Source organism: Microcebus murinus, chromosome 5 (assembly GCF_040939455.1).
Source record: "Microcebus murinus isolate Inina chromosome 5, M.murinus_Inina_mat1.0, whole genome shotgun sequence".
In the NCBI taxonomy this organism is placed as follows: domain Eukaryota; kingdom Metazoa; phylum Chordata; class Mammalia; order Primates; family Cheirogaleidae; genus Microcebus; species Microcebus murinus.
In genome coordinates this window covers 21,840,055-21,912,143 of record NC_134108.1, presented here as the reverse complement: position 1 = coordinate 21,912,143, position 72,089 = coordinate 21,840,055, and the positions used below count along the sequence as shown (strand labels likewise).

General features: G+C 35.1%; 1 protein-coding gene across 1 annotated transcript; it reads left to right on the top strand.

Moving 5' to 3' along the window:
- The first annotated feature begins 13,389 nt into the window (after positions 1–13,389).
- VTA1 (vesicle trafficking 1) lies at positions 13,390–65,926 on the top strand. The gene is made up of 8 exons (XM_012743284.2): positions 13,390–13,554; positions 31,106–31,200; positions 33,756–33,883; positions 34,549–34,624; positions 49,214–49,322; positions 50,693–50,869; positions 59,088–59,168; positions 64,644–65,926. The coding sequence occupies exons 1-8, from the start codon at positions 13,443–13,445 to the stop codon at positions 64,787–64,789; spliced, it is 924 nt and encodes a 307-aa protein (XP_012598738.1). The 5' UTR covers positions 13,390–13,442; the 3' UTR covers positions 64,790–65,926.
- Positions 65,927–72,089: the final 6,163 nt, after the last annotated feature.

Below are 72,089 nucleotides of genomic sequence, written 5' to 3'. Positions count from 1 at the left end.
GATATTTTTGAGTAGGTAATATGACAATAAGAAGAAGATAACTGAGAAACAATATTAAAACTAGACCTGAAGTATGCTAGTGTAGAAATAGTAAAAATGGAGAAAATGGGTAATCTATCCCTAGAAATGCGTTTATTATTCTTTCTTCCTGTGAACATTAGTTCTCAGTTCTTAGATCTAATATTTACCCATGTGATCATTAAATTTAAACACTAAAATCTTTTGAAATTTGACATAGATATAGGTAATGGCTGTGCAAAATTATCTAACAACCTTAAATTGTGATTTTAATAGTGTTAAATCAGAGAAAGAACTTTGATACTCATTGATCTCTTCACCTTCTTAGTCTCACAAAAAGATACAGCTACCCAAACACATACACCCACACCTACACGAAAATACTTCTCCAGCCTATAGTTATTATAGAAAGCCATTTATAGAATATTTGACTCTAAGAAGGTATGTAGACTTATTAAAATCTTATCTGGACACAAAGGCCTTTCAGAAATTCTATTTTCAAAGTCTTTTAGGAAAGATTCGAGAATAAATTACTAGAACTCTACATCCACTAAATAACAGTCTTAAAATCCAACAAGATGTTTTGATGCTTTTGAGATCTGACATGTTATGAATCAAGGGTAGCTCCCTATTTCATATCTGTGATACCATTCAATTCCAAATTGTTCTAGCAACTTCAGGGAGTTCATTCCAGCAGAGTTTTGCTTTTTGTCAATATCTCTTTGTATCAATTGACAATTGATAAGCAATTTTTTAGCCAGGAATTATCTAGATATACTCTTTTTCCTGTTCATGTTTCCATTAATAATTCAGTTTTACATGTTTTTTCAACAGATCTATTGCCATACAACGTCTTTCAGCTCATTATTACTGTAAATTTTGTCCACCATCAGACAAATAAGCAATAATTATCATTGTCATTAACATAATTGCTTTTAATGAATTCTTAACTTCTATTAATACTAACATCATTATGATTAATATCATTAGAAAACTATCACCTCACTGAAAATAAGTTAATAAATCCTATATTCATTTTATAGATAAAAACTATTATTAGAAACTTGTGGCCCATAAAATCATGTCTTAATTATTTGTATTATGATCCCAATAACATAAATACTGGGACTGTCTTCCATGCAATTGTGTGTACAATAACGCTTGCAATTATAAGATCACCAAAGGTTACCAACACATTTACAGAACCTTTCACCACACCTTGAAAAGTATATACCCCTAACATAAAGCTGGGGAAAAAATCCATGCTTCTGGACGGTTTTAATGTGTGTGATGGTTTTAATGGTTTTAGTTCATATGACTCATAAAATCCAAATAATTATAATCAGTAACATATTAATATAATCATCTCACATATGGTTTCATATTTTACTAGCTCCAGTACATCTGCATCCCAAGATCTGTATTAACACTTTAAATATAAATGAGTACATCACAGTACTTCCTAAGTAGGAATTCACAGAAAAATGGACATTAAATTTTCCTTATAAAAGGGAGCAAAGGTGCTTTACAAATTGGTGTTCACAACAGGAAAAGACATTAATCAGCTTTCAAAAGCTAAATTTGTCTCCAGCTCATTATTATGCAAAGCAGTGAATTTTCCTTGGTAACATGTCACAAAGGGAATAAGGAACGGAAATTCTAATGATAGCCCTGCAATTTAGCATGAGGTTTTAATTAATTAATCTGGAGTTTATGCACATAAGACTGATTATATGCACTAAAGTTCAATTCTACAAGCATTTCATAAATTAAAGGAATACTATGTGTGTCAATAATATAAAATATGATCCAGTATGTACTGAAATTAAGCAGTTAGGATATACTTCTTTGCTAAATGTAAAGCAATCATTAATTTTCTCCACACTAAAGCATGCAACAAAAGCATTTACAATTTTTCATTGTGTCCAACATTGAAAAACAACAAATTGATGACTTATAAAACTTACATTGATAAAATTTGTCATGAAGTCAGAAATAAGTACTGACAAGGATTAGTATTAACCATGGGCTTTCTGAGTTTGACTCTGTTGAGAATAATTTCACAAAAACCATTGACTATTATATGTGTATGGCCCTACAGATATTTGGTTTACAGAAAAAAAAAAAAAAAAAACAAGAAAACCAGGTATGCACAAATTTAAAAATTAGTATTTTTCAGAAAGATGAGTATAATTTTCCTACTAATAAATCTAAAGGGTCTGGTTCTAGTGCCATACATTCATTAACTCCTTTGGTAATTGAAATGATTTGCAATAGCATGAAAACCTGAGTATGTTGAATGGTATATACCAACACTTCAGTTCTCACACACCTATATTTGTAGTCATCACTAAGTCATTCGTTAAGAATATTAATCATGTACACATAGCCGATCTTAATGCCTAAGTTCTTCATTTGCTAATGGTAATTTTTTATTACTTCAGATAAGAGCCCCCAAAGTCAGGTTTAGATGGTATAGATTATCTCATAATGGAAGAAACTGTTAATTGAAAAATTACTCATATACTCCTTCAGGTTTAGCTAGGAATCACTTACTGGAGAATGTCCATGTTCAAATATCTTTTGGAATATATGGACTATTCAAAGGGTACAGGAGGTACAGATGCTTTGGGGAAGTTGATGTGAATCTGAAAGACCGGAAATTTCTATGTTCTGGTACACATGCAGGACAAACATTCCCGCTGCCTAGAGCTATAATTTTTTGAATTTCAGAAAGGATTGTGCTAGTTGGTCTAACTATTGCCTCCCTTTCTACACTTTCTCCATATCCTTTCTTCCTCTTTAAGCTCTTGCTTAGCAGGCATGAATTGTATTAAGGAACACATGTATTATAAAAATTTTTTTGTTTAAAAATATAAAACATTTCTAGACTCAATAAGGTGATAGAAGATTGTGTCTAAGAAACACGGGGAAGTGAGAACATAGAAATCACACTAGCAGTTGAACAACTCTTGATCTAAGTACTTCTAATTTGCCTATGCCAAGTCTCAGGGTGAGCCAGAGCAGAGGATTGTCTGCATTCAGAATACAACATCCTCTCATTTGCAATGCCTTGCATTTGTGGTCCCCAAGTGTCCTAGATTGGGGTCCACAAGAACAGATTCAGAGATGACAAGATGAGTGCAGAAGGTTTATGGAAGAATACTCTCAGGAGTTGCCACCATAAGGAAATGAGGAAGGCAGGACTGAGCAGAGGAAGAAACACCTGTACTGTGGTTGCAACTGAAGTCTTGGTCAATCCCAAGGGGTGCCCGGGATCAGTGATGGCTCGTGCGTGTGGTTCTGATGTGAGTAGGTCTTTCAGCTCTGCATCAGCCAATATTGGCCACATGTCACCCTCCAGGAAGGGACATGAGCTGGGTGAGACATTCCCTGCAGCGGAAGGCTATGCTCAGTGAAGGATGTAGTTGTGCAGTCTTAGCAGCTAGTATTACCAGCAGCAGAGAGATGGTACGTTGCGAAGGCCATAGCATTCACCATACCAAGAAGGGAGGTATAACTGGGTGAGGCTGCCCCCATCTAAATAGGACCACCTTATTAAGCTTGGCTTGTTGCATCACATCTATTCATGGCTGTCATTGGCTGGTACCCTAAGAGCTGGTCTAGCCAATTATGGCCAAGCAAATTGGTTTGTTTTTACCCAAAACATACAGCACAAAGGATTGCCAAGGACTCTTGGTATATCAGGCACTTAAAGGTTTACAGAGTCATCTTCAGCATAACAAATGACCAACTTCTCAATAACAATTATAGGAACATCAATAATATAATATTTTATGTTAATTCGATATTTACAGTACAGGTACTATGCTAAATACTTTACACAAATGTTTCATTTAAACCTGATAGCAACCCTATGAGGCAAGAATTATTATTTTTCTGTTATAATGGGAAATTGACACTCATAAGAAACCAAAAGATGTATTGAATATCACTCAACCAATAAATGTATAACTTGAAATGAAGGGGCATAATCTTTCATTTTAAGAGCTTTACTAAACAACCTGCACAGATTGGTTTATTACTGACTGTCTACTACTTGACACTTCCATGGAATTCTATTGACATCTTAATTTTAAGTATAAAGTTATAACTACTATATTGCAAAATTGACATTATATTTATTCAGAAGTCACATATCCAATGATCTTAACTCTTCAGAACATTAGTGAGAATCACAAAACCAATATAAAAGACTTTTGTGTTCTGGTAGAAATGGAGTGATGGGGATTGGATGTTCTATTCTTCTTTAAACAACTAGAGAACTGGACCAAAAAAACTATAACCATCAATATAAAAGATGAGGCAGCCATTGAGAAACAAGCAGCACAGAACTGTAATCACTGAGAAAAGGGAAACAAACCCAGTGAGCCCTGATTGCATCAGTGTACTCCAGAGGCACTTTTCAGACCACCTTTCAGGAAGATGAAACCGTAACAGAGCCCAGTAGTCTCACTAAACTAAGGAACCAGAGATCAGTGCCAGAGGAAGTAAAGCTGGCCGGAATTTTTCTGAAAAGAGTATAATACTGTAGAGGTGGGAGCTAAGCAGAGAGAACTCCACAGATCTGCAGTGGGGTTTACTTGAGGCTTTGACTGAGTATTGATCTGCTCGTGCATGAGAAGAAACTACCCAAGGCCAGAGAAAGAGCCACCTATAAAGATTTGATATACAAACAGGGCTGAAAGTAATTTGTGTCTCCATAGCAGAGTGGAAAAGACCTTTTAATGCCAGGTGTATCTTATAGAATACTCAGAAATATATTACTTTGGTTGTGAGCCTCCCCTACACTACAAGCTAACCTAAACCTACCTTACAAATGCTTAAATCAAGCCTCAAACGCATTCAACTGATTTCTGTAACCTAATTACATGCCAGAAGAAATTCTAACACTATGTAAAGGAAGACAATAAAATCCATCAACCAACAAAATACAATTTACAATGTTAGACATCCAGCCAAAATTGATCAGGAACATTCATACTCATTTTATTGTGCTTGTCTTTATCATGCTTTGTAGTTATTGGACTTCTTTACAAATTGAGGGTTTGTGGCAACCCTGCATCCAGCAAGTCTATTGGCACCAGTTTTCCAACATCATGTGCTCACTTCATGTCTCTGTGTTCCATTGGTAATTCTCACAACATTTTAAATGTTGTCATGATTATTGTATGTTATGGTGATCTATGATCAGTGATCTTTGATGTTACTATTGTTACTGTTTGGGGGCCCTTTGAATGGTGCTGATATAAGATGGCAAATTTAATTGATAAATGGTGCATGTGTTCTGAATGCTCCACCAACTGGTCATTCTTCCCTCTCTCTCCTTCTCCTCAGGCCTCCCTATTCCCTGAGACACAATGATAGTGAAATTAGACCAATTAGTAACTCTATAATGGCCTCTAGTGCTCAAGTGAAAGTGAGAGTCACATACCTCTCACTTCAAGTAAAAAGCTAGAAATTATTAAGCTTAGAGAGGAAGGTATGTCAAAAGCTGAGATAAGCCAAAAACTAAACCTCTTGTGCCAAACAGCTAGCTAAATTGTGAATACAAAGGAAATCTTCTTGAAGGAAATTAGAATTGCTACGCCAGTGAACAAACAAACAATAAGAAAGTAAAACAGCCTTATTGCTGATATGGAGAAAGTTTTAGTGATCTAAATAGAAGATCAAACCATCACAACATAAAGCCAAAAAAGCCAAAGCCTAATCCAGAAAAAGTCCCTAACTCTCATCAACTCTATGAAGTCTGAGAAAGGTGAGGAAGCTGCAGAAGGAAAGTTGGAAACTAGCAGAGATTGGTTCATGAGGTTTAAGGGAAAAAGCCATCTCATAACATGGAAGTGCAAAGTGAAGCAGCAAGCGCTGATGGAGAAGCTGCAGCAAGTCTTCCAGAAGATGTAAGTAAAATAATTTATGAAGGTGACTACACTAAAGAATAGATTTTCAAAGTAGATGAAACAGCCTTAAACTGGATTGGGAGAAGATGCTCTCAAGGACTTTCATAGCTAGAGAGGAGAAATGAATGCCTGACTTCAAAGCCTCAAAGGACAGGCTGACTCTCTTATAGAGGCTAAGGCAACTGGTAACTTTAAGTTGAAGCTAATCCTCATTTTTCATTCTGAAAATTCTAGAGCCTGAAAGAATGATGCTAAGTGGATGACAGCATATCTATTTCTAGCATGGTTTACCGAGTATTTTAAGCCCACTGTTGAGACTTGTTGCTCATAAATAAAAGAGATTCTCATCAAAATATTACCTCTCATTGACAATGCACCTGGTCACCCAAGAGCTCTGATGGATATGTACAAGGAAAAGGAAATTAATGTTGTCTGCACGCCTGCTAGCATAACATCCATTCTGCAGCCCATGGATCAAGAAGTAATTATGACTTTCAAGTCTTATTATACATTTTGTAAGGCTATATCTGCCATAGATAGTGATTCTTCTGATGAATCTGGGCAAAGTAACTTAAAAATTTCTGAAAAGATACACCATTCTAGATGCTATTAATAGCATTCACAATTCATGGGAGGAGGTCAAAATATCAACATTAACAGCAGTCTGAAAAAATTGATTCCCACTCTCATGGATAACTTTGAAGTGTTTGAGACATCAATGGAGGCAGTAACTACAGATGTGGAAACAGCAGAGAACTTGAATTAGAAGTGAAGCCTGATTATGTGATTGAATTGCTGCAACCTCAAGATAAAACTTGAATGCAAGAGTTGCTTCTTATGGATGAGCAAAAAAAAAAAAAAGTGGTTTCTTGATATGGAATCTACTTTTTTTTTTTTTTTATTTATTTCACCAAATTCTCTTTGAGAATTTTACCCAAAGGAATCTACTTCTGGTGAAGATGCTATGTACAGTTTTGTTTTGCTTGTTGCTGTTGTTGTTGTTGAGGCAGAGTGTCACTCAGTGTCCCTGGATAGAGCGCAGTGATTGCAGTCACCACAACCTCCAGGTCCTGGGCTGCAAGCGATCCTTCTACCCCAGCCTCCCAGCTGGAACTACTTTTTTGTGTGTGTTTTGTGTGTGTGTGTGTGTGTGTGTGTGTGTGTGTGTGTTTTGTTTGTTTGTTTGTTTTTGTTTCTAGAGATGGAGTCTCACTGTGCTCAGGCTAGTATCAAACCCCTGAGCTACAACTATCCTCCCGCCTTGGCCTCCCAGAAAGCTGCATACACCATTGAAATGACAACAAAGGAAATAGAATACTACATAAATTTAGTGGATGACACAGTGGCAGGGTTTGAGAGGATTGACTTCAATTTTCAAAGATGTTCTACTGTGAGTAAAATGCTATCAAGCTGCATCATATGCTACAGAGAGATCTTTTGCAAAAGGAAGAGTCAATCGATGTGGAAAACTTCATTTTTGTCTTATTTTAAAAAATTGCTACAGCCACCCCAACCTTCAGCACCTCCATCTCTGATCAGTCAGCAGCCATCAACATTTATGCAAGACCCTCTACCAGCAAAAAGATTACAACTTGCTGAAAGCTCAGCTGATTGTTAGTATTTTTTAGCAATAAAACTCTTCAACTCTGACCTTGTAACAAAAAGCAACCATAGACAATATATAAATGAATGGAAATGTCTGTGCTGTGATAAAATCTTATTTCACAAAAGAGATGGATGACCCATGAGCCATAGTTCACTGACACCCTCTCTAGGGATAAAATACGACATCAGGAAAAAGGAAAAAAAAAAGCCCTGCACAGGATTATCTTCAGATGAGCTCCCATAGAAGACAAGATCTGTGAAATTTACATAGCAACTACTCACAATGAAATACAATGAGAAATAGATTAAAAAAGAGGAACAGAGAGGGGAGCAGTTAGTTACCTTTGAAACCATATCAAGCAGTCCAACATATATGTGACTGGAATACCACGAGAGGGGACAGAAAAAATATTTGAAGAAATCTTCATTTGAAGAAATCTTCATTTGAAGAAATTATTGTTTTTTCCAAAATTTGTTTCGAACATACCCACACATCTAGACAGCTCTAGAAATTCCAAGCAGGTGAGGAAACTGAGGCTTAGAGTTGGTAGGTACTTTTTCCAAAGCTTCTTCATTACAAGCTATGATTCGAATCCATGTTTGCTGATTCAAGAACCACAGTTTTTACCTATTTGTTATACACTTTCTCCCAAGCTTGATAAAATGAGTCTAGACTACTCATGTGCTCTCTCATTTAATCACAACATTCCTATTAGGTAAGAATAATTTTGCCCATTTTACAAATGGAAAAACTGAAAAAGAGCAGAGTAAACATAGTGTACTTAAATCATTGCCAGTAAAAGTAGAAAAATACACATAAACTCAAGTCTTCTGGATTTACAGGCAGTGGTCTCCTATGGAGCTTGGATGCATGGATGGAATATCAAAAAACATAGTCATATGTGTTATGCAACTAGAAATCATGGACGTTAAGAATATTTTAAATATGAATTCATCGAAAAAGAAGGAAAATAAGTCCTTTAATTTAACCATTAGGTCAAGCAATTGCTGGCACCATCAAAATTACTGACAATAAATCTCAGAGCTAGTATCATAACTCAAAGCGTGGTTATAAGACTTGAAATCATAAAACTATAGAATTGTGAAATTACTTACAGATCACAGAATCCAATCCCTTGTTTTTGGAGAAATGGAAACATGTCCTAAAAGGTTAAATATTTGCCCAAAATAACATCATTGGTTATTGACCCTTTCTACTAAGCCATCCCCCATTCCATTCCAGAAAACATAAATTATTCATGCAGAAAGACAAACCCAGTTTTGGCAGGTCAGAGATTTCAGTGATATGTGAATTGGTTAAGGGCTGTGATTTATGAATATAGGCAGCTATCCAGATTGCCTTATCTCGGCTGTCCTGCTGTGAAACATGCTATTCTGAGTACCTAAATTGACCTCTATTCCACCCCATTCGACAGTCATTGGTTATCTCATGAGGAGGACGATAAATTACTCTGACACAATGCAAAATATTGAGAATCAAAGAATATTAGAGAGGAAACTTATATAGAAATAATTTCCTCTTGTTTGCTAGATATAAAATAAGCCATGATAGTTTGTGACCTACTCCGAAGGATTAAATATAAATCGTGCCTTATTCTAACCAAATTCTCAGCAGCATAAGTCTCAACCATACACATATATGTGTGTGTACATACATACACAAGGACACATGCTCTTATGTAAGTTCCATGAAGGCAGGGGCTACATTGTTCTCACATATTCCCAACACCTTGTACAGCAGCCTGTACTGTAGGTGTTCAATATTGACTGAATGCATGAAAAAAATGGACGAATAAGCACAAACACATAGAAAAGCATAGCTCTAAAACAATGAGTATAACTTGCTTTTTATTTTCAGATTTATGGAGGCATAGTTGACAATCACTGTATGTAATTAAGGTATACAACTTGGTGTTTTGACATTGATATATATATTGTGAAATAATCACCACAATGAAGCTGTGGTGATCTAATACCACATTACCTCCCATATTTACCATATCCATCACTTCCCATAATTACCTCTGTGTGCATGTGTGTGTATCTCACAATTTCTTCATACATTCATCCATGGATGGACATCATTTTGGTTGTTTTTGTATCTTGGCTATTATTGACTAATGCTGCAGTGAACATGGGGATGCAGATAGCTCTATGAAATAATGATTTTTCTCTCTTTGGGTACAGATCCAGAAATGGGATTTCTGAATTATCCATACAGTTATATTTTTAATTTTTTGTGAAATCTCTGTACTGTGTTTCATAATGGCTGTACTAATTTATATCCCCACCAGTAGCGTACAGGGTTCCCTTTCTCCATATTCTTCCCAACACTCAGTTTTTCCTTTTTCTGGTAAGCCATTCTAACAGGTGTGAGTTGAAATCTCATTATGGTTTTGATTTGATTTCTCGATAATTAGTGATGTTGAGCACATTTTCATGTATTTTTGGCCATTTGTCTGTCTTCTTTTGACATATGTCTATTTAGGTCCTTTGCTCATTTTTTAATCAGGTTATAACAATTATTATTATTTTTGCTATTGAGTTGTATGAGTTCTTTATATATTTTGGATATTAACCCATTATCAGATACAGAGTTTGATAATATCTTTTCCCACTCTGTAGGTGGTTTTTTCACTCTGTTGATGGTTTCCTTGACTGTGCAGAAACTTTTTAGTTTGATGCAATTTCACTTACTGTTTTTGCTTTTGTTGCCTGGCTTTTAGTGTCTTATCCAAAAATTCATGCTCAAACCAATGTCTAGAATCTTTTTCCTTGTGTTCCTTCTGGTAGTTTTCTTATAGTAGTTTTATGTAATTTCAGGTTTTACATTTAAGTGTTTCATTCATTTTGAGTTAATTTTTGCATATGATGTAAGATAATGCCCCAACTTCATTCTTCTGTGGAGATATCCAGTTTTCACAGCACCATTCATTGAAGAGATTATCATTTCCCTATTGTGTTCTTTTGACATTCTGGTTGAAGATCAATTGACCATAGATTTGTGGATTTATTTGGGGGATCTCTATTCTGTTCCATTAGTTTAAATGTTTGGTTTTATGCCAATGTCATACTCTTTTGAGTACTGTAGCTTTGTAATACATTTTGAAATCAGGAAGCATGATGCCTCGAACTTTTTGTGCTCAAGATTGCTTTGGATATTTGGGGTCTTTTGTAGTTTCATATGAATTGTAGGATTGTTTTTCTACTTCTGTACAAAATACCACTGGGATTTTGATAGATATTGAATTGAATCTGTAGATCATTTTAGGTAGTGTGGACATTTTAACAACATTAATTATACCAATGCAGGAACGTGGGTATTTTTCTATTTATCTATTTCTTCTTTAATTTCCTGCATCAAGTTTTATGATTTTCATTGTATAAATTTTTCACATTTTTGTTCAGTTTATTCTGAGGTAGTTTATTCTTTTTTTTTTTTTTTTTTTTTTTTTTTTTTTTTTTTTTTTTTTGAGACAGAGTCTCGCTTTGTTGCCCAGGCTAGAGTGAGTGCCGTGGCGTCAGCCTAGCTCACAGCAACCTCAAACTCCTGGGCTCCAGTGATCCTTCTGCCTCAGCCTCCCGAGTAGCTGGGACTACAGGCATGCGCCACCATGCCCGGCTAATTTTTTTATATATATATCAGTTGGCCAATTAATTTCTTTCTATTTATAGTAGAGACGGGGTCTCGCTCTTGCTCAGGCTGGTTTTGAACTCCTGACCTTGAGCAATCCGCCCGCCTCGGCCTCCCAAGAGCTAGGATTACAGGCATGAGCCACAGCGCCCGGCCTATTCTTTTTATCATTATTGTAAATGGGATTGTTTTATTAATTCCCTTTGCGGATGGTTTGTTGTTTGTATATAGAAATGCCACTACTTTTTATATGTTTTGTGTCCTACAACTATACTGAATTTGTTAGTTCTAACAGTTTTTTCATTGAGTCTTTAGTGTTTCCTACTTATATAGTCATGTTATCTGTAAAGAGAGATAATTTTATTTTTTCCTTTCTGATTTGGATGATCACTTTTTTTCATTTGTTCTTTCTTCCCTTCCTTCTCCTTCTCCTCCTCCTCCTTTCTTCCTTCTTTTGTCCAATTGCTCTGAGTAGAACTTCCAGAGGTGGCAAAAGTGGCTATACTTACTTTGTACTGGATGTTAGAGGAAAAACTTAGTTTTTCTCCATTGATTATGATGTTGTGGGCCTTTATTGTATTGAGGCAAGTTTCTTCTATACCTAATTTGTTGCAAATTTTTGTCATTCATGGATGTTGAATTTTGTCAAATGCTTTTTGTGCATCTATTGAGGTGACTGTGTGATTTTTATCTTTCATTCTGCTAATGTGGTATATTACATCAACTGATTTTCATATATTAAACAATCTTTGCATTCAAGGGATAAATCCCACCGGTATATGATCCTTTTGATGTGCTGTTGAGTTTGGTTTGACAACATTAAAATAGAATGAAATGTTTATTCAAGAATCACTGTCATAGAACCTAGTATTATATTTTATAGTAGACATAAATTTCACACACATCGAGGTAAGTTTAAATAACAGAAATTTATATTTGAAATTGCAGTACTCAATAAGATGAAACTAAATAAAAACAATTGATAAAAAACTGTGGCATAGGCCGGGCGCGGTGGCTCACGCCTGTAATCCTAGCTCTTGGGAGGCCGAGGCGGGCGGATTGCTCAAGGTCAGGAGTTCAAAACCAGCCTGAGCAAGAGCGAGACCCCGTCTCTACTATAAATAGAAAGAAATTAATTGGCCAACTGATATATATATAAAAAATTAGCCAGGCATGGTGGCACATGCCTGTAGTCCCAGCTACGTGGGAGGCTGAGGCAGGAGGATTGCTTGAGCCCAGGAGTTTGAGGTTGCTGTGAGCTAGGCTGACACCACGGCACTCACTCTAGCCTGGATAACAAAGCGAGACTCTGTCTCAAAAAAAAAAAAAAAAAAAAAAAAACTGTGGCATAACAGCAGTTAATCAATCCTTTGGTCATTGCCTAAATGGAAAGCATAATCTTCTAAATATGATCTCAAAAACTCATCAACATATAATTATAGCAAATGTATGCATTGCAATGAGAAAAATGGTCTTTTCAAAGTGTTCTGGAACCATGCATTTTATAATAATCAAGAGATCCAGCATCACACAGGAAAAGAGGTTTTACTTGGAAACCAAAGAGATGAATCTTAAGACAAAATCCTATCAGCTCTAGACTAATGCTTAATAAAACAGAGAGGTTATAGATGACAGTGTAGATGGGATTTTGAAAAATACATTTTTTTAATTTTTAATTAATTTATTTATTACTATTATTTTAAAACACATTTTCTCCATTGCTAAGATCTTTATTTTATTTTTTTTTATTTCAGCATATTACGGAATACAAATGTTTAGGTTACATATATTGCCTTTGCCCCAACCGAGTCAGAGCTTCAAGCATGTCCATCCCCCAGACGGTGTGCACCGCACCCATTAGGTGTGAATATACCCATCCCCTCCTCCCGCCCACACCTGCCCGACACCCGAGGAATGTTACTAATATAACATAAGTGCACGCAAGTATTGATCCTCCCTTTGCCACAAACCAACCAAACAAAAACTCTTCTTCCTCCCGCCAGCAGAGAGCACTGGTGCCATATGCAGCATAACAGCCAAGCTGCTCAGCCTTCCCTAGGCTCTAACTGCTACGAGGAAGCACATGGAAATTGTCCCTATCGGACATCCGTAGTTGACTTGCCGTCGCCGAGCAACGAAGGAGTGGATGGGATTCGCCCTAAGCGCTCGTGCGCGCGACCGTCCAGACGGAAGCGGAAGTGCCAGTAGCGCGCAAGCAGGAAGTGGTGTTTCCTGGAGTAGAGATGGCCGCGCTTGCTCCGCTGCCCCCGCTCCCCCCCCAGTTTAAGAGTATACAGCATCATCTGAGGACGGCTCAGGAGCATGACAAGCGGGACCCTGTGGTGGCTTATTACTGTGAGTCTTTCCGAGTCGCCGCGCTCCTCCTTTCCCAGTTACACTCTGGGGCCCAAGCACTGCTCCTCGGTTCTTGGGGCATGCCCCGCCCCACAGGCTTTAGACCTGAGCCTTGACCTCTGGCCTGCCCTGGGAACTCCCTGGGTCCCCGCCCTCCTGTGGGAGCCTGAGCTGCTCGCTAGCCCAGAAAGGCAAAAATCCCCAAGCACCATGGTGTCCACCACTTTTCTCGTCTTGCACTTAAATGCTCCAGAATTGATTCCATGGGCCCGTGAACTCTGGAACTCATTTCCCCGACGTTTTCTTTCTGTTTGTACACTCGAGTCTTCTGTCTCCACTAGGAATCCTGAAAATAACCTAGATAGTGGAGTAATTGAGTTGGGTTTGAAACGAAAATGAGTGCCCCGAAGATAGTAGTAATGTGGATAAAAGGAAGATAGGCTAGTTGAAAACATAAGAAGTGAAGGTTAATCATGACAGCATGCAAGCTGATTCAGAAACTTATAAATGGTTAAATGGAGAGTATCTGCTGCTAAACAAGCGGTTGAATTTGATCATTCTCTTTCTGCATCAGCATTGCTCTATCCAACCGTTGAGAATTTTTAATCTTTACTTTTTTGAATAATACTTGATTGAGTGGTTAAGACCTCTAATAGCAGTATTCCCACTTTGGTTGTGATACATGTAATTTACAGTTGATGAGAAACAAAGGTTATTTGTTCAAGCCTTTCTACTTACAATAAATAAAGGTTATAATTCCAGTAATTTAATTTTAAACTTTATTTTGTATACTATACTGCAAATAAAACAAGTGACTGAATAATTGTAAACCATCTGAGAAGGATTTTCAGAGTTGCACAGCTCAGTAAATTGTGTCCTCTGTTGTGGACATTCTAAGGTTGACTATAATCTGGTCCACTGTCATCCTGCCATACTCCAAAAATACCCCATTTCTCAAATATGCAAGGCCATTTCAAACCTCCATGTTCTTCACTCTGTTGGGATAGCCACTCTTTGTTGTTGTTTTTTTGTTTGTTTGTTTCTGTTCTGTGGGTTTTTTTGCGCACTTGGCAAGCTCCTCATGATTCAAGATTTAACTCAAATGTCACCTCTTCTGTAGGCAATAAATGAATTATTCTCTGTGCTTGACCTCATTTTGTTTAAATCTTACTGCATTATTTCCATTATACTTGTTCTTCAGGTTCCTCAAGCAGGGTCCATTAATCATTCATTCATTGTGTGTGTGATGAGCTTTGACCTTGTACTGGGCATTACTAGGCACTGTGGCTACAGTTCCTGCATTCATGGAACTTACATACAATGGGATGGGGACATTAAACAATAAAATAAGTCTGTTATACTGAATTTTATAAGGTTATAAAGAAAAATAGGGCAAGGAAAAGGAATAAGGGTGTACCAGGAGTAGTGATGGCAGAGAGTGCAGAGGGGATTTCTGTTTCAAAGTGGTTAGGGAACACTTCACTGAGTTGACATTTGAGCAAAGAAAGGAGTGAAAGGCAGGCCTTATATCATCTGGGAAAGAGGATTCTCCACAAAGGGACTACAAAGTGTAAAAGTCCTGAGGCAGAGGCTTGCCAGGAGGAGCAGGGTGGCCATTATGACTGAAATGGGCAGAGCAGAGAGAAAGTGATGTGATAAGGACAAAGAGGTAATGTGGTCACAGTGAAATAAGAACCTTTTTCCTGCCTAAAAATGAATCCCTGTTTGTGGCCTGTGTATTATGTATCTTGGTGACAGCCCAAGGACCCTTTATTTCCTGTGTCCTTTATCGTCTCCCTCTTGCTGTTTCTTTCGAAATGTAATCCATTTTACTTTATTTAAAAAAAAAAAGAAAGAAAGAAGCTCTCACCGTGACATCCCCCTAAAGTTGCAGTCCTGTCTTCCCAACTGATAGATAAACTTGAAATAGTGGTCTGTAGTTGGCTTTACATCCTTATCTTGTAGAGAGCCTTTTTAGCCCATTCCATTCTGGTTTTCGTGCCCACTGTATCACTGAGTCTGCTCTCAGCATTGTTAGGAAGAAATATTTTTATCAATAAATTAAGGTGTCACTTAACTTTTTTGTTATGAAACATGCATACAAAACATATATAATGTGCAATAGAGTTTAAGGAGTAATAAAATGAGTACTAATATACCCACCACATTTGATGTTATTAGACGTTTTAATTTTTGCCAATCTAGTGAGTGTGAAATGGTGTCACATTGGAACAAAATTTGCAATTCTCTAAGTCTTAATAAGGTTGAACATCTTTTCATATGTTAATTTACCATTTGTGATCGCCTTTTGAAATGCTTATTTTATTGCTTTTGCCCATTTTTCTGCTGCCTTGTTTGTCTTGTCTTAATAATGTGGATACTAATCCTTTGTTATATGTGTTACAAATGTCTTCTCCCAGTTCACAGTTTGATTTTTCACTCTATTTATGAAGTCCTTTGATAGTCAAAGTTTGTGATTTTAATATATAGCCAACTTATGGATCTCTTTATTTTATGATTTACAGTCTAATTTTCTAGTCCTTGATTTCTTTCTGTGTACCTGTTTAGGACTTTGGCTTCTGAATCTTTACATGGTTATCTTTCATCAATTTTAGAAAATACTATTAACTGTTCAAATATTCCTTCTCCTTTATTATCTCTGTTCTCCCCTGAAATTTTGATTAGACATGTATTGTACTTCTCTACCTTAACTTCCTTGTCTCTTAATTCTTTCATATTTTTTTATCTCTTTGTCTCTCTGTGCTCCATTCTTTGTAATTTCCTGAGGCTTGTCTTCATCTCCATATATCTTACTGTTTAACCCATTTATTGAGTTTCTATTTTAATTTCTTATTTCTGAATGCCCTCTTTTTTGTTTTCAAATCAGCATACCTATTTCTGATAGTGTCTTTTACTGATAATATATTTTAAACACTCTTATGTCTTTAAAGACTTTATATCTATTTAAATTTGCTATCTGATAATTCCTATAGCGTCTATATTTATGGGTCTGATTCTGTTGTTCAACAGAACACTGCACCTGTTACTTCTTTCCTTGTAGATGTGCATTAGGCATATTAAACCAATGCCCTTCAAACTGGAGGGTACAAATAATTCTAAAGGAGCCAATTTTCCAATTCTTAATTTTCATGTTTTACTTCCTAAAATTGATCTTTGTGACAAAGTTCCTGTGGTAAGGGTAGCAAAGTAATGTAGTATGCTGCTAATTTTTTCTCACATCCTGTTTACTATTGCTCTTCCTCTACTTTAATGAAGAAAGGCATACTCTCACATATCTTGAGTATTTTTATGGTGTATTTCTTTGAAGGAAAAGATGAAAAGTCTTCCTAGGTGTCCAGAAGAAAGAGAATTTAAATTACTGTTGTTACTGAAGCCTCCATATTTAAGGGATTAGGTATAGCTTTCTATCTTTCCATATCTTATATGGAAGAAAATCCACCAGAGCAAAGGATAAGCCTTAATTTGAAAATGCTAGTCATGAAAGTTTCCGAAAGAGGATTCTAATTTGGGCAAAAAGGGTGGAATTTGTATAAGGGGGATGCAGGAAGTCACCTAGAGTTTGTCTCTTCAAGAGCAGTTGGCCAAGAATGGATCTCAGAAGAGGGAAGAATTGTTCTAGGGTATTAGCAGCCATTGTTTGATCATTTTGGATTTTATCAAGGAAGTGAGGAGTAGCAATTTGAAGCCAAGGTCATGTGCAAGAGGGTGTGGGGAGGATTAGCTAGACATGGAAGGGCCACAATGGAAAATACTCTTTCAGGATCTCTATATCTGTTAAGTGTAATGTCTCATGATAAAACCTGTCTTGTGTTACAGTGTTCTGAATTCCCAAAATGATAAAAATTTTCATTACATAACTGTACCTCTTCATTCTCTGTTCATTGTTAAAGAATATCATTCCTGGCGTAAATACAAAAGAGAAATTAAGAAACTATAGGTGGCAGTCCCTTATTCCATCCAAACAAGGAGTTCCTGTAAAGCTCTGCAACTTATTGCTGTTTTAGAATTACAATTCAGAAGTGAGATGGGGATATGGGTGACTTTCCCATTGGAAAATTAAGTAATATTTTTCTGGAAAAGTCAATCTCATTTGGCTGATAGGTTTGGAGTTAACAACTGCCTTTGCCATTTATCCAGTATGGTAGACATTCTCCATAAACTAAATCAGCTAAAATCCTCAGCTTTATGGTTGTTTGTTTTTTTTCAGAAGCACATTTAAAATGGGTGATAAGATAAAATTATTTTTCAGGTTTCCCTTCTGTGTCCTACCATAAATAAGAAGGGTCTGATTGGAAGAAAATGTTGAATCTTTATAATATCCTTTTTGTGTACATCATAAGGATTGAGAAAATGAAAAATTATAATGATAGAGTAACAAATCCCTTCCTAATTTTTAAACAATTTTGCAGCAATCCTAATTGAACAGACAAGAAGTTATTCAGACAAGAAATCATTAAAAATATTATTTGATGATAGGTGTATATATGGTTTTTAGCCTATAACCAAGAAGGAATTTAAGGGATTCAGTAATTTTGCTGTGACAAAACTTCTGTTGTCATTTGTTTCTTTATGTGAATGAAGTTTTTCCCATGTTAAATTCATAAAAATGAAAGTAGGGTTAGAACTCTGATACTCTGGCTCATTATGACAACAAATCATATTCAGACATTTAATTTAACTCATAAGATCCATTACTTTTTATATATAACAGTTATTGAAATATGGAATATTTTGTTTTGATCAATTATGCATTACAATAATTGCATAGACTCAATTCTAGAAGAAAAATCTAACCACCTTCACAGGAAATTTTGTAAAAGTTTAAATTTCAATTTTTATATACTTTTTGTTGCAGAGAAATAATATGATAGAATAATCAAGTAAGGACTTTTGAGCACGCAAATACATTCCTTTATAATAAAATTCTGTAGGCAAAGTAAATGGAAATATGCGTTACCAGAGAAAAGAACAATGTCAAATTTCTGACTCTTAACAAAGAGCTTTTTGTATTTAAAATAGATTGTGGTAGATATCAAGTTGCTATAATATTTAAATTTAAAAGATTGATATAATTTGTAGTGTCAATATTTGATGTACTATGGAAATCATGTTTTTTACACTCATTTAAACTTCTGGTGAAAAGGTATACATGTCAATTTAAACATGTATTAAGAGATACATTGCTATAATCTTGGAACAAATAAGGATTTAATGAATTCCTACAATAAAGAAGAATTTTTTATGAGAAAAAATTTCAAGATTATTTTACTAAACTACTTCTAGATTCATAAAAGCTCCATATTCTTTTGTACTTCAGGAACTTTATATGTGCTGCCTCTGCTTGGAATCCCATTGCAGTCCTCTTAATTTGACTAATTTACTCTTACTGATTCTGTACAAATTTAACTTCTTACAGGTTGCTTTTCATGATCTCTCTAAGATGATCCAGAAATTATTCCTTTGAGCTCCTCATCGGATCACATTGTGTTGTAAAGATATGTTTACCTTTCAGTCTTCTTGATTCTTCTAGAGACAGAGAATGGTATCTTGTCTTCTTTCACCTGGCACATAAATGGGATTTATAAATTCTTGATGAATGTCTTCTCTCTAAATAGTATTAATATTAGAATGTAAACTCTGAAAGCAAGAATATGTCTTCTGTTGATGATATTCATCGAATCTCTAACTCCTAATACAGTACCTAAGACATGGGTTGAATCAATGAACTATACAGTAGTTTATATAGCTTTTTAAGATGCTATTACTAATCAGGAAGAAAATGTAATGGAAAGAATCCTAATACTATATTTTATCACTTACTACCTTACTATGTTTATGTTTTAGATTAAGCCATAGGTCATATTATCACGATACACACATTGTGTCTTCTCCTTTCTAGTACTTAAGATTTCCAAAAATGATTTCTTTCTGGCCTTAATGGGAATTCTTTAAAAATTTTGTCATTTTTCAAAATTACCTTAATATTCCTATATTCTAAATAGGAATTGGTCTTTTAGGTCAGGAATGAATGTTAAAATAATATATATCAAATTATTAATACTTTTTTGGCTATCTGTGGCAGTGCTAACAGGCTTTTTGTTTACTTTGAACTTTTTAATGTAATAAGTAGTAGAAGAAGAGTAAATTTTCTCATCTTTGAAACAGCTCTTCATTTCTGAAAAGAATTCCATTAGTTGGTTTTTTTTAAGTAAACTTTTTTTTTTTGAGATAATTCCATATCCATATATAGTTGTAAGAAATAATACAGAAAGATCCTGTGTTCCCTTTACCCAGTGTCACCTAATGGTAATATAGTCCAAAACTGTGATACAGTATCACAATCAGAATATTTTTTTTCTTTCTCTTTTCTTTTTTTTTTTATTTCAACATATTATGGGGGTACAGGTAAGGTTTCAATAAATGCCCATTGCCCCCCTCCCCCCACAAGTCTGAGTCTCCATCATGACCATCCCCCAATGGTGCACATCTCACTCATTATATATGTATGCCCCCCACCCCCCTCCCACTTGCCTAATACCCTATTACTGTAGTACCTATGTGACCACTTAGGTGCTGTTTTCAGTTAATACCAATTTGCTGGTGAGTATATGTGGTGCTTGTTTTTCCATTCTTGGGAAACTTCACTTAATAATATGGGTTCCAGCTCTAACCAGGAAAATATAAGATGTGCTATATCACCATTGTTTCTTAGAGCTGAATAGTACTCCATGGTATACATATACCACATTTTATTAATCCATTCTTGGCTTGATGGGCACTTGGGCTGTTTCCACAGCCTTGCAATTATGAATTGTGCTGCCATAAACATTCGAGTGCAGGTGTCTTTTTTGTAGAGTGTCATTGGATCTTTTGGGTAGATGCCCAGCAATGGGATTGCTGGATCAAATGGTAGATTCACTTGTATCGCTTTAAGGTATCTTCATATTGCTTTCCACAGAGGTTGAACTAGTTTGCAGTCCCACCAGCAGTGTAGGAGTGTTCCTCTCTCTCCGTATCCACGCCAGCATTTGTTATTTGGAGACTTTTTGATAAAGGCGATTCTCACTGGAGTTAAGTGATACCTCATTGTAGTTTTGATTTGCATTTCCCTGATGATTAGAGATGATGAGCATTTTTTCATATGTTTATGGGCCATTCTTCTGTCTTCTTTAGAAAAGTTTCTGTTCAAGTCCTTTGCCCACTTTTTAATAGGGTTATTTGATTGTTTCTTCCTGATTTCGTGAGTTCTAAGTATATTCTAGTTATCAGTCCCTTGTCGGATGCATAGGATGAAAAAATTTTCTCCCATTCTGTAGGTTGTCTGTTTACTTTCATGACTATTTCTTTGGCTGTGCATAGCTTTGTAGTTTGATCATGTCCCATTTATTTATTTTTGTTGCTGCTGTGATTGCCTTTGGGGACTTCTTCATAAACTCTTTGCCTAGGCCGATGTCTAGGACATTGTTTCCAACTTTTTCCTCTAGAATTCTAATAGTTTCATACCTTAGGTTTAAGTCTGTTATCCAGCGTGAGTTGATTTTTGTGAGAGGTGAATGGTGTGGGTCCTGTTTTAGCCTTCTACAGGTGGCTATCCGGTTTTCCCAGCACCATTATTGAAAAGGGATTCTTTTCCCCAGCGTATGTTTTTGTCTGCTTTGTCAAAGATTAGATGGCTATATGAGGATGGTTTTATATCAGGATTTTCACATCTGTTCCACTGGTCAGTATTCCTATTTTTGTGCCAATACCATAGTGATTTAATTACTACAGCTTTGTAGTATAGTTTGATATCTGGCATATTAATGCCTCCCATTTTGTTTTTGTTGCCTAGAATTGCTTTTGATATTCGAGGTCTTCTTTGGTTCCATACGAAGCGTAAAATTATTTTTTCTGTGAAGAATGCTGATGGGATTTAATAGGTATTGCATTGAATCTGTAGATCAGTTTGGGTAGTATAGAAATTTAGAAATTTTGATGATGTTGAGTCTGCTGATCCACGAGCATGGTATGGATTTCCATCTGTTTACATCCTCTGCTATTTCCTTCCTCAGTGTTTCCTAGTTCTCCCTGTAGAGGTCTTTTACCTCGTTGGTTAAGTATATTCCTAGGTACTTTAATTTCTTTGTTGCTATTGTGAAGGGAATTGAGTCTTTGATTTGGTTCTCAATTTGATTGTTGTTGGCGTATATGAATGCCTCTGACAATCAGAATATTGACATTGATACAATCCACCAGTCTTATTCAGAGGTTCCCAATTTGACATCCATTTGTGTTTGTGTGTATATATATTTAGTTTTAAACACTTTTGTCAAGTATAGGTTCCTGTACCATCATCATAGTCAAGATAGAGGACAGTTCATAAGGATCTGTCATGTTGCCCTTTTATAATCACACCTACCTGCCCCCTACCACCTCACCCTCATCTCCTGGCAGCCACTAATCTGTTGTCCATTTGTAAAATTTTATCATTTAAAAAATGTTATATAATGAAATCGTACATTATAAAAGTTCCTAGGATTGGCTTTTTTCCCCTTAGTGTAATTTGCTGGAGAGTCATCCAAGTGTGTTTCTTTTGCTCAGTATTATTCCATGGTGTATATTTACTACAGTTTAGCCATTGAAGGACATTTGGATTGTTTCCAATTTATAATAATTACAAATAAAGCTGATATGTTCATATACAGTTTTTGTGTGAACCTAACTTTTCATTTCTCTGGGATAAATGCCCAAAAGTGCAGTTGCCGCATCATACGGTAATTACATGTTTAGCTTTGTAAGAAAGAAACTGACAACTGTTTCCCAGAGTAACTATACTACACATTTTACACCCCCATTGGCGACATATGAATGATGAGTGACCCATTTCTCTGCATTCATGCCAGTATTTTTTGTGTCTCTATTTTTTATTTTAGTCATCTTTAATAGGTGCAGTGACATCTCATTATGGTTTTAGTTTTTTATTTCCCTGATGGCTAATAAAATTGAACATCTTTTTGTGTGCTTTTTTACCATATGCATATCATCTTCAGTGAAATGTCTGTTCATGTTTTTGCCCATTATTTTTATCATTGAGTTTTGAGACTTCTCAATATATTTAAGGTACTAGTCTTTTGTCAGATACGTGTTTTGCAAATAATTTCTCCCAGTCTGTATCTTGTCTTCTGGTCTTTATAACGGTATATTTTGATGTTGCCCAGCTTATCAGTTTTTCTTTGCTTATATCATGCTTTTGGTGTCAAGTCTATATAATTGTGCATTTTTCTTAATGTCCTAGTCTGTTCTGTTTGCTTTCTTGTTTCCCCTGCCACAAAAATGTTGCTGAGATTAGTTCAGCCTTTTCTTTTAAGGTGTTATCATTTTGAGATTTTTGGTAATAGTGTTATGCGGGTTTCCTAAATATTGTTGAGAAAATTGCTTCTTTTTTCTCAAATGTAAGTTAAGTTAAAGGCAGCAGATTTATTTCTCTCTTTAGGTTAAAAAAAGTAATTGATAAAGCAGAACTTTGTGCTTTGTGGAAGTTCTTTGATATATTTCTCTATTTTTTCCATTTAAAAAAGTCTACTTGAGCCAATGTTGATATATTAAGGTTTTCTAGAATATCTTTCATTTCCAATATATTTTCAAACTTATTAGCTAGAAATTAAAAACTTATCCTTTCCTTTATTTCCTCATATCTCATGCTCAGCCAGTCATCACAGTTTCATACCCTTACCTTATACCTAAGCTATTGTCATATAGCTTCCCAGCTTTTGCTTCTAACATGTAATCTCTCTTGCCACTAGAAAGATCTGTTTCAAATGCTTAGTAAAAAAAAAAAAGAAAAACAGAGTAATGATGAAGTAGACTGTGAATATTTAGAAATTCTATATGACATGAACAGTACAAATTAATTTAGTACATTACATTAGGAAAAAATATTTCCAATAGATAAGACACAAGGGACCAATATCCCTGAAATGTAAATATAAACACTCATACAAATTCTTTTTAAAAAGGTAAGATCCCCATAGATAAACAAAGAATATGAACATATAACTACTTAAGGAGGGAATGCTAATTATTAACATTCAGCTTCATTAGTAATAAATGTAAATTAAAATGGCATACCAATTTTTGACTGTACAATTATGACTCAGTGCAAATGAGTACATGGTAAAATTTTTGCTGACATGTCTGTGTGAATTGGTACAAAGTTGTGGAAAGCATTTTGGCAAAATGTAAAATTTCTGTAATTGAGTAATTTCAGTTTTGGACACCTTGTGTTTGGGAAGTAATCACACAAATAGTAAGAACTTTACGGAGAATTTCCTGAATGATTGTTTAGACATTTGAGATAAACTGAAAATGAACTAAATATATATCATTGTGGAAATGGTTAAGTAAATTAGGTTATATCCACTGGATGGAAAGTAATGTAATTGTTTTAAAATTACAAAGCATCTTTTATAACATGAGGAAAAGTTATATGAAAGTGCAGGATACAAAATCAAACAACCCCCTCAATAAATGGGAAAGGACATGAACAGAAACTTTCCAAAAGAAGACAGAATAATGGCCAGCAGACATATAAAAAAATATTCAATATCACTAATGATTAGGGAAATGCAAATCAAAACCACCATGAGATATCTCCTAACTCCAGTGAGAATGGCCTTTATCAAAAAGTCCCGAAACAACAAATGCTGGCAAGGATGTGGAGAGACAGGAACACTCTTACACTGCTGGTGGGGCTACAAATTAGTACAACCTCTGTGGAAAATAATTTGGAGATAGTCCAGAGAGCTAAAAATAAAAATACCATTTGATCCAGCATTAGCACTACTAGGCATCTACCCAAAGGAACAAAAGACATTCTGTAATAAAGACATCTGCACTCGAATGTTTACAGCAGCACAATTCACTATTGCGAGGTTGTGGAAACAACCCAAGTGCCCTTCAATCCATAAGTGGATTAATAAAATATGGTATATGTATACCATGGAGTACTACTCAATTACAAAAAACAGTGGTGATCTAGCACTTCTTACATTATCCTGGATAGAGCTTGAGCCCATCCTCTGAAGTGAGGTATCACAAGAATAGAAGAATAAATACCATATATACTCACCATCAAATTGGCACTAACTGATCAACACTAAGGTGCTCACATGGTAGTAATATTCATTGAGTGTTGGGGGCATGAGAGTGGGTAAACTCACAACTAATGGATTCGATGAGCGTTATAGGGAGGAAGGTCATGCCTCTAATCCTCGCTTGAGTAAGGCAAAGTCATAACATGTAACCAAAATGTTTGTACCCCCATAATATCCTGAAATAAAAAGAAAAAAATTATATACACACAGATACATATTTATGTCTGAAAAAATGTGTGTCTTCAGTGGCCCCTCATATTTTGAATCTGAATCATCTTTTGTACTTATAATCAAACTGAATTTCATTCTGTTCCTGGAACATTTCATACTTTCCTCTACAAGCCTTCTAAACATTCTGTTCTCTCGGCCTGACACCTCTTTCCCACCACACCCACTCCATTTTTATCTTTAAGGTACTAGCTTTACTAGCCATTTTTTATGAGAGGTCTTCTCTTAAACCCCCTAGTTTTTAGGTACTTTTTCTCTTTTCTTCTGTGCCATATATTGGCTTTACCTTAATTGCTATTTCATTTGGCTGTCTTTCTCTTCCGGACCTTGAACTTAGGAAGGCTTTGCTCAGTGCTGGGTGTTCTTTATTCATTTACTGTGCCTGGTAGTGCTAGGCCAATAGAGAGATTTACATAATAAAGAGTAGGTACTCAAAACATATTTGCTAACTTGACATAAATTTTAAGGTAGTTATGTTCCCCATAGGGAATTATGGCCATATAGTTGTCACCTAATAAAGAAGCCAAACAACTAACATTCATGTAGCCCTTGGCATTTGTGACAATGCTTTCCTTCAGGATAGGATATCTGATTTGATCCTCACAGTTATTGGTCCTTCTGTTACTTAGTGATAAAACCAGGACCTGCATGACAGATGTTAGATGAGAAATGGTTGAATGAAAAATTGTGGTAGTAGCTAGTAATTAGTGAACCAGTTATTGAGTGAGCAGCAGAGTTAATGAAGGGAAAGGGACTAGTTAAATTGGTGACAAATGAAAGGGGGCAAAAGCCAATGAAAGAATCTGAGAGATTCCTAAATGGAGAGTGGAAATGAGGGACAGGCTTTCTGTTGAGCTCTGTATGTCTCTTTTTTTCTTTAATGAAGCTAGAAAATATTTGAGTCCCTACTAAAAGTAGGCACTATCTGATAAATATTTTGATTTTGCCAGGTTTGGTGATGTAGCTAAAGCTAAATCCAGAAAGATCTTTCCTTCCTTAAGTTTGCTGTAAGTAACTAAATGGATAAATTTCAAGTGTTTTTTAGTTTTTTTTTTAAGTTTCCTCTAGGGGGTGACATTGTAATATTAATAGACTTTCAATGAAAGTGTATAAATGTTCTTGAGAATCCTCATTTGTTTATATGGTCATAGGCAAATTAAATACAGTACAGTTCAGGAAGTTGTAAATACATATGGTTATTTCAGTTCTGAGATGTTATAGAACATACAAGAAAATTTTAATTTAGTTTAAATAAAAGCTAAATATTAATAATATTGGATTTCTTTGTTGACAGATGGTAAGTCACATGAATATTGGCATTAATAACCAGTTGCCTATTATTATTTTGTTTTTGTTAATCACACAGAAATGGGATTTTAAAAGTCAGTCAGACAAGCTTGACAAAGTTGAAAAAGAGAAGCAGTTCTTCTCTTTTGCTGGTTTCTGAATATGATAAATTGCTATCCACAGCTCTGTTGTCTAAATACTTATTTTTTAATTATAAGATGACTCAAGATACTTTACTATAGCAATGACAGGTAAATAATAAAAACATACATAAGGTTGGACCACTGATTTATCCAGTAGCATTCCATTCGTCTTGTTTATTTAGGTGAACATATAGGCACACATGCATTTTACTTTGTAAAAGTAGTCATTTTAATAGTTACTCTTCTTTTATGAGTAAATTGTTTCATTTTGCAGATCTTAAAGAGAAGTAGAAGGGACAGGGTCTGTGGAGTCAAATAACACATTCTTAACTTTAATTTCTTTCTTTGGCACCTTTGCATGTTTAAGCATCTTGGATAAGGTTTATTTTTTATGACAATTATGTTTAATTGTTAAAAGAGAAAGCTTACATACTCTTGAGCAGCACAGGATTGCATGTATGTTTCAGTAACTAATGCTTGATAAGTTTTTGCTTTCGGTCAAATTCAACATTGGGCTGTGTTGTCATTTTTATGTTTTTTATTTTTCTGTGACTTTTCATGTTTTTGTTTTTAGGTTTTTGTATGTTTTTTTTTAAACCACAACTCCATATTGTTTCTCTTTAGAAACACTATTGACATCTTAGAGGAGCAGTTCTTTGTTGTCTGGACTGTCCAGTGCATTTCAGATTATCATTGTTCTAGATGGTAACAGTCCCCTCAAACATTGCATTAACAAATACAAAATACAAAGTAATAGCAAGATCCATGCCCTATATGTACTATTTTTTTCCTATACATATATACATACCTAGAAAGTATAATTTCTAAATTGGGCACAGTAAGAGATTAACAGTACAAATAATAAAACAGAAAAAGTATAACAAATACTGTTGTAAAAGTTATGCACTTACCATTTTTAAGGTTGTTTTGTGGTCCGAGATGGCTACTAGAGCTTCAGTTATGCAGTATTTTTATTCTAGATAGCAGAGAGAAGAAAAGGGAGATCAGTAAGCTCTTTCCCCTGTTGTCATTCCTCTTTTTAAGGAGACTTTTCATAAGTCTCTCCCAACAGTTTCTAGTTACATGATATTAGTCTTAGCTGCGTGACCATATTTTGCTTGAAAAACACTGTACTGAAGCGTACTGTTTTGGCTAGGTACCCCTTGATAATATATAGGGGCTTCCCAACCCTAAGGAGGAATGTGAGAGAATTTGTTTTAAAAAATCACTATTCGAGAGGACTGCAAATATAATGGTTTCTTCAAGTGACATCAGGTTTTAGTTAAGACAAAGAAGAAGGAATCTGAGAAGATGTAGGGGAGAATGTTGATACTAAAACAGTAGTTCCAGGGGATTTTGATATAAGGCATAGGACTGAGGGGAAGAGGTATGAGCTAGGGTGGGGCAAAAATAATAGTTTATAGTTGAAAGGAGTGGAGATACAGTAGAGCAGCCATTCTGGACCTTTTGATCACCTATCTATATGAGCTAAAAAAGACATTGAACACAAATCTTAAGTATTATGTAAATTATTTATGAATTATATTTACATATCAATATACTAGTACTATATTATAAGAGATATATAAAATTAGAAATTTCTAAAGAATGATATAAAAACATAAATAGAATCTAATATTTTCTTTCCATACTCACACCAAATGTTTTCTGATCCCTGCGATCATCTGGGTCTCAAAAGCCTCAGCTTCTATCTCAGGATGTTGGCTCTCTCAGGGATAATGTGAACACCTGGCATGGAATTGATCCCTCCTCGAAGCCTTCCTCTTAAAAATAAGAGCAAGGACACTTAACATTCTTCAGGAAATTTTGGCAATATGGTAAGACATAAAATTAAATTTGTAGGAAGAAAAATATCATCATGTAGGTAGATAGCATTTGAGCTGAGATCTCAACAAAGTCAAATAGCCAGGAAATATAGAAAGCAAAAATATATTAAAGAAGGAACCACAAATTATTAAAGAGAAGAAGGATTATTTTTTAAATGATTTTGAAGCAGGTGCCTCTATCGTAGGGGGGAAATGTACATTAGATTATAGGGTTAAGTTTGAAAAAATAAAATGTAGGAAAAACTAGAAAAATTATATAACTGAATATCAAGGCCAAGTTTCTAGAGATAAAAGATCTTTCCAAGCTTAGAATTGGTGTGGGAAGAGTCACAAATGGTGGTTTTGAGTACAGAAACGTGTTAAGCCTCATATATTTTAAAACAATATTCAAAAAATTAAAAGATTGGGCATAAAATTTGCAGCCAATGTATTTATGATCTAAAGAGCTCAAGTGATGCATTTAAAAAAAAGAAAGAAATGCAGCAAAAACCTTGGAAGAAAAGACAACTCAACAAAAAGTAAGTGGTTGGGGAATTAGTCAGTTTTAGGAAACAAAAAACCTAAGACAGGCACAGAACTTGGATAACTCAAAAGAAATATGAGTGGTTTGAAAAGGGGAGGGTATTCAACCCTGTCTTAAGGAGTTGGGGGCTGATTAAAACCTAATGTAGTTGGCCAGGCTTGGTGGGTCACACCTTAATCCCAGCACTTTGGGAAGCTGGAGGATTGCTTGAGGCCAAGAGTTTGAGACCAGCCTAGACAACATAGTGAGATCCTGTCTCTACAAAAAAAATTTAAAAATTAGCTGGGCATAGTAATACACACCTTTAGTCCTAGCAACTTAGGAGACTGAGGCTTAGAATTGCTTGAGCCCAACAACAACAAAAAAACCTAATATAGTCAAAGAGGTAAAGGAACAGGACAACTTGTTAATGAAATATGGCTGGTTAAAAGAAAGAGTGAAAAATAGAAAAATTTGGTTACACAATTAAATGAAATAAGGTACTTTTTTTGCTTTTCAAATTAGTATGTTTGTGTATCAAGGTGATCTTCAGTGCTAGCTGGTATGCAGTGATAGTGCCATGCTTCTAACTGTATTAAACTCCATTTTTCCCCCTCCGTAACACCTAGATGGATCAAATCCTTAAATTTGATATATAGAAATAAATACATTAATAAATTAAACTTCAAACTCTGTAACATGAGATAGCTCTAAGCATTAAAAATTAGTTCCTTCAGATAAAGCCATTAAAATTAAAAACATACACAGATACAATAAATACGTAACTATCATGTATATATTAATACATTTGTAAAGAGGATTTTGTCAGGTAAACAATTGAATTGGAAATTCTGAAAATAACTAATTGTTACCAAGCCCTGTTATAGAGTTCTTGTAAATAAAACAGGCATAGACCAACAGACTAACAAGCAGGGTAGGCATTATTCAGATTGGACCCTATTATCCCAAGGAAAGTTAACATATGATAATGAATGATAAAAGTGACATTTAAATCACTGGGACAGAATGAGCTGTTCTTTCATTCATGTATGTATCTATTCAGAAAATGTTTATTGAGGGCCAAGCACTATCCTAGATGCCAAGGATACATCAAGCAAACCTAAATAGACTAAAATCCCTATCATCATGGAGTTTGAATTCTAGTTGGGATAGACATAGAGGATAAACAAATAGAAGATCGGTTATGGGCTGAAGAGAAAAGTAAAGCAGGGAGGAGGAATGGTGTTCACAAGATTCCATTTGAGGTGGAAGTTATGTCCCTGCTTCATATTGTATAAAGAATTTCTGCAAGTCAATCAGTAAAAAGCAAACCTATTTGGCAGACTTTTTTCTTTTGTTTTTATAACTACTCCTAATTCCTAAAGAATGGAAAACTATCCAGTAAATATATAATACTTGTTTAGTAGTTAGGAAAAGGCAAAACCAAACAGTGACATATTACTTTCAGTCCTCAGATTGACAGAAATTGAAGTTTCATAATACCAATTTTTTGTGAGTTTAGGGAAATTGGTGCTTACATGTGTTGCTACAGATAAATGGTGGTTAATTTAAAGGTAGCTCTCAAAATGAAAATGATACACATACTAAGACCCAGAAATTCCACCTCTTAGTATCTACCCCACAGAACTCTTTGATTATACACAAGGAGATATGGTAGAGCAACATTATTTATAATGAAAATTTGAGAGCTACCCAAAATGTGTCTTAATTAGAATGATGTATGCATCCAGTGGAACACTTAGTGCTAACACACATCTCTAGGACATGTTGTTGAATGTAAGAGTTAGATTATAGACATTATATGTACGTATCAATGGTAATAGCAATTACCACAAAAACTATCCACAGCTCTTATCTCTGGGAAAGCTATTAAGATTTTGCTGTTAGTCAAAGAGTTCTTTATCTTTAACCTTATTTCAGTTGTTTTTATTAATTTTTTAAAGAAAAGATAATTTAAGAGAGAGTATACATAAAATGACTATCATTCCATTTATAAACATTAGTTCAGTTTTAATTTCCCACTATCTCAGCTCATTTTGTATATTTTACCAGTATCACTTGTCTGCCATTTGGCAATTGCTCTTGTGTGTATGGTGGTTTTTCTGTGTGCCCTGACTTAGCAGTCAGGTCCCTTTTTTAAAAACATAATGCCAAATGGGAAGGAGCCCGACTTGTTATCATCATGGATCTCTTACATTCTTTGGGTATTTTTATGTTCTTTATAAATAAAATCCATAGTAAATCAAGTTTTATTTCCAAATTTACTTAAATTTTAAGTTACTTATTAGGCAAAACATATTTTAAACATTCAGTCATAGCAAAGGATGTTTAAAATTGAAATTGTTCAAATCATCTCATTTTTCTTTGTAGGTCGTTTATATGCTATGCAGACTGGAATGAAGATTGACAGTAAAACTCCTGAATGTCGTAAATTTTTATCAAAGCTAATGGATCAGTTAGAAGCTGTAAGTTAAACACTGAAAGTTTATTTTCTGATTATGTTTAAAATACCATTTTATTCATTTGTGTGTGTGTGTGTGTGTGTGTGTGTGTGTGTGTGTGTGTTGTCATTTTAGTTCTTTTGCTGGGCAACAATCAGTAATGCCATTATACTTGGGAAAAAACTAGACACTTTTTTTTTATTTACTCCATACTGCCTGAGGAGTTGTTAAGTATAAATTAAAATAGGTTCAAATATCTTTGCATATACTATTATATCTTGTTCCACATTATTATAGATGGCTTTTGAGTCATCCTTTCATAAGTGACTTTTTCTAACCTTCCCCCATGCAGTCACATAGGTGATTGATGTGGAAATTCTTAAATGCCTCTTATAATAATGAAGTGGACTGTTTATTTAGTGAAAGGAACAGTGGAGGAAATGCTACCAATTGTTTATCTTCTCTCTTCCCTTTCTGGGTCCCAGGGCAAGATATTCTTATGGTACAGGCATCCTTCCCTCCTAGCAGGAATGTGGTAGATAATGAGTCAGCCTCTTAAACCTGATGTAACTTCACAGGTCACTGTGGAGATGCCTATTAAGGGAAAATTGAATGGGTTGGATTGGGTGTCAGTGCATAAAGGAGACAGTGTTGGCCGTGGTAGTTGCACTTAGTAAATAGGGCTCTGCTCTGTGACACCTGTGCCCAACCGGTGCTGGTTTCTCTTTTAACAAAGTCAGGATCTACTCATTAATTCTTCCAAGGCTGTTATCTTAATAGCTATGGCTTACTGTTTATTTGCTTAGTTATGTGACTTGCTCAGGAGAATTAGAAACCTATTTATTGGAGCAATTGCATTATTTAACTTAGAGAAACAAAATTGAGACATGCTAAAAACCAAAATCAAAACATTTATACCAGTCAGCCCAGAGCTTTTTATTGCTTTCATTTACTGTTAGTAAGTTATAATTCAGATCAAGACCTACCCCAAGACAGATATTCCCTGCCTAGTTGTTTTAAGCAGCCATGGGCAGTAGTGTTCTCTCTCACTTGTGTGGCTCACTAGCATACTGACCCAGAGCCCTTGTCATCTGCTACTATTGACCACCAAAGGTGGGCCTGGTGGCACAACTGAGGGAATTCAGTTGTCACTGGAACATATCAGGCCTTCCACTTCTAATGCTGCTTCTATGGATGCAAGATAAATTGGAGTACTGTCTTTTGGAGGGATGGAGTTGGGGCAGGAGGGAAGATGTTTCTCATATATGGCAATATATTTGTAAAATTCCACTTCTGTCAGACATTTTATAGACAATATGTCTCTTTATTAATTTCATAGTACAGTAGTAATAGTTAAGATACTAGCTCATGAATAAGATGAAATTCAAATAGTTTCTTATAATAAAGTATAAAGCCATATTTATAAAGGGATTAATCAGGAGTTCAGAATTAAATAACAGATAAGTTTAATCCATGGTGACAGCACATCTGTCTGTGCTATAATGTTTGTATCACAGTTTTAAAACTTCAAGTATATTTTATTTTTGCTTCAGGTATGTTTTGTTGTAGATAAGATGAAGTGGCCTATTCCCACTAAAATTTTTCTAGAATTTAATCTGCCTTTACAAATCATTTTGCAGTTTAGATACAGTAAACTGGCATTATATGTGGGGCTTTTTTTTCTTTTGTTTATGTCCAGGATAAGCATACCCAAAATTTCCTTAAATTCCAGCATTAAAGCTCTTCTGCACCTTAAATTATTCTGTTGTTATAATGAAGCATTTACTTTACTGGTTTTATGAAAAATCTTGAGGTTTTCATTTAATTTTTTACTTTATACCATCTTTGAAAAATAGCAATTTTTAAACAATAGTATGCTTGGCTCTGATATTCTAGAAATAGTCATTTTATTCCAATATGACAGTTTAAGTAAAAACAAGGAACTTTTTTGTTTTTAAATACTTTAAAGTATTGTATGTGTAAGAAAGGACATACAAAATGAAAATCTACACTGTAAGATTGGAGGTATATATTTGTCTAAATTTTAAAAGCTCCCATAATTCAATTCTGAGTTTGTTTTAGGATTAGAATCTTTTTTATGCAACGTGCTCTTAGAGATACTATTTTGGGACATAATTAACCTTCTCATCTTATTTTTTTTTTATATTTGATAGAAGAAATTGAAATGGGAATAAATTAAAATTTTAAGTTATCTATGCTTAGGAAAGAATTTTCTAATTTTATTTTTAGGATAACTGTTAATGCATTGGATAATACAGCATTATTTTGAAATATTTGTCTGATGCTTCATTCACCTGGGTATACTATCTTTTTATTTATTCTTGTTTATTTTGATCATTAGAGCTAAATTATACTTTTAGATTATCATAAGTGTTTCTTTAAAGTTTTGTAACCATTGGATTGTGTTTTAAATACATTGCAACTTTCTTTTTTGCAAGATTTCATTGATACATCTTTTATTGAAATGAAAGATAATTTACTTAAAATGATTATTAGCATTATTTGTGTTTAAGCAGACACTTTTAAGAGTCCAAAATCATGATCTGATTTTATTTTAGCTCAAGAAACAGTTGGGTGATAATGAAGCCATTACTCAAGAAATAGTTGGTTGTGCCCATTTGGAGAATTATGCTCTGAAAATGTTTTTGTATGCAGACAATGAAGATCGTGCTGGGCGATTTCACAAGTATGTAAAGAAAGAAGAAAATAAAAATTATTTTATGAGTTTGGTTACTGTATAACCAGAATTATTATAGTATTCTATAGAGTACTTTCTGATTAATGATTTAGATTTTTTCTTTTAATTATAGAGCCTCAGAATGATTTTGGATTACAAATGCAGGACTTTCTTTTTAGGGAAAATGGCTGAAAGAAGAAGTATCCAGGGCAGATTTATTTTCTTAGTAAATATTCCCTTATTAGCCATTCTTTTAACATTTAGTAAAAATCTAAGGGTTGATTTTAGCCATAATCACAACCTGGCCCAAAGGTGTTGATTTTAAAAGTACCCACCCAACCAATTGAAATGATTTGTCATAATATTTAAATGCAAAGAAATACATTAAGGTTTGATATGGATTCAAATAATACTATAATTACATTTTCTAAAATCAAAAGCATACAATAAAATCTTGCTGTAGCATGTTTACTTGTAATGCAAATCTTGTTACTTTCTCCCAATAACAGAGTGGAAAAAGGTTTTCACTGTGTTCTTGAAATCTGATTTTATTTAAAATACTGATTTCAGAGTGCTTTTATAAACATCGGAATTTTTTTTCTTACAGCTACACAACTAATATTACATTTCAATGTTTTTCATTTAAACTAGACCAGCTCTCTTTTCTCTTACAGAAACATGATCAAGTCCTTCTATACTGCAAGTCTTTTAATAGATGTCATAACAGTATTTGGAGAACTCACTGATGAAGTAAGTGTACATTCTTTATTGTCTTACTTCCTGAAGATCAGTAAGGTTGCTATTGATCAGTATTGTTATCGCATTGTTTATTTAGAGTAGAATGTCCATCAGACTTGCCATCAAATTGGTACTGACTGATTAAAACTATGGTGCTCAAATGGTGGTAGTGTTCACCAGGGTTTGGGGGAGGGGGAGATACACATCTTAGGGTTGTGGCGAGCATTCATGGGGGGGGGGGTAGGGAATACCTCTAACTCTTCGTAGGGAAAGCCAAATACATACAATGTAATCAAAAGGTCAAAAAAGAAAAAAAAAAAAAACTTTTATCAGGTGCTGGGCAGATGGGAGGGGGGAGGAAGGGAAGGATATATACTTACAAAATAATGCACACCACCTGGGGGTTGGACATGCTTGATGTTTTGAGAAGGTGGGGGGCGAGGGGAGGAACGGCAGGGGCAATATATGTAACCCTAACAATATTTGTACCCCCATAATATGGTAAAAAATAAAAGGAAAAAATAAAATTTTTAAATGTTTTACTAAAAAAAAAAAAAGAAGAAATGTAATGCAAGCAAAAAATATAGTTTTTAATTTTTTATTAGTCATTGTTTAAAAAGTGAAAAGAAACATGAAATTATTTTATGTTATATATTTTATTTTTTGTATTAAATTCTTTAAATCCAGTTTGAATTTTACACTTTAGCACATGTGGCTGCTATATTGGACAGCACAGATTTAGAGTTTGATTTTATTAAGTATTCATATATATTGCTAATCATGTGTTCTGTTAGCTTTCTGCACTGTAATTTGATAAACATACTGGAGACAGAATCTTTTGGGTACAATTTTTTTTTCCATCTCCTTTCTAGTCAGAGGTATTGTTGATGACTTATTTCCCTTGTAAAATATATGTGGGACTTGGCATCTTATAGGCTATTTCACATCCATTTTACCAGTTTGATTCTTATAATGACTTTAAGATAAGCAGAGCACATAATTTTATATATGAGCAGATTGAGACTAAAGGACAAACTTACTGCTTTGAGTTCAGTGTTTTCACTGTATCAGACTTTACCATACATATGGAAAATTTGTTTTTTGAATGAGGAGATATTAATCTAGAAAGAGATAGAGAAAGCTACAAATGAGACTGATACAGGTGTTTTATGGGTGATTTGAATACCGTGAGGAAAACTTTTCCATGATAGGATTTTTTTCAGACGAAGAATAGCTCTTAAGTTCTAAACAAAACAAAGTATAGTTTATGTATGAAGTATTTGTGTTTTTGTAAAAAATTGTGTAGCAAAACTGTAAACAGTTCTTTTTGTTTATATGTAAACTGAAGTTAAGCCCTAGGCTTGATGATTATAAGTCAGGTTTTTGCCAACATGAAAGCTGTGCAAGATGTTTCGAAGTTGTGACCAATACAGAACAAATTTTTTTTATTGTGTACGACTGCCCCTTTTATTTCTGAACATCTCTGGCCCTTGCTCACACAATGCCAGTAGCATTCCCCAGTAATCGAGATAACCAAAAACCACCTGAGATATTTTCAAAACACCCTCTAGGCTAGGGTATGAGGCAGTGCCCATTGAGAGCCACTGCTCTCAGGTGTTTTATACTCTTTGACAGAGTAGTATAAGAAAGAGAGAACTGCCGGGCGCGGTGGCTCACGCCTGTAATCCTAGCACTCTGGGAGGCTGAGGCGGGCGGATTGCTCGAGGTCAGGAGTTCGAAACTAGCCTGAGCAAGAGCGAGACCCCGTCTCTACTATAAAGAGAAAGAAATTAATTGGCCAACTAATATATATATAAAAATTAGCCGGGCATGGTGGCACATGCCTGTAGTCCCAGCTACTCGGGAGGCTGAGGCAGGAGGATTGCTTGAGCCCAGGAGTTTGAGGTTGCTGTGAGCTAGGCTGACGCCACGGCACTCACTCTAGCCTGGGCAACAAGCGAGACTCTGTCTCAAAAAAAAAAAAAAAAAAAAAGAAAGAGAGAACTGAGATCCAGAGTGTGAAAACCTGAACTGCTTCTCACTGGGCATTACCTTTTTTGTATTCTGATGGCCTTATAGATCCACCTATTTAGCTCCCCTTTCTCTCCCATCTCCTGTGGTTACTGATCAGATTTCTTTCCTTCTGTTTTACTAGGACGAGGTAATAGCCTAGATACTTGGGAATACAGAAATAATGTAAATATGACTTTAAAGAAAGCTTTGAGTGGTTCAGTGGAGTTTTGGAGAGTACCAGAGAAGTAAAAGAGAGTAATGAGAATTCAGATTAGAAAAGTAAGTCATAAGCCAGATCAGACAGATGACAGAAGACTTGCAATCTTTGATTAGTGTTTTTGAATAAAGAACTATCCCTGGGAGTGCTTTGCATGCTAGACATCTGTAGAATATATCGGTGTGAGGGGAAACTACAAACCATTTGAGAAAGGAAATTGTTGATGATTACTGTGGGCCCTAAGTGAGAAGTGAAGAATCACACACAGTGAGTTGTTTTTGATTTGAGAAAAAATAATATGTTTAGACTTAGACGTTAAAATTTCAGGTACAGGTGTGACATCCCAAAAAGATATGGCATCCAAAAAAAATCACCAGAAGACTCTTGGAAATAAATAGGCAGGGAAAATCAGCAAAGTGGAAAGGGCAGTTTAAGTTATAAGATTAGATAAACCCTTAGGTAGGCAGATTATTTTGAAAGAGAGAGAAGTTGATCAAGTAAATACCCTTGGTAAACACCTGTATTTAAAATGCAAGAGGAAGAAGTGAATAAAGAAACACAGTCATAGAAGTGAATAGAAAGTCAAGATATCAGAGGAGAAGATCATGATAAGGCAAAGTATTTAATAGCAGATCAGTAAGCCAAATGCTTCCAAATGCCCCCCCTTACCCTCTCCTAGTTGTCCTTACTTAGGGAATCTGCCAGGGCCCATGTATCTCAGAGGCAACCACACAGTCCTTTGAAGGTATAAGTGCTAACAATGGGGAGCCTAGATAATAGATGAAATAATAGACATAGAAAAAATAACAAAATTTCTAGAAGTCTAAAGTGAGTAATAGGTTCTTTTCACTTAAAGGACACATAACACCTCCACACACATAAAGTATATGATTCATCTGCATTTCAGAAGGAAAATCTAGGTTTACTTTTAGGTAGCTTTAACAAAGAACAGCTTCCTTAGTTATTTGATCACGGTAACTAAGGCACCTGAGGCCAATGAGAAATCTTCAAGAGAGGTTGGGAGTGATGGGGTGGGATTTGTTTAGATCCTGGGATTACTAAAGAATACAGCATAAGGCTAAAGGGAAAATTATCTCAAAACAATGGTGCTCTTTTCCTCCCCATCTCATTACCCAACCTGCTATCTTAGCTCTTCCTCTGCCTTGCACTGGCACTAGAATAAAGTAGGAAATAGCATCTTTGTTAGTGGATGAAGGATTCCAGATAGCTGGAAGGGTCTGCTATGGCATGGAAAGAAGAAATTAAACATTCTGAGGCCAAACCAGAAAGGGAAGTCCCTGTGGTCATATGATTGGGTTGAGGTTTATTTTGGGGCCTTCATGTAAATTCTGCATATTTAAATTAGAAAATGTGTATGTACACAGTTAATGTGTAATTATGTAGGTGCATTTCACTAACATATATGTTAGTTATAATATGAAAAATTTGTACTTTGAGCAAAAGGTTTGTATATGAAAATGTACAAATTGCTCGACACATAATACTGACATTTCTCACATCCAGAATGCTACAGTGACCTTGTTCTTACAAAACTAGTGAACTGATTTTTAACTACAAACTAAGAATGACTAAATATATAAAGACAACCAACAAGGAAAGGAAAATCCTGCTAGGACTGTACGTATGCCATTTTCACAGTCCTCAGGCCAACTAGTTTGATCAGCCATGTTTTAAATTGTTTCCTCTTATTTTCAGTGTTGTTTTTTGTTCCATCATTTCCCATTTCTAAAACAGTGAGTTTTCATAGTGAATACTGAGATCTAGGTTTTTCAAAAATATTGATTTAAAATGCCGATAATTTTAAATATTGCTCACCTGATTGGAATTGGGGGGAATGCACTCTAGCTATGATTCTACCGGATCTTAAAAATAAAGGGAAGCCAGGTAGTCAGCAGCAGCAGCCCTCTCTAACAGGTCTTCATGGTTATCTAAGAAAATCTGAGACTTTATTTACTTATCATTTAACTACTATATGTCTAACATATGACACAAACTATTGTAACATTCTTGTTTCAAAAACTATTAAAAAGATTTAGTTTTAAAAACCATAAACTGATTACTTCAAAGCATTTAGCAGTTTTAACTCATTCCCTCCTTTACACTTCCATTTTAGTTTCATCCTGTACTTTGAAAACACTAGCAGAGACAAAGTCAGGGAACAGAAAAGTGGGAAAAGAATGAGTTTGAAGATTTCAGATAGACAGATACATTTTTTTTAAGTGTATACTCTCCTTTAGGTAAATTTCAGAAGTTACTGTAACCTATGTGATCATTTATAAGGGCAATCCAGTAGTGTGGGCTTCATGATATTCTATAGCTTTTTAACAGAGCAAAAACTTTCTTCAAAGTTTGTTGCTTCCTTTGCTTCTTAAAGAATGCTATTTGAGAAACACTAAATTAACAACAGATAATAGAGAGGGGAGCAGCATAATTGTTTTTATCTGTGTATTTTTAATGGTCTTTTAATTTTATCTTTATAATCAAGACAATGATAGTTTTTAAGCTATATTTTTAAAGTCTGAAGAATTTCATGGTTGTCTACTGTCAACTCTGAAAATTTATTCTAAATGTAAAGAGACAGTGGCTGTCAAAGCCAAGCCCCACTGAACTCCAAACCAAGAAGTCATCTTACCTCTCTGGACTTGGTTTTTCTTCTGTCAAATGGGAAGCCTGGACAAAAGGATCTCTGTGGTCCTTTGCAGCTCTGCCAGTTTTTGTGTTCAGGCATGCAAGAAGTGGTAGGAAGGGAAAATAAAGAACAAATGAAAGAGAAGACAAAAAAAAGAAAAGGAAGAGAGAAACAAAGACAGTTTTAGACTAGAAGCTGCAAAAGGAGGGGTTAAAAACAAATTCATTATGTAAGTTATGTAAATGATGCTGTAAAGTAGAACCACTGAAAATTATAGCAGCTAAGAAATTTTTACTAGGTTTCAAACTCCTGACCTTGAGCGATCCACCTGCCTCGGCCTCCCAGAGTGCTAGGATTACAGGTGTGAGCCACGGCACCCGGCCAGAATTTTTACTGGGAAGAAGGGAGAAATGTCAGGTAGGGTAGCAATATGAGGGTAGCAAGTGTAGGTGCAAACGACCTGAATGCCTTCTATATGATTATTTGTACATAATGATTTTGAGTCTTCTAATTAAGTTTTTGTTACTAAAATCTCACCACTTTTCAAAAAGACCACTGGTTTGTAAGCTGTATTACTAGAGTTTACCTAATTTACTTTATCTTCCTGTTTCAGGTTCTTTTTTCCTGCAATCCGTTCTCCTCTGTCATTGTTTTATTAAAGAACCTACTTGGTCTTCTCATTTCCTGGCACTGCAAATCCAGGCTGCTTTGCCAAATTTTCAGGCCTTCTATAATGTTCCATACGTACTTGTAGTACTGTTTCCCAGTTCTATTTTAAGTTTGTCAGACCAATCTGTTCACCATCTTCTCAGTTTTCACCTTTGGGTGAAATGTTGTGTTTTTAGCCTGCTTTGCCTAAGTTTTACCTTCTTTTTGAGTCTTAGTTACATTATTCTATCCCTTATTGAATTTGTCCATTCTTTCAACTCTTCCACCCTTATTTAGGGTCTTAGCTGTATGAATATTACACTATGAATGTATTGACTTCATTTTTGTATGTTATATTTTGAAATAGATTATACTACAAGTACTTAAAGGGGGGACTTTGTCTCATTCTACTTTACGTCTTCTTTGGCATTAAGTGTATGTATTTGCACACAGAGTAAAATATTAGAGGGAAAAAAGTGGCTTATTGATATTTCAAAAGTTGCTATAGTTAGCGCTTCATTTTTTTAATCTGTAGATGAAAATAATGTTCAGACTTATTTACACAGAACTTGTTTCATAACTCTTTTAAAATGTAATAGATGTCATTTACTCAACATTTTTTGATATATTTTTCCATTTTAATTTCATATCATTTTTTTTCTTTAGTCTTCAACACTTGGATTTTTTTTTTTTTAATACTTTGTCTGCCACCATTCAATTTCTCAACTCTCATATCTCTGTTTTAGGTATATATATATTTAACTTTTAATAACTATGCCTTATATAGTTCCACCTCAGCATTTTAATTAAATTTGTTGTTTTGTGAACTTCCAGCATTCCAATAGCTCTCTTAGAATGGTGCCCCAGTTCTAGGTATATGTACCAAAGTATATATTATTAAAATTTTTAATTTTGTGCTTTAAAGCAAGAGATGTTCAAAACATAAGCATTTTATTTGCCTACCATATCATCTTGTGTAACATATTTGTGTCCAATATTATCAATAGGCTTCCTTTTATTGTATTTTAGATTTATTTCACTACTAGCAATGTTTTTTCTTCATAGTCTTTGGTTAAGATATAATAGTGCTAATTTAGAAAAATATGAAAATTGCAAGTAAAATATAATACTGTTCTTATTTAAAGAGTATATACTGATTTGGGAGAATCAGATGAATATGCTGTGTTTTTCCACCCACACAGAGCTTATATTCTAGCTTAGAAAGACAAAATAACTATGATGATATATGGTTTATTAACGATGAAGTGCAGGGAAGAGGTCCACTGGCAGTACCCACCATTTGCCTGGCACTGTACTTAGACACTTCAGATATATTTTGCTTCACCTTTCACAACTCTAAATTATAATGAGAAAACTCATGGTCAGAAAAATTTTAAGTATCTTATCATAAAATGCTATAGCCCAAGATAAACTCTCAAACTCTTTGTGGTAAAGGGCAAGCATTTTTTTTTTTAATTTCCAATCCTTTGAAAACTGATGGTTTTGTAAAATATAAATACAAGTCATAAATTAATTACTACAAAAATGAAATTTTAAAAAGTCATGCAAAAAAGCCTAGTCTGCTCTGTGTGTTTTAAATACTTCTAAGTACTTCTATCTTGTCACAAACTTGTAAAGAGTTTTGCAGACCAGCATTGGTTCTGGGAGCACATTTTGATTGGCACTAATCTAGATCCTGTTTGGATTCCACTATGGTCTTCCTTGCATGATTACTGAGGGGATGATGCACATGAATAGCTAGCTGGCTGCGAAGGAGAGAGAGGTCTGAACAGAAGGTATAAATTTGGGAGTTGGCAGCATGAAGTGCTATTTAAAGCCATTAAACTGCATGAGATCATCAAGGTAAAGTTTAGAACAAGGAGATAAGAAGTCCAAGAACTGAAGTCTGGGGCACTCTTGACCATGAGACATGAGAAAGAACCAGTATGAAGGACTGAAGGAGCACAGCAAGAGAAAAGGAAAACCAGGAGTCGCCAAGAAACCAAGTGAAAAGGCAGGATGTGGCAGGTAGGGGGTGGATCAAAGAGGCAAAATGATCACTTATCCGAGCTGATAGGGTCAAGGAAGATGACATCCAAGCATTGTGTTTAGCAATATAGAAGTAATCTGTAACCTTGATAAAAGTAGTAGCTATGGGTCATGGGGATAAAAACCCACCTGGGATGGGTTGAAGATAAAATCAGAGAGGAAGAATTGGAGACTGCTAATGTAAATAAAACCTTATCTTTCAATGTGGGTTTTTGCTATGCTAAGAGAATGATTTATATCACATTTTTCATAGCTTCAGCCAGGAGTATATTTTTTTATTACACTCACATAATTCTTATAGGCACTAAGTTTGAGAATACCTGCTGCAGCCTATGGTTGGTATTTTCTAACCAATCATTGTTCAGAGTAGCAAGTGATTTAAAAATTAAATGAAAATTCATGTTTACTGCTGCTAACTCTAGTAGCCACAATTTGCAGTTGTCAGTAATTCTCATCAATTCAGTTACAAAACAAGAACTTAGAGGCTAAGGACAGAAGTAAAAGTTCTTGCAATTCCTGTTTCCCAGAAAGAATGTCTAATCAGCCAAAAAGAGTTAACAGATTTCAAAAAATTGACATCTTGAAAATTTCCTCTTAAAATGTTGTTTAATATCTAGCATCCTTTATCTTAAAGAAAACAGCATTGAAAAGTAAATTAGTTTTGAGTTACTACTGCCAGAAATTTTGGCAAAAATTTATATGCACCAGTTTGTAGGAATAGGGGTGTCTTAGAAACAGTGTGAAATCAAAATCAAAGCTATGTTATTTTATATACTTCTAGGGGAAGTTTTTAAAAAATGTGTTTACTACATAGACCCTTTTCAGCTTAGAATAATGTTTTATTAAATTTCGCATACTAATGAAGAAACCCAAAGTGGTTTTAACTTCTCTATACTGCTCAGACTAAGAAATTACACATGAAAGAATCTTCTAAAGTCATTACAACTTTCCCACTAAGTCTTTAGACAGGATCAAATTATTTCAAATTATAGGCGAAATTTGGCCTATTTTAAAAATCTCAAAGCCAACTTAAAGTTTCCTAAGCAATTTATTCATTTAGTTTTAAAATGGTCTTTTTTATAACTACCAAAAAGTATATTCTGCATTAATACGCATTAAGTAGCTGACCTTTTAAAGCCCATTTTTTTCTTATTTCATGTATTTTCATTGAATTGCAGATTGCAGTGTGGTAATTGTGGTTTACCAAGGCAGCCCTGAATTGAGTGGCTAACTTTACTAAAATAATGTGACCTACAGGAAGTCATTTTACTTTTATAATTAGCATTTCTTCATCTCGGTAAGGATGGGATTGTAAAGTCCTAAGAAAGAAAGATGAAGAAATACTATGGGACTTAGATAAGACATGTGGCCACATTTACGGATGGCGGTTTTGGACTCTAAGTGCTAAGTCCTGTGATCCCCAGCACTTAGCATTATTTACTCAAAGTGCCTGACTTTGGGTAAATAATAAATAACTGTTGACCTGCTGAAAATCAGGGAGCTTCGTAAGGAATGAACATTTGAGCTGAGACTTGGAGAAGAGGAAATTTCACAGAAAAGGGAAGCATATTAGATAAAGGAGAATAGCATGAGAAAAGCATGCAGATGAGACAGAGTCCCATCTGGATTGACGACATAAAACTGAAAGGGTATCCACAGTGTGGAGGACCTTGAATGCCAGGTTAAGCTGTATTTACATTGAGCCAGTCCTATAATGTCTTAGAGCCTTAAGGTGAGTAAAACATGACCTGCCTAAATTTCAAGGTTATTGTGAGGACCAAGTAAGAGGAAAATGTGTGGAAGTGTTTTATAACCTGCAGAATGCTATAAAGATGTTAGTCCAAGATGTCTGTCTTTTCTTTGATTTATGTTACGTATCCAACTAGTCCTTAATATGTATCTTCTGCCCATGGTAAATTGATTGATTTATCTTCATTCCCCAGATACTTCTTTTATTTCTGCCCTTCTGACTTTGTTCATACTTTTCTTCTTTCCAGAATAGACTTACCACTTCTTTCTACCTTTTCACATCACGCCTTTCCTGTATGGCCCAACTAAAGTGTCATTTCCTTTACCAGTTATCCTTTATTCTATTTTTTTTATTCTCTGAAGTGTTCCATGTACTTACTGTAAGAAACAGTACTTCTACTTACTGTATTTTTATATATTATAATTATTTTAATTCCATATCCATAGAAAGATGATTAGCTCCCTGAAAGTAGAAATAATATATTGACTTATTTTTTATATCCCATATTGCTAATAGAAGGTCTTAATTAATAGCAGAATTTATTGAACCTTAAAAATGTTGAGGTTATAAAAGAGGGAAACTTTAAACCCCTTAAAACTTAAATAATTACCTTCATTAGTTCTTATTGCAGGAGTATAGGTAAAGAATGAACATTTTAAAATAATGTCATTTTGCAGGTATTGAATTCACGTGAACATGCAAACCTAGAGACTCTTACATCTGATATCAATTTATAGACTTTCAGCCCTAGACGCTCAGGATTTTGAAAAATAATGTGGAAAACTCAGTGCTTTAGCACATACTCTTTGTTCTCAAAGAATGGAAGAGGAAGAAAAAAGATGAACTGTAAGATATTGCTGTTTCTATAGGTCAAAACAAACGCTGGAAATTTCAAATCATTCTATCTAACTGTGCTGTAAACCTAATTCAACTTCCTAAATCCAGTAGCCCTTGGGGTATTACATACCCCAGAAGTAATTGTCTCTTATACTACCACATAGTCAACTAAGCCATCTTGCACTGGAGATGTGTATATTTGTTGAGCAACTACTATTTACTGGTCACAAAGCTAAGTGCTTGGTATAAACAACAGATAGACATAGACCTTGCCCTTAAGAAGCTTATATTCTAGGGTGTGTGTGTGTGTGTTTTGGGAGGAGAGGATACTCTAAACATGCATGTAAATATCTAATCATAAATTGGTAAAGAAAAGATGTGAGATTAGATTGGAAAAGTCAGGAAAAGTTTTCTGAGGAAGTGACATTCAATCTAACATGTGAGGAGTGACTTGAGTAGGGGTGAATAAAAAAGAGAACAGGGCAGAGAGAGTAGGTTGTGTAGGCCTTTACGTGTTTGGAAACAGAAAAGATGCCCTCATAGCACCATGGTAGTGAATGGGATAGGGACATTGAGAGGAGGTTGAACAGTCAAGAACCAGGTAGAGGAGATTCTTGTACCCCATGTAGAGTGTTTTTTTTTTTTTTTTGAGACAGAGTCTCGCTTTGTTGCCCAGGCTAGAGTGAGTGCCGTGGCGTCAGCCTAGCTCACAGCAACCTCAAACTCCTGGGCTCAAGCAATCCTCCTGCCTCAGCCTCCCAAGTAGCTGGGACTACAGGCATGCGCCACCATGCCCGGCTAATTTTTTGTATATATATTAGTTGGCCAATTAATTTCTTTCTATTTATAGTAGAGACGGGGCCGGGCGCTGTGGCTCACGCCTGTAATCCTAGCTCTTGGGAGACCGAGGCGGGCGGATTGCTCAAGGTCAGGAGTTCAAAACCAGCCTGAGCGAGACCCCGTCTCTACTATAAATAGAAAGAAATTAATTGGCCAACTGATATATATATATAAAATTAGCCGGGCATGGTGGCGCATGCCTGTAGTCCCAGCTACCCGGGAGGCTGAGGCAGAAGGATCACTCGAGCCCAGGAGTTTGAGGTTGCTGTGAGCTAGGCTGACGCCACGGCACTCACTCTAGCCTGGACAACAAAGCGAGACTCTGTCTCAAAAAAAAAAAAAAAAAAAAAAATATAGTAGAGACGGGGTCTCACTCTTGCTCAGGCTGGTTTTGAACTCCTGACCTCGAGCAATCCGCCCACCTCGGCCTCCCAGAGAGCTAGGATTACAGGCGTGAGCCACTGCGCCCGGCCTAGAGTGTGTTTTGTATTTTAAGTGCATCAGGAAGCCACTGAAAAGATTGGGCTGAATGGATATATGTTTGAAAAAGATCACTCTACTCTGAGTACTGGATGAGGAAGATGAGGGGGGCAGGTAGGGCAAGAGTATAAGTAAGGAGACAGATTAGGGGGCTATTGCAGAGCAAATGGGGAGCTGAAGAGCAAGGTATGTTTCAGAAGGAAACCCAAGTGGATTCTTGGTGAATTAGATGAGGGAGTAGGGGGAGAGCAAAGGATAAAGGCACTATTCATAGTAGCCAAGATTTGGAATCAACCTAAGTGCCCATCAGTTGATGAATGGTTAAAGGAATTGTGGTACATACACAATGGAATGTTAATAGAGTCATAAAAAAGAAAGAAAGCTTGCCATTTGCAACAACATGGCTGGAACTGTAGAACCTTAAGTAAAATAAGCCAGGCACAGAAAGGCAAATCTCATTCATGTGTTGGATCTAAATATTAAAACAAGTGGTCTCATGGAGAGAGAGTAGAATGACAGTTACCAGAAGCTGGAAAGGAGGAGCAGGGAGGAAGTGATAAAGTGGGAGTGGTTAATGGGTACAAAAATACAGTTAGATGGTTAGATAGAATGAATAATATTTGATAGCACAGCAAAGTGTTTAATTAACAATAAGTTAGAGTATGCTTTAAAATAAAAGAATAGAATTGGAATGTTCCTAACACAAAGAAATGATAAATGCCTAAGGTGATGGTTGCCCCAGTTACCTTGATTTGATTAATTCACATTGTATGCCTGTATCAAAACATCACATGTACCCCCCCAAGTATATACATCTATGTACCCATAATAATTAAAAATTAAAAATTCATATTTCAAAAGAAAGAAGAGCAGCTAAAAATGACTCCCACATATCTCTTACTAGAGAGAACAAACTTACCCATGGGGAGGAAAGGCAATGAGGGAAATCAAGGAAACAGTTTTAAAAAAATTAATTTCCATCATACATTAGACATCCAAGTGGCCATGTAACATAGTTAGTTGGATATTTGTCAGAAGCAGATCCTGGTTGGATATATAAATCTAAGAATAATAAAGACAGCAATAGTATTTAAAGCCGTGGGAATGTGTATGGAGAGATACGAAAATAGGCTTCATGGCAGGATCACAATGCTTGTAGGAATCTGGTGGATAATATGATAAATGAAGCCCACTGTGAGATAATAAATGGCAACTGATATGGTGTGTGAACTAGAGGTAGGGGAGAGTGGAGGAGAGATGGAGAATGAATGAATATACAGCATCTAAAGGGGACTGCCCCATTCAGCTCAGATAATTATTACCAAGTAAATGTGGGTTCAGATCTTCCTTTTTTTAAAAAAAAGAGAAGTTAGAAATTTGGATTTTCTATAACTTTCCCAGTATTTAAATATAGAAAACAATTCATCTTTAAAATTCTATATGAATCAGCATTGGTTGAGCCCACTAGTTTGCAGTCTATGCTAGGACAGGGTGCTTAAAATTATTTGGAGATTGGATAGAGGATTAGTAGCCAAGGAGACAGGAGAGAAACCAGGAGACTAGAGTGTCACAAAAGCCATGGATAGAGAATTTTCACAAAGGTTGGAATATCCCAAGGTTTAATAAACTGCTGAGAGGTTTGCTAAAATGATGCCAGAAAAGTGTCCCTTGGGTTTTCCAGTGTGGAGTAGGTTGTTGGTAACATTAGCAAGAACAGGTCCGCAAGTGAACTGATGACTTGGGTGAGGTACAGGCTGGCACATGTCAGCTTCCTGCCATTAAAAGCACAGGTGTATTCAAATTTTCTGACCTTCTATGTAACTTGAGAATATGAACTAAACAGGAAAGAAAGAAAGAGAACTCTGTTCCCTTCCCCTCCAGAGTGAGCAGAATGTTGAAGAAGTTGAAGGCTTTAAATGTGGACACTTTGGAAAAACTTGTTTGAGAAGTGGAACAATATATAGTCATACCTATAGAAGAAAATTGGAATCAATGTATGAAATTTTTTAATGGAATATATGAAAGGAGTGTTTAATAAGAAAAGGAAAATGAAATATAGAACAATTCAGTAATTTGAGGGTTACTTTTTTTTAGGTTTCTATATAGAAGTTATCTGTAGTAGTATCTGGAGACTCACATTATATACTCAACTAAGTATCTGGACCATATGCTATATTTGTACTTATCCATGACTTAATGAATCTTTGCAAAATGCTGCTGTGTTTCAAATACTGTTGTTTTCAATGTACTAGAACCATTTGCTCTCTCAAATTCTATTGTGTATACAAATCACATGGGGATCTTGTGGCACAGATTCTGGTTCAGTAGATCTGGGTTGGGCTTGAAGATTCTGCATTTCTAACAAGCTTCCAGGTGATGCCAATGCCATTGGTTCATAAGTATTATCATATAAAGATCAATTCAAAATATAAACTAAAAATCACCAGTCCATCCACAATCCTAGGAGATTTTACTCTCTTGTATTGTATAGCATGGAGCAAAATTTTAAGGCAGGGGGAAAGAGCCAACTAGCAAGCTCTTCAATGATATTTTCAGTTCTCCTTACAGATTCCCTTTTTAGAATTGAGGTAATTGAGGTTCAGAGTTGTTAACTAGCATATGACTAATTAAAAAGGCAGGTTTACATGCTAATCAATCTAGTATTTGCTTTAACCACTATATCATCTTAGTTTTCCTTTAGTTTCATAGATTTGTACAGGTCTTCTTTTTTTCTCTTTAGGGAAAATAGTTCAATCTATGATTTTATATTTAATCTTAAAATCCTAAAATTCCATTTAGCCTAGTTTTCCCTGTGCATAAGAGTTTCAGATTTTGCTGGCTGGACATTCCCATATTTCCACTGCAGATCTTTTCTAAAATGTGAAATCATAAAAGAGAACTGGGCATGTGTTTTGAGGAAGATAGATTTTTATGAACTCTTTCGAGCCCAAAATGGTTGGTAGAATCCAGCAATAGGATAAGGAGATTCCCAGACTTTCAGAACTGTAATCTGTAAAAATAGGTTTTATGTCAAAAATATGATATAGGTCATCATAAATGTTTATTTTTTGCTTTTTTGCCGTAGTCCAATATTGATATTAAAATACTCTCTTTTAGAATGTGAAACACAGGAAATATGCAAGGTGGAAAGCAACATACATCCACAATTGTTTAAAGAATGGGGAGACCCCACAAGCAGGCCCTGTTGGAATTGAAGAAGATAATGGTATGTATTTATTTGTTCTAAGTAAAATGATTTAATAGAATCACAATTGTTCACTTGATTATTATTCAAAGTCTTTGGAAGGAACAATGCAATTTTGTTTCCATCAAGTCCAAAATCCATGAAAATTAAGTATAAAATTACAAACATAGGGACATTGAGTGATAAGGCCAAACTGCTATATCTGTCCAGATCAACAAAATGATTTGTCTCCTGCCTCTGATCACATTTCATCCCTGCATAGGAAAGGCAATCCATTTATAATTTATAAAATGTTTCCAAACCACAAAGAACACTGTATTATTTTTTGTGTATCTGTTTGAATTGTGTAGATTATTGGGGGTAGGGTGGTAAGTAATACATTCACATGGTTCAAATATTATGGAGTATATAAAAAATACAGAGTGAATTTCTGTTTGGTTTTTGGTTTTTTTGGGTTTTTTTTCCTTTTCCAGAATGTATAAATGTTAGAGTTTTCCAGTATAGGAGAAAGTGATTCTAATGCATATAAAATATAAATATATCCACAAATTTAATTAGTAAAATGCTCATCATCTCAGAGTAGTGGGTAAATTTAATTTTCTTTTTGCTTATTTATAATTATCCACATTGAATATATAATGTATTAATAATCAGACAAAAGTTATTTAAAAATTTGATCAGAAACAATAAAATATATTCTATTTCATAAATCTGTAGCTTTAGCTTGCTTTTATTTTAAATGACTGTGATTCCCAAAAGTGACTAATTGTCATTTTATATATACTGTCAAAATTTAATTTTCTCAAAATAGTTTTCCAATTCTAATGATACAGTATATTTTATAAGTCTACCTTTCAAAACTTTTCAAAACAAAGTATCTCATCACTTTTTTGAAAACAAAGTATCTCATCACTTTCTTCTACATAACTAAATGTGAAATTTCATTCCTTTGTTTTTATTTATTAACTAAATACTTGAAACAACATACATATAATAATTTTGTAGCTAGTACACCACAAGTATTGAGTAAAAAGCAGCTGTCAGAAGCTTTCTTACTGGATAGCATAAATGTGGCGTGTTTTGCCAAAAATGTTGATTTTTTAATAAGTTTAAAGAAAGTTTATTTTAAAGAAAAGTATACTATATGCGAAGAGTTTACAGAATTAGAAACTGCTATTCTGAAAGAAGTGATAATCATATTGTCAGGCAAAATTAAATTTTTAAGAAAATAAAAAAATTAAAACTATTATTTTAAGAAATAGAGCCTATTAACTACGTTAAATAGAATTGTGTTTGAAGGGTTCATTTGTCGTATATGTAGCAAAATAAGAATATTTGGTGTTTATATTTCAAAATTCCTACTTTAACATTGTGTATATATTATATAATAGACATTGAAGAAAATGAAGATGCTGGAGCAACCTCTCTGCCCACTCAGCCACCTCAGCCATCATCATCTTCAACTTACGACCCGAGCAACATGCCATCGGGCAACTATACTGGAATACAGATTCCTCCAGGCGCACATGCCCCAGCTAATACACCAGCAGAAGTGCCTCACAGCACAAGTAGGAAACTAAAACTGAACAATTTTTTAATTCCCCTTTTATAAATAATTGCTGTACTACTTATCATATTTGTGCTTCATAATGATAGCCGTGAACATATATGGTCCTTAAATTCCATTTGAACCCACCAAAAAATTAAATTCTTTAATTGAAGTTTTAATATTAGTTATATTACAGTTTTTGAGAAATGACAAATATTAGTTTGGATTAATATTAATGTTATACTTTATTAATAGGAATAGTTTCTGTGCTTTGCATGTGTATTGCTATTCTTTTTTCTTCCCTTCCCTTCTCTTCCCTTCCCCCTTAACTATTGTTTATGAATAGCACTGAGGTGAGTGAGCTTTCTATAGGATGTGTCAGTCAGAGTCTCACTGTGATAGCAAGATTAAATTTGTCTTGCCTCATTGCCTGAGGACCCTACCCCTGCCCCGACATGGGTTTTATTGATGATGGGGAGCACTTTTGAGGTGCAGAATCTTAGTAACAGGGGAATCACAGATGAGTGAAAGGAAGGGTTTCTTTTTTTAACCTTACGAATGTGTGAATTTAAAAAAACAGGGAAGAGATATCTGCTTATCTATGTCTATGTTTTCATAGAAAAAAGGGCGGATAAAACCTGTGTCTAGTAGTAAGTCAGTGTCAGCAGATAGAGGCACTTTCACAAAATTGAAACTATTCTTCATTTACTTATATTATTGACAAAGTATCACCCTTACTTTCCAATTGAAGGGCGTTAACAACGATAATTTAAATTCTACACCTGGATTCGATTGACTAGGATTTTGTTGAGAATTTTTGCATCTATATTCATAAGGGATATTGGTCTGTAGTTTTCTTTTTTGTTGCATCCTTTCTTGGTTTTGGTATTAGGGTTATGTACACTTCATAAAATGTGTTGGGAAGGATTCCATCCTTCTCGATGTTGTGGAATAATTTCTGCAGGAAAAGCTTCTGCACAGCCAAAGAAACTGTCAAGAGAGCAAACAGATAACCCACAGAATGGGAGAAAATTTTCACAAGCTACACATCTGATAAAGGGCTGATAACTAGAATATGTTTAGAACTCAAGAAAATCAGCAAGGAAAAATCAAACAACCCTATCAAAAAGTGCACAAAAGACATGAACAGAAATTTTTCAAAAGAAGACAGAATAATGGCCAACAAACATATGCAAAAATACTCAACATCTCTAATCATCAGGGAAATGCAAATCAAAACTGCAATGAGAAATCACCTATCTCCAGTATGAATGGCCTTTATCAAAAAGTCCCCAAACAATAAATGTTGGCGTGGATGCGGAGAGATAGGAACACTCCTCCACTGCTGGTGGGACTGCAAACTAGTTCAACCTCTGTAGAAAGCAATGGAGATACCTTAAAGCGATACAAGTAGATCTACCGTTTGATCCAGCAATTCCACTACTGGGCATCTACCCAAAAGATCAAAAGTCACTTTATGAAAAAGACACCTGCACTCAAATGTTTATAGCAGCACAATTCACAATTGCAAAGATGTGAAAACAACCCAAATGCCCATCAATACATGAGTGGATTAATAAAATGTGGTATATGCATACCATGGAATGCTACTCAGCTTTAAGAAACAATGGTGATATAGCACCTCTTGTATATTCCTGGATAGAGCTGGAACCCATTCTACTAAGTGAAGTATCTCAAGAATGAAAAAACAAGCACCACATGTACTCACCAGTAAATTGGTATTAACAGATCGACACCTAAGTGGACATATAGGAATAACATTTATTGGGTGTCGGGCAGGTGGGAGAGGGTAGGAGGGGATGGGTATATACAAACATAATGAGTGAGATATGCAACGTTTGGGGGATGGTCACGCTTGAAGCTCTGACTCGAGAGGGGTGGAAGGGCAAGGGCAATATACGTAACTTTAACATTTGTGCCCCCATAATATGCTGAAATAAAAAAATAAAATAATAGGTTTGACTAATTATTTTACTTATTATTTTGTCATTTAAACATAAGTATGCTGTCTCCAAATTTTGTGTAAAGGTGAGTGTATAAACAAATACAAATAAATAATTAATGATCACAAAAAATTTAAATTCTACACTTCATTTATTTTAATTTTTTTAAGAATTGTTCTTTAAAAATTTGTATTTATCCCAGTACAAAGGTGACCCATGGTACTAAACTTTACAGTAATTTCAAAATATTTAATTAATGGAGTGAGAGTCATCGTTTGACCTCTGATTTCTACTGTTTTCTATTATGTAACACACTATTATGTCACTGCTTTTTAGTTGTCAGCCTATTTTACCCAAACCACATAGGCTATTTTGTATGAGTGAAATTTACTTTTAAGTTTTCTGTTTTGACCATTGTTGCAACAATTATTTAGTCTCTTTCATCCTATTGTAAAACTTTCAAGTTTTTATTATCTATAGATATTGCTAATATTTTCCCTTTAAGATTGTTGATGAAAGTGATAATTTTAGCACTGATCTCTTTTGTGTCTTCATTTGGTGTATTTTACCCTGACTTTTCAATGCTTTATGTCCTATGTGATGACATTAATAGAAAAACCAATTTGAATTTGTTTTGTAAGTAAAATTTCATGCCAACACTGTTTTAAATATTTTATTATGTTTTAGAAATAGTATTTCCAAGGTAGAATAATGTAAGCAAAACCAGCTATTTAGGTGTTTTTGCCTTAAGTGAATACTGTTCAGTTATACTCAAAAGTTTAAACACTGACCAAGAGTCCCAGACACAGGCATTCTCATACAGGGGCCATGGGGAAATGAAATGCATTTGAGGATCACATAGTATTGGTTATTAGTTTCTACCCCTTGATAAACCACAAACTCAACTGGTATTCAAATTCTCTTGACCTAGGTTTTTCCTCTTTTTAACATGAAATTAATCATACTTACAGTTATTTTAATTATTAAAGGCAGAGAGGTATAAAAATTCAGTAGTACTATGCCTAGCACAAAATCGGTGTTCAGCAAATTAGCTTCTTTTCCCTCTTTTTTACCCCCTCTTCCTTCCTGTTTCTGTGTCAAAGAAAGGATATTTAATGACAAGTTAATGAATACTTAAGATTGTTTTGTGAATCAAGAGAAACGTCACATATAGGAGTAGTGTATTAACCTTATAGAAAGGCTGCCCCCCCCAACAAGGTACTGCTTTAGGCAACATTTTTGTTTTTGTTCGTTTGTTTTTTGAGACAGAGTCTCATTCTGTTACCCCGGGCTAGAGTGCAGTGGCGTCAACCTAGCTTACAGCAACTTCAAACTCCTGGGCTCAATGGATCCTCCTTTCTCAGTGTCCCAGGTAGCTGAGACTACAGGCATGCACCACCATGCCCGGCTAATTTTTTCTATATATTTTTAGTTGTCCAGCTAATTTCTTTATATATATATATATATATATATATATATATATATATATATATTTTTTTTTTTTTTTTTTTTTTAATAGAGATGGGGTCTCTTTCTTACTCAGGCTGGTCTCTTTGAACTCCTGAGCTCAAAAGATCCTCCTGTCTTGGCCACCCAGAGTGCTAGGATTACAGGCTTGAGCCACTATGCCCAGCCTAGGCAACATATTGTAAGGCATAGTTGTGGTATTGGCACTTATACAAATGTACTATGAACACACACACAATGAATATATGAAAGACAAACACACTTTTAGTAGGAGGGCTATATTAGATTGATCTTATGGAATCACTAGTTTTATATAATAAAAATGGTAAAATACTGGTAGTTCCATATGTTCAAACTAATAGACAATATTTCCTGGTTAAAATATTCATGACGTAAGATAGTTATTAGGAGGTGGTATTCTATTAGAAAGTCTTCTGGCATAAACGATTTTTACCCAGTTAACTCTGGCATGAGCCTCATGTTTTCTCTCTCTTTTGTTCCTCAAAGGGGTGAATAAAACATAAACATTAGAACTTTTGTAGGACGTGATCCTTTCCTATTTAAATGCTTCTAGACTTAGTATTTAAATAATTATCATAGCTAATTTACACACTTTGTACAGCAACTAAATTAAAGATTACTGTGTCTGATTTACAAACTCTAAAGAAAGTAAGCAGTTATCCAAGGGAAAACAAGCATACCCAGTAAGTGACAGAACCAGAATTTGAATCCAAGTTTATTTGACTTCATGTTTTGGCCACGTCCCTTCTATGTCCCTTCTTCCAAGAATGTAAAATCCTGTCAAGGCAAAACCTACTTTTTCTGATAGTATATTTCCCCTTAAGATTGGTTTGAGATGTTGGAATCTCCTCCTCTTAGCCCCCAATTTGTTTTTATATTGTATTTAAAACAGTAAAAAAAAAAAAAAAATCAGTTCATAGTTGCCTAATAAAAAACAAAATAACATTTTTAGTTTATAAATATAACAGATGTTTCCCCTCTTACTCACTTTAAGAATGATTTACTTTCTCTCATATAAAGGTCCAGGATGCATTTTTATCAAAGGGAAATCCTTAAGATAGCTAAAAAGAATAGTATGTACTAATTTACAGTTTTTAGTTCTTCCACAAAAAAGCAAAGGGGGTGCAATGAGGACAGGGATGGTGATTGTTTAAACAGACGAAGTGTTTCCTTCTTGTGCTTTAACACTGCAAATACCACATGTAGGTGATACGGTATGTGGTTTTTTTCTTTCTCATAAATCATAAGCTTTCTAGAGACCATAAATATTAAGGAAGAAGACCTTAGTAATAAATCTAATTCAATTAAATAATAGAATTATTTTCAAATAATGGTAGCTTTTTAATTATAAACACAGCTCAGCCCATACATAGATCAAAATCTGCACTGTGGTGTTGTGTCAAGAGTACCATGGACCGCACTGGAGTTCTTCTGTTAGCCTTTGATACTCTGTTGTTGATATTAGGGCATACACATTTCTCTCAATGTTATTTCCCGTGATTGCACTAAAGTTTTACTCAACTCAGTCCTCCTACTTTTTTACCCTGGCTTGCATTGTTCCTCATCTGTAGCATGTCTTTCTCCCTTTTTCTGTGCCTCTCCAAATGCTACGTTTTTCTAGGGTTCTGTTTAATTACACTTTTTGGACAGTGTTCTCTGGTTTTCTAACCAACACTCAGGAGATGTCTCCCTTTTCAGAGTCTCCACACCATTTAGTTAACAGAACAGTTTAGTACTTAATTAGAATTCTTATAATATTTAATTCTTTAATATGTATTAATACCATCTAATATGCTATATAACCATCTACTTAGAAGTTAACCAGAAGTTACTCATTAACACTTTTTTTGTTAAATACTAGAAAGAAATTTCCAAAACAGTTCTGCTTTCCCAGAGAAGTGTTCTTCTTGTCGCATCATTCCAACATATTACAGTCTTTGGGGCAGTAATCTATTTGCATATTGACGAATGAAACCTACCCAAGTCAAGAAGAAGGAAAAATAACTATATTTGAGCATCTCAAAAAAGAAATAAGGCCGGGCGCTGTGGCTCACGCCTGTAATCCTAGCTCTTGGGAGGCCGAGGCGGGCGGATTGCTCAAGGTCAGGAGTTCGAAACCAGCCTGAGCAAGAGCGAGACCCCGTCTCTACTATAAATAGAATGAAATTAATTGGCCAACTGATATATATATAAAAAATTAGCCAGGCATAGTGGCGCATGCCTGTAGTCCCAGCTACTCGGGAGGCTGAGGCAGAAGGATCACTGGAGCCCAGGAGTTTGAGGTTGCTGTGAGCTAGGCTGACGCCACGGCACTCACTCTAGCCTGGACAACAAAGCAAGACTCTGTCTCAAAAAAAAAAAAAAAAAAAAGAAAGAAATAGCATAAACTAAAAACCATTTTACTAGCTTAACAGGTATTTTTGAGACTGTGTTGAGTCAGTGCTCTAGGCCCCAGTGGAAACATTTTCACAGTGGCTGCCAAGAGAACAGGCCTTGCTTCAGTGCTTCAAGACAAATGAGATTAACAGCATCTTCTGACTGTGCTGCATGAGGCACTTTGAGCATGTAGTCAGTTCAAACCTTAGTTGAATGACTAACCACAAGACTTAATAAAATGCAAACTACATTTTTTTTAATAACACTCAAATGAGATTTTACCACATAACTAAAGATTTTCTCCCGGTAAATTCTGTTTTGTTCTTATTTATATTGCCTATTAGTCATATGGAGATGTACAAATAAGCATTTAAAAGTTAAAGCAGGTTGCTGACCAAAAAGTATACCTTTTCCATAAAAAGAGGGGTTTGTTTAGAGGATTTTAATTTAGTCAAAATAAAAATTTCTTAATGAGGAATAGCATTGATATATAGACTGAGCTGTGAGAGTGTTGTCGACTTCCCTTTTTATAATATATATAACCATCAACATAAGTTGCAGGTACAGCTGCTGCTGAGCTCTAGACTTGACTAGTCTCTGAAGATCCTTCTCAAATCTTACATTCTAACATTTTTTTATTATTATGTATGTATGTGTCTTTTAGTGTTTGGCAAGTTTTGTGGAGGAAATTATGTCAAATGTTTATAGTAATATATTTGGTTAGCATTTATAAAAATCAAGCAAAAAATAGTCATTGGTCAATTTAAAATTTATGTCTCTAACTTTGCAAATGTACTTCTATAAATTTTTCTATAAATGTATTCATGCACACAATATATAAGAATATTCACTATAGCATTATCTATGGTAGCAAAAGAATGGAAACAACTTAAATGTCTGTAAATAATGGACTGCTTTATAAATTGTGTTTATAATAGCATGGAACACTATGTAGCTATTAAGAACAAGGCAGATTTATTGCTAAAACACATTAAGTAAAAAATGCACAAAACAGTATAGTATACAGAACTTACTGCCATTTGCAAAACACACACAAAGCTTGCCTTCTGGGGAATTTTGATTTTCGAATTTCAAAACACAAATGTCTTAGCAAAGAATAGCATTGTACATAGAGAGATTGGCGTGGACTCACACGTGTTTGTATGTCATGAAGTGGTTCTGAGTAGGAATGAGAGGCAGGCTTTCACCTTTGTACTTTCTTGTACTGTTTAAAATTCTAAAATTCGTACTTCACTTTTCATCTATATCCTTTTATACTTTTAAAATTTTTAATAGTTCAATTTTTAGTTAAAAAATAAAATTTTCCTGGCTTTTTATAGTTCCAAAGGCTGTACACATGAAATTGGTTTGCCCTAAAAATTAAATGAAGTAAAATTATGTTTATTTAAACTACTTTTTCCCTTACGTTAGTGATGAGAAAGTTCTTCAAAGTCAAAACTTCATGCCAGAAACACTGTATTTTAGAACTTCAATCATCTTTTGTGAAACCAACATACTAGAACTCTCGTTAGATATGTTTTTGTGCCTCTAGAAACTTCCTACTTTATTTTCACCCTTTCCTCTGTTTGCTTTTCCTCAACCCAGTGTCTCTGCCACTTTACTTTTACTACAAATTGCCTATTTGAATTTAACCTATGAAGTTGGGGCAAATGAACCCTGTTTTGAAAGAATAACTCCATTGATTTAGAATAATCAGTTTTGCTTCTACATTTGCTTTCCTTGCTGATTGAATCATTTAAGTCTTTTTTTTTTTTGAATGTTTCAGCACTTTGTTAATTTTTTAGATGATTGATAATCTTCAACTCTAGTACATTCCTTACCATTAATCAAGAATGCTTAGTTATTTACTGAATATAACAGTTTTGACAAGTTCTAACATGAAATAAAAACAAACTAATTGTTTATTGGATATATAAAAATCCCATTTTCAAAATATGAGAACTGGAAAATTTGAAATGTATAATTTTAATTTCATGCACAGTGATGAAATGGGACTCATCCCATAAGTTAAACTAAATCATAATTATGTCTCACCTTGTCCCCAAAATTATTTAAGTGGCTAAGAAAATGAAAAGTAGGAAGTAGAAGTCTTTTACTTCTATAGATATTTGGTAAGCTTTAATTGAGAAGTAAATTGAAGTGTTAGACAAAACTACATGTTAGGAAATATATAGCCAATACGAATATGTACTCATAATGTATTCTCCTGCATATTTTCTCTGCCAGCCTCCAACGTTAAATATGTATATCCAATTAGAATCCATTAATGTCTCAAGAAAATAATTAAATGAAATAATGAAGTTCTCCTATAATTCTGTAAACACTTTCCTAGTATATAATTGAATAGGGTAACAATTTTATACCCATTTGTGCTTTTCTGATTTGCAGGTGTAACAAGCAATACTATCCAGCCTACTCCACAGACTGTTCCTGCCATTGATCCCACACTTTTCAGTACAATTTCCCAGGGTAAGTTTGTGAGATATATTGTATCTCCTGTTTTGGAGTGTTGCTTGGTAATTTTACCTTGGAAATGCTATTTGTTTAAATGTTCTTATTTAAATTTAAGTTTCTAGGTAATTTGAAACACATTTTCTTGAATGCTTATGTTCACTACATTCTCAAATGAACCAAGATTGCTTGATATTATCAAAAATATCAAAAGCCAAGGTATTCCCTTTTGTTAGTTTCTTTTTTTTTTTTTAATATACTACTGGATATATTGGCACAAACATTTAGCCAAAGCTATCATAAAAGTTTATGTTAGATTACATTAGTTTGTGATTACCATGACTGTGACTGTGATCTTCTTTGTCTGCACTAAGTTATTAGATTATCTAAAAAGAAAGGAACTGACCATTGTTGGAAATAAAAGTCTCTGAGGTTAATTATTTTGGTTGTTTGTTTCATAGGCTAGGTGATGGGTTCGTTTTTGTAATCTTTACTACTTTTCTGACCTCTCTGTTCTTTTACCCTAAGTCAAGTGTTGTGTTTATTTTGGTCTTCCTCATTCAGAATTTGTTTTTCTCATGTCTAATGAGATTTAGTTTTTTTATATTTAGAATGGAGACCTCGATTGATTATAATAGTTATTATAATTAATAGAATTATGAAATAAAAAGAATTTATTTGACTTGGACAAAAAGAACATTCTCCTTCAAATGGCACAGGCTTATCACAAAACACAGAATACTTCCTTTAGGATGGAATATAAATATCAACACTTGCAAGTGGAGGTAGAGATATATTTCTGAAAGTTGACTAGTGAAATAGATGAAAGAAAGTTATCAATTAGGAGTGTCCAGAAGTGAAATGCCAAGAGATTTGTTTCTAAAGCTGATAGAATGAGAACTAGAAGACAGACATAAGTAACTAGGGAAATTAAGAGAACTAATAAAAATTGGAGAAGATAGGCCAAGAGAGAAAGGATAGTGTAAGTGAGCTAAGTTCTTACATTTCATGGCAGAATGTTAGCACATAATGTCTAAAAATTGATAACTCAAGAAACAGTGGAATTAGCTTATCAGTTGGGGTTGGGGAAGTAACAAAATAGAGAAATAATTCGGAGTGTGGTGAGGAGGAGGGACAGGGCAGATGAGTTTACCAATGATACACAGTTATTATTAATAAGTTCTGTACTAATTTTTAAATCATATGCACATATCTCTCTGAAAGTAATAAAATATTCAACATGATCCCACCCAATCACCTGGGTCAAGTGATATCACTTTAAGTATAGTATGAATTTTATAAATTTTGTTTCTTCTGTACTCAGTTGACTTACTGGTCTGGCAGTAGAAAGATTTATCTACAGTTGGTTCAGAATCTAAAAAAAGTTAGAGGAATGGAGAGATTAGAAGTATGTGCTGTCTGAAGGGGAGCACAATGCACTCTTTGCTGATAAGGTGATCAGGTCTTCAAGCACTGGGGACTATGTTGCTTAGTATACATTTAAATGTAGTATATCATTTACTTATATTTAAGTGTATAAGTTACTTTAAATTTATTGTACTTTTTCTGGTTTTAGCAAAAAGCGGATGAGTTATAAGGCCTAAAATGAAGAGTTACAATGATGACCTTTGATTCCCTAAAGGTCTAGTTTTAAGAGTGTTTGTGTGTTTAGTGGGAGGGAAATAGTGGTAAGGTAAGGAGAGTAAGTAATAGTGGAAAATAATTTATCTGTTGGTAGATAGATAACCTGCCCAATTAATACTATATTCCTCTGTAAAACTCAGTTTCCAGATTGCTCTCTAGAGTCCCGCCTACCTGTAAAAGCTTTATCTGAAATTTAATGTGAAAATATCTGAAAAGGAATAGCATTAGATCCATGAAACAGAATAGAGAATATGTTAGGCTACCCAGTGTGGGAATTAAACTAATGATAAAGGTGCCATTTGGATCATTGTGACTAGTGATGTTACAACAATTGACTATCAGGGGAAAAATTACCTTAGATGGCTACCTATCTTGTGTTTCATTTGATTTTGTCTTAACATGTTTGGCATATGAAAAGTAATAAATTCCATACAACAAAAGACCCTCCCCATTATATTAAAATGTAAGTAATAAGCCAGGAGGAAATATTTAATACTGTTCAAGTCTCTTTTTGTGTTGCTATAAAGGAATACCTGAGGCTAGGTAATTTGTAAAGAAAAGAAGTTAAGAGGTTTATTTGGCTCAATAGTTCTGCAGGTTGTACAAGAAACATGGCACCAGCATCTGCTTCTGGTGAGGGCCTCAGACTGCTTCCACTCACAGTGGAAAGCAAACAGAAGCAGTCAACAGAAATGTGAAGTGATCGCATGGCAAGAGAGGAAGAGAGAAAGGGGAAGTGCCAAGCTGTTTTTAACAACCAGCTCTTGCTAAAACTAACAGAACAAGAATTCATACACTCAGCACCACCACACCACCACCACCACCACCACCACCACCCCCAGGGCATTAATGCATTCATGAGGGATCAACCCCATGACCCAAACACCTCCCATTAATCCCCACCTCCAACAGTAGGGATCAAATTTCAATGTGAGGTTTGAAGGTATCAAATATCCAAACCATAGTGGATATTTAAAAAGTAAAGCATTAATATCCAGAGCATGTATAAAGAGCCCCTACACAAATGAATAACTAAAACTCAAATCAGTAGGAAAAAATGAGCAAAAATATTAATAGGTAATGTAAATGTGCAATGCATGTATAAAAGATGCCCAACCTTACTAATAATCAGAAAAATTGAAAATTAAAGTGAGTTTGGTTTTATGTCAGTAGATACAAAAGTACTATAAAAGATTGATAATCTGTTATTGAAGTTATGGGGAATAACTCTTACATCCTATTGGTGAAAATATAAATTGATAAAGCTTTTTTAGTAGCATTATGTCACTATCAAAATTATAACTACTTATAATTTTGGCCCTTTTGGCCCAGCTATTCCACTTTTAGGAGTCTGTCTTAAAGAAATACTTAGACATGGGCACAAGTATTTACAAAGTTACTTTTACTTCAGCATTGTTTATAGTAATATAAAGAGTGATTTTAAATGCCCATTTTTAGAAAGTGGTTATATTAATAATGGTCCATTTTTACTGTGTAATACTGTACACATATTAAAAAGAATATGATAGCTTTCACATGAAAAGATCACTTAGACATACTAAGTGAAAAAGCAGGTTGCAGAACATGTGTTTTCCTTCTTACGTCTTTTGCGTTTTCTCTATTGAGATTTCAAATTTAATTTAAAAGAATCATAATCAGATGACATAATCATTTTTATTAAATTTAAAATTTTAATTTATATTTTATTAACTTGTAGACTACTCTGTATTTTTAAAAGAAAGGAGAGCCTGATGTGTTACAAAATAGCAAAAGTTAACTATCTCTATGTGTATCTAAGTAATTTTCTGTTAAAATATTTTCATTTATATTTTATAAATATTGAGATTGTTATTTCTTGAAAAAATACAACATTTGTGTTTTAAAATAGTTTTATCACTGTGGATAAGTTTAATTTATAAAAACTAAAATAGTGACAAAGTTCTTGCCATTGTACACATTTTATCTTATTAATAGATAAGTGATATGTCAGACAAACAGTGCTAAAACTAATGCTGTAAAAATAAGATTAGTCTGAGTATTACAGCTTTCTCCCAGCATTTCCGGTAAACTCTGGACAGATGCCTTGTATATTTGAAAGATTGTCGTGAGACAAGAGGATAGAATGATAAAGCACAGAATGAACAGTTAAGGTAAACTTAGTTTTCAAAAGTGTCCCACTCACGTAGGTAGTATGTATATATATCTAGATGACTAGAGCCTCTAAATATATCTTTGAAAAACTATTAAAGAATCTGGTAGGCATTTTTCAAGAAAAAAAAAATGAACTGAAGTGTGCCTGACTGAATTGTCAACAGAACTGCAAGATAATTGTTGATGAGTTTTAATGGATAACAAATGCCAAGTCACTAAAAGACTAAAAGTAGAATTGTGGAGACATTGTTTGTCTTTTTTTTTAATATCTAGTTATAGCCTAACTAGTTTATTGATTAATATTGCTTGCTTTCCAAGCAACACCAAAATTCAAGGCAATTAAAATGATTTCTGTTAAAATTGCAATGTGTAATCTCTGATTCTTACAAGAGTAAGGACCAAATTTTATGTAATCTTAAAAATAATATTAATTCAACAAATATTTGAAGGCTTACTTCATGTAGTACCCTGTACTAGTTACACTATGTAAGTATATAAGTGTATTACTTAAAATCTGAAATTTAATTAATGTTTAATTCTATATGAACTTTATTTTAAAATGTGGGAAATAATTTAAAGTAAAGACTACCTTTTCATATTCATTCATGAAAGTTACTGAGCACCTATAGGTACCTGACACTGAGCTAGAAACTTTAGGATACTCTTTGAAAATTTTAGAAAACAATAATTTGGATCAGAACTTAGTCTCAGCCTAACTGGAGATGCTATCTACTTTGGAGTTTATACCAAGGTATCTCAAAGTTTTAATTTTAGGTCATATATATGGCAGAATTAAAAGCAACTAAACAGTCATTCTATTTATGAAAAGAATTAAAATATATCATTTGCTCATTGCATTTTATGCCCCTGTCTAAAGGATTGGGACTCCTTAGTATCCCCATTAAAATTGCCAGAGAAAATGTGGTTATTTCAAAAGACAAGGTACAATATCAGTTTTTAATTTTGTCTTTAGAAATAGATATTCAAAGATATTCATGTCTTAGATTAAATATTTTAATGTGTTTTTTTACCCAAATTATTTAGTTGGACTCTATACATATTAATCATGCATATGTGTAGAAAACTTGGTGAGAATAAATTTTGGAGAAATAATTTGTAATGGCTGTTTACATGTTTCATTTTGTATTTTAGTGCTATAAAATTTTGGCAAAGCTTACAAATTTTTTAAATAGATGACACAAAAATGTAAAACATTTTTATGCTAAAAAGAAGGTATGCGACATGTAATTTTTACATTTTGTTATTCACCTTTTTTTTATTGAGGGATATGTTTATATTCCAGCTCAAAGAAAGGTTGAATGGTTTAGTCTGTGTGTATTGTTCCATGAAAAGAGAGGCTCAGCAACTCTAGCAAAAACACCAAAGCTAATGTTCTTATTTCACACAAACTCTTTTTGCAGTTACTTTGCTAAAATGGAAAAACTCCTTGCTTATTGCTTCCTGAAGGAAAATCATATTTATATAAGTTATTTATGTATTGGCATATCTGTGGTTTATATTAATAATAAGAAAATTGAAAAGAATGAAGGAAAATTTACCAAAATTCATATGGGACTGTAAAAAACCGTTGTGTTTTTATATAACCTTAACTATTTTCTTTAATCTTGAACAGAAGAATTTACTAACAGAACACTTTTTATATTTTTATAAGTATCTTAATTATTCTTTTCCTTCTAGGGGATATCCGTCTAACCCCAGAGGACTTTGCCAGAGCTCAGAAATACTGCAAGTATGCCGGCAGTGCGTTGCAGTACGAGGATGTTAGCACTGCTGTACAGAATCTGCAGAAGGCCCTCAAGTTGCTGACAACAGGCAGAGAATGAAGCCTGCATACATCAAGCAGTTCCATGTATTTTTGGCGTAAAAAACTAACAGTCCATTTGCCTGTCAACGTCAATTAAGGAAGACTTCAGTTCCATTGAATATAACAGTGCAACCTATGTATATCAGATTCCTATCGAAGCATTCATCGTCAGCCTCAACCAGTTTTCATTGTCCATTTCATGGATCCGGTCATCTCTGTGGATATAGGGCTGATGTTAGCAAGACCCTGAAAGTGCCCATTGAATCTTTACTTCAAAAAATGAAAACATACCTCTATAAAATGTATATTGGGAATAAGCTTTATATCATAATTTGCATATAATTAGGGGAATTTTTTTAATACTATTTGGATAAGCAGGCCATAGTACTTTGCTTTAAAACTCTAAATTTAACTTCTGTAAAGATTGCTAGAATATTTTAGATTAGAGATATGTTTTTGTTTTCAAAACATAAAACAAATATGAATGTCCTAAACTGTTAGATGAATCTGAAAGACATTATGTTCAAAATTCAATTTATTTCATGTTAAATATAATGTTGGTTTCCCAACTGCTTCCCCTTATCCATTGAAGCTTAAGGTGAATTGGTATTTGCTTCGTAGGCAGTTTGACTGCATGTATTAGAGAATGAAAAGAAGATATTTGTAGTAATGCCTGGAAACTTGGTGCTTTAAGTTAAGGTTCTCCTCTGCTGCTGTGGAATAGATTCCATAGGGTGGATAGCTGTGAATGATGCAGAAGATTATAAGACTTTTAGATTCCCAGGTTTTATGTTTATAAGTTGTGTGGGGAATTATGGACTTACTGTGTCACCTGCATTTGTGCTGTGTGAAAAATAAATACAAGGATTCTTCTAACGAATTCAGCTTATCACAGAGCCAAATGTCTGTCTTGATTTGCATGCTAAAACTGTCATTTTTACGTCATTATTTTTAGCTACAGGAATACGGATGTTTCTATAAAGTAAGAAACAGGTTTTTTTTTTTTCAAGTAAATTGGACAATTTACCTGAAATTTATCTGGTCCATTTTATTCATGCCACCAAGATTGGAATCTTTTAACTAAGGAGTCAGCAAGGTGTGGCCCATGGGCTGTCCACCTGTTGTGTAAATAAAGTTTTATTGGAACAAAACCGTACCCATTCATTTATGTTTTGTCTGTGATTGCTTTCCACAACTACAGAGTTGTATGACTTGCAAGTCTGAAATATTTGCTATCTGTCCTTTAAGACAAAGTTTACTGACACCTAGTCTAACATACTATTTGAAAAAAAAAGTGAATCACTAACTTATAATCATTTGTGCCAATTTTTCTCTGCATAAATACAATGCTGTTGTACAGGGTTTGGTGGAACGAGTATTCATGTGAATAATTCTAAATTATCGAAAAAAACAATCCCCTAAAAACATTAGCCTCTTAAAAAACATTTTCATATCTTTTACAAGATATATAAACATTTGTAGGGTTCACCATTTGCATCTAGAAATCCAGTACTCTCATATAGTTCTCTAAAGTGTTCTTATAATAGAAAAATGGCTAGGATGAGCTTTAGTGTTTTAAGAGATAAATTTATAAAGCAGCAGATTTTAATTCAAACCTTAACATGCCTGGATACTAAAAAGCAAGCTCATCACCTTTTATTTCACACCCTACCTGTTGACTCCCAATTAGAAGAACATATGGAGGGAAGGAGACCTATGGAACCCATGGAGTCCACTGGCAATCGGGCTATGTGGTGAAACAGCACTTCTCTGTAAAGTGTGACGCCACTAGCCACCTCAGATTGTTGTGATATTAAATGAGATACAGTACACTGAGTGCTTAGCAACATGGTAGCATTCTGTAAATGTTCATTGTTGTTAATGCTATAATAGTGTGAATTGTTAACAATTTATTTCTCAAATGCCAGGAAATCTCAGTTGTCTCTGTGACCCAATGTTTAAAATGCTTTTCTTGCATGAGGGGACTGAACTATATGATGTTTTTTAACTTTGTATTTTTTAATATAAAATCTGACGATAAAATTAGGAGACATTTCTGATGTAACACTAGGATAAGCAATTTTCATTTATTCATTCAACATGTATTTATTGAACAACCACTATGTGCCTGGTATTATTCTTTGCAAGAGGAAACAGCAGAAAAGAAGATCCCTGCCTCATAGTGTTTACATTCTAATGGAAAGGAAACAAACAATAAAAGTATATCATAACCAGTGGTTCTCAAGCCCTAACTCAGTCCTAGCCAATCAGAAACTCTAGGGCTGGGGCTTAGCATTCTAAGTTTTAAGAGACACTTTAGGTGGTCCCTGAAGTTTGTATGGTTTAGCCCTACCCCAACTAGAAAGATTGAGAACCTGAAAGAAAAGATTCTCCTGAAGCAGTGGTTCTCAAAGGTGTGGTCCCTGGACCACCAGCATCACTTGGGAACTTGCTAGAAAGTTGTGGCAACTTTGGGAGCTTCTGTATTAAATAATACTAAATGCTACGGAGAAAACTGGAGCACGTAATAGGAGATGCTTAGATGTGTGTAGACGTGTGCATATTTAAAAGGCAAAAGAGTCATACGATCTGAAGAGAAACCAGAGTATAGACATGTGCATACTTAAATAGGCTGGTCAGGATAGGCCTCCGTGAGGTAACATTTGAGTGAAGAAGGAAAAAGGGAGTAACTAGCCATACAGTTATGTTGGGAAAGAGCATTCCTAACAGGGAAGTGGACAGAAATAGGGTCATGAGGTATGAGTGGGAAGAAGCTTGGTGAGGGAGCTAGAAGGCCTAGGAACGTACAGACTTTTTATAAGGGACTTGACTTCTCTAAGATGGGGATCTACGGAAAGGTTTTGGGCAGAGGAGTAGGCTGATGTGACTTAACTTTTAAATGGATCATATCGACTCCTATGTTGAAACTGGACCACAGGGAGGATAATGTGGAAGCCAGGAGACCAGTTAAAAGAGTATTGCACTAATTAATGTGAGATATCATGATGACTTAGACTAGGGGTAGCCTTGGAGATAGTAAGATGTGATTGGTTTCTGGCTGTTCATTTAAGTAGAGTCACAGGATTTCTGTAAACTGGATATGAGGTGTGAACACAGCAGGAGTAAAGGTTGACTCTCAGGTTTTTAGCCTGAATGGGAAGGAAAGAGTAGTCATTTATTGCAGTAGGGAAAGTTGCCAAATTCTTGTAACATTTAGATTGAAGTACAGTGTTCTCAAGGTCTTTTGACCATCCCAAGTAAAACTGATAACAGTGTTTTGTCAATGTGAGGGAAGGAAGAAAAAGTAAGATAAAGTTCTGTTTACAGTAATTGCCACAGATATCTCACCAAATCACTGCTGAACTGGAGCTAGAAGGCAAGAAAAGTTCCCAGGGTTAGCATGGCCAAGGAAATTTACAGGCTTCAAGATTACACCAAGAAAAGGACTCCAGTTATGGGTCTTGAAAATAAATATCCTCAGGTGTTCATAGAATTATATACAATTTGTATTTCTAAAAATTTGAGATTTCTGTGTATGCATTAAAAGATTGTATGCTCAGCCGGTCGGTCCCCAGGCTCATGCCTGTAATCCTAGCACTTTGGGAGGCCGAGGCAGGAGAATAGCTTGAGGACAGGAGTTCAAGACCAACCTGGGCAACATAGCAAGACCCCCATCTCAACAAAAAATTAAAATGTTAGTTGAGCATGGTGGTATACTCCTGTAGTCCCAGCTACTCGGGAGACTGAGGCAGGAGGATGGCTTGAGCCCAGGAGTTGCAGGTTACAGGGAGTATGATGATGCCACTGTCCTCCAGCCTGGGCAACAGACAGAGACCTTCTCTCAAAAATAAATAAAAGTAGATGGATGGATAAATTGTATTTTTTTAGCAAACATCAAGAAAGGCAAAACAAAAGATGGAAGAGATACATTTGAGTCTAAATATCTTCATGTATATTTATTCTGAAGCTGAACTTGTAGAACTAAAGTTGAATGTGTATATCTGAAGCTGAACCCGCAGATCCCAACTTTGTATAAGCTCCTGTCCTCTCACTGATCTTCACACACCTGCCCTGTGCCTTACATATCTCAGACACCTGCTGATCAAAGTAAGGGATGGTTCACTGTAGGGAGGGGAGTGCTATGGAGCAGACAGGACTGAACAGGGCTAGGAAGAGAGTGAAGTGGAAGAGAGAAATTGAAGACAGGGTAAGGGGTGGAATATTCTACCTGGAGTTTTAAAAGACAAAACGAAGAATGCAACTCAGTGTCAAGAACTTCCAGGAAATGTCACTACAATCTTCAGGGAGTCACTGGTGGTTATTGTTGCCATGGCCCTCTGTTCAGTGGGTGCTTAGGGTAAGTTATCAAAATGATATATTAATAGTTTTTGTAAGAAATTTGCTGAAAACTTGACGGCATTTTTTTTCTTTTGAGACAGGGTCTCCCTCTGTTGCCTGGGCTATTCGTGGGTTCAAATGATCCTCCTTCCTCAACTTCCCAAGTAGCTGGGACTACAGGTGCACACCACCACATCCGGTAAATTTTTCTTATTTTTTGTAGAGACAGGGCTCTCATCAAGTTGCCCAGGTTGGTCTTGAACTCCTGGCCTCAAGCAATCCTCCCACCTCAGCTTCCCCCAAGGTGCTGGGATTACAGGTGTTAGTCACCTCACCTGTAGGAGCACAACATGCTTGTATTAAAAACTTTCCAAGGATCTTATCGCTTAATCCCTCTTTCATCTGGGTGTGAAAAGATTTGACTAGGATCAGGATCAGAGATAGCATATCACTCCAAAGGAGTCTTGACAAGAGGGAATGTATCTTCCTAGGGGTATGTTTGATAAAATCATAGCTTACCTTCTCAGTTTAGGCATGTAAATTCTCAAGCTACTTGGGAAAACTAAATAATCCTGGAAACTTGAATTCAGTCCTAATGAAGTGTTAAAAGCTTTAGTAGTGTTGATGAAGGTGACCTAAACTCTTTGGTTAACAAACTCTTAAAGATGGAAGGGACCTTAGAGATGATCTCAGCCAATCTTTCCATTTTACGAAGGATGGACCCAAGACCCAGGAGAGATGCTATTACTAGCTCAGGATCACACAGCTGGTTAGTGGAAGAGAAAAAGTAAAAACACCTCTGAGTCTCAGACCAAGGATCTTTTTATATATCATGTTCAGAAAAGTACTTCAAAAAGACTTTCAGCTAACCAAACACATTTTTTAAATTTGCCATTTTCATTAAAATATGTAAGTCCAGTGGCGATCATTAATGGGTTAATTAGCCAATCCCTTCATAAACATTCACTGATTATTACCCAAAAATGCCCTCAAAACTCCACAAAAGAACAAAAGTGTTTATTACTTCTGCTTCCAATCTCATCAGGACAGTAACAAACATACAGAAGAAATATCTAGCATCCCAAAGGAATGTATAATAAGATGACAAATTGACAGAGAAAAAGAACAAGGATTTAAGTTATCACTATGTCCTAGAAATGTCTAAGAGAGCTTCCTGGAGACAGCAGAGCTTGCAGATAATTGGATCTTCCCAGCATTACAGAAACTCATTCATCTGCCATCTTTGGGCTTGCTGTTCAAGATAACTTGCATGACTCTTACAAAGGGTCTGTACCCTTTTTGCCACTGCCAGGGCAACATCAATGTTTCATTTCTTGATGTCTCCTTATGCTAGGTCTATCTCGAGGTTCCCTGGGCCTTGGTTCCCAGTGTCAAGAGTGAGTACTGGTACCAAGTTGAGCCAATGACAGAGTGATCACAAATACTAAGCAATCCCACACGGTTTATTACAGAAAAGAAATTATACAAAATGAAAGTGAAGAAGGAAGCTACCCAAAGTGAAAAGGTGTTTAGGATCCCCAGGTAGTTTCCTTTTATTGACTTGGTCTGGGAAAGAGCTTACAGGAGGTGTGGGACAGTATCAAATGATTATCAGGTGTTTTGCATTTTCCTGCAGTCCCTTCCCCTGACTGTGCCCCCCTCACCCTCCCACTCCACCTCTTTCTCCACCCCTATGAACTGCCCTCCAGGCCTACATGCACCACCTGCAGATTTGATCCCTACATATCCTTCCCACCTGAGAGACATAGAACTTGAAAATCTTTGGGAGTTAGGGATGAGGGTCCATCTTCTGTAGCTACTTCAAGCTGAACAGTAATGATATATTTCTTAGGCTCCATGGTCCCTCTGAAAAGGGCTACAGATGGAAGGTGTGTAGAGCGAGGTCAAGTGGCTCCAGGAGTATCAGGGGAGTAGGTCGTGTGGGGGTCAGGGTGGAATCCTCAGGCCAACATATGTCTCACATAGAACTGTTGTAATATTTTTGAAGGGAAATCTGAGCTCTTTGGCTGGCTCACACTTGTACGTGTCTGTTGTTTCAGCATCTTCATTGGTTTCTGGGTCCTGGGCGTCCTCCACTTTGACTCTTGAGATGGGTACCCAGCTCTCAATCCCCTTAAGTTTGACACTTATGGGCAGGGATAAGAGAACCTGGTAGGGGGCCTGTTCATAATGGCTCCTAGTTAACAGAAGTCTTTCTTTCCATTCCTTTAACAATACCCAGTCTCCCTGTTGGATGGAAGGGACAATCCCTTTCTCTTGAGGACTGGGAAGGATATTGTCCATAGTCCAAAAAAGCTTGTTGGACTTTGCCAAGATTTGTAACATGTTTGAGAAAATAGCTAGCCTCAGCACGTTCTCTAGTTACCTGTACTTGCAATGGCTGGCCATACAGGATCTCAAAAGGACTAAGCTTTAGGGTCCTTTTGGGAGAGACGCAAACTTGCATTAAGGAAATGGGGAGATCTTGCACTCAGTCTGTTTTGGTCTCCTTGCACAGATTGGCCAAGGTCCTTTTTTAGGGTTTGGTTGGCTCTCTTGATCTTGCCAAATGCCTGTGGTCACCAAGACATATGCAAATTGTAATCTCCTGAGGCAGTAGTCAATCCCTGTGTTATTTTAGATGTAAAAGCCAAACAATTATCACTCTGAAGTTTCAGGAAAAGTGAGGTATGATCTCTTAGCAATATTTCACATACCTCTGTCACCTTCTTTGTATGGGTTGGATAAGCCTCAACCCATTCTGAGAAGTTATCTACTGACACTAAGTATTTATATCCTCTGCACCGATTCATTACAGTAAACTCCAATTGCCAGCTTTCCCCCTGATATCTGCCTTGCCACTGCACCAGTTCCAACAATCGAGGCAGTTGGACTCCCATGTGGGTTGTTCTGAATACACAGCATGAAGCAGTTACCTGTTTGACCAACTTGTCTAATCCTCAGATAACTACCATTTTTTC

What these genes read in the sequence shown, in the direction of transcription:
- VTA1 (XM_012743284.2), top strand. Translation starts at nt 13,443, where the DNA reads ATGGCCGCGCTTGCTCCGCTGCCCCCGCTCCCCCCCCAGTTTAAGAGT. An exon ending in TAATGGATCAGTTAGAAGCT is followed by an intron (nt 31,201 to 33,755) that starts GTAAGTTAAACA and finishes ATTTTATTTTAG; the next exon opens with CTCAAGAAACAGTTGGGTGA. An exon ending in TTGGAGAACTCACTGATGAA is followed by an intron (nt 34,625 to 49,213) that starts GTAAGTGTACAT and finishes ACTCTCTTTTAG; the next exon opens with AATGTGAAACACAGGAAATA.